This window comes from Anopheles coustani, chromosome X (assembly GCF_943734705.1).
Source record: "Anopheles coustani chromosome X, idAnoCousDA_361_x.2, whole genome shotgun sequence".
In the NCBI taxonomy this organism is placed as follows: Eukaryota; Metazoa; Arthropoda; class Insecta; order Diptera; family Culicidae; genus Anopheles; species Anopheles coustani.
The window spans coordinates 13,291,026-13,363,114 of record NC_071290.1 but is presented as its reverse complement, the minus strand read 5'-3'; the positions used below and the strand labels follow the sequence as shown (position 1 = coordinate 13,363,114).

Sequence of the window (72,089 nt, the reverse complement as noted above, 5' to 3'; positions counted from 1 at the left end):
GAAGTTTGCCGAGCCGGTCAAGCACTCTTTTTTGGGGGAAAAAAAAAATGTATCGATTTCGGGAACACAATGTGCGGTTCATTACCCATCGGAACCGCAGCCTCGGTAGACGAACCAAACTGAGGGTTGGGTGGCACTATAACTCGACGGGTCCAACTGTCCGAGCAGAGACGCTGCCCGCTAAACGTACCGCTCTTATTATGCACGTTTAAATTTACGATCGTACGATAAAACGCCGCCATTCGTCAACATCGTTTGGAAATGGTAAATTCAACGTCTTCGTCCGTCACTTGGGTCCATGGTCTTTGGCACGACCGACGCGAAAGGCCACTTGCACAGTAGCATTTTAACAAGGATGATTTTCAAAGTATTCAGAATTTGGAGAAAGAGAAAACCTAAATGGAATTGATAGAAACATAATTCCCAAATAGTCCAAGGTTCAAAAGAAGTTGTTAAAAGTGAATACCATAACGAGCAAATACGGAGAGGTCGTTCTTTTAGAATTAAACAAAGTACAAACGTAGTAGCAATTCCAAGAAATCCGATATGATTTTAGAGAAATTATTACTTCAAAAACCCATCTGCAACCAAAAAGGGTAGCTTACCTTGCTTTTGGTTAAAGGAAGGACGCAAAAAATGGACTAAAATGAGGAACAAAGTTGGTTCGTTTGAAAAAGGATACCTTCGTTCTTGAATACCCATTAGCATATGAACGTTTCTACCCGGAAAACAATAAAATAGAAAGCAGAAATTACATAATAAGCCAGCCACATGCACTTAATCGAAAAACAAACGATTAAAAAACAAGCAAAACAAAATTAAACAATCATACATTGACAGTGTAAAGGACCATATATTCAAATCCACTTGTACAGTCAAGGATGGAATTATTACAAAATTGCAAGCAGGAAGTAGGACAAGAAAATGTGTTTGAGTCTTGTTAAAAACGTTCATGAGCAGAGACGCATAGAATGGTTAGCAAACCTAACCAGCTGCTTAAGGCTCCGAGCTGTTGAAGGTCCCGTATTTTTTGTCCATTATTTTAAATTTAAATAATTATGAGAATTATTTTTCCAAACAGTTGCTTGCCTTGCGTGCCGGGTTTGTGGAGTTATTACCGAATGAATAAAAAAGAATAAAGAATATGAAAATGTGAGAATAATCAACTAAACTGTCTGAATAACGAAGATAAATAAAAAGGATTAGCAAGAGTAGGGATCTGTTTGTTTAATTTTGTATTGATTTTTACTTTACAACACATTTAATAAAAAAGGACTTTTTTGTTTTATAACGACTGAAAAGCTGTATAATTGAAAAGAAAACCTTATCAATTTTCAGCATAGAAAATGATATCATCGATTCTCGAGGAAAGTTGTTGGAGACTGCACAAAATAAGCCAATTAAAAACCAGTTGAATGAAATAACACTTGTCCTGTTTGCTTAAAATTGTATTGACTTTTAATTTCCTAACCATTTCACAAAAAAGGACCGTTTTCTTTTGCAACGATCCAAAAGCTATATAATCAAAAAAAAAAATTCTTGTCATTTTCCATCACAGCAAATGATATTACCGATTCCTGAGGCAATTTATTGAAGATTTCGCATGGAATAAGCCAAATAAAAACCATTTGAATGAAATACCACTGAGGTAAGTTGTTAATAAATCTATGTTTGATTACTTCTAATGGTTGAATCCTAATTAAAATTTTATAAATTTAGAAATGAAAACAATATGTAGAGTGTATAGTTTTAGGGCATCCAACTTATAGTTGCATGGCATTGCGTAATCCGCGTTAGTACATGAGTTGAACAGAAATTTATACATGAGATTTGTTTTCAACTATTTGATACAATCTTGAAACAACTTATTTGATACTATGGATACAAAAATTCTCTCATAAAAAGGTGTCATCATTTCTTTACGAACGCATCGTACTGAAAACCCAAATTGAAACCCTCTTTTTACTGCCCACGCCTGCACCGGTAATCTGCCACTGTGCACACTGTGCTCCAAGAAGACCAAACGACAAAACCCCCAAAAACGCTAGATTTACATTTGCAGGCAAATTGAATTCGGGTTGGCCACGCGCTGTAATTTACACCACGGAATGGAAACAAAAAAAAACCAGATGGGGGGAGGGGGGAAAACACCCGGGACAAACGAGATCTGTGATTTTTTCCGACCCACTTTTCCCCGGACCGGACGTCGGGTAACTTTTTCTCGCAGGTGGTTGTTTCTCGCTGATGGCCGATGGTTTACGATGCGCCGCGCCGGTCACCAAAAAGTTAAGCTACGTCCTTCTCAATGTTGGTTTTTGTGTGCGTGTGTGTGTGTGTGTTTTATCCAACTCTGAAGTGCCTGATTTGCGAGCACGGAGGTGGCAGCTCTGGCAGTTGTAATTTGATTGTGCTTCTTTGACACGCGACTTGCAGATCTCCCGGAGGGTGGTGGGGGAAAGCGGAGGGGAGGGTGGTGATGGAATGTTTTTGGGCTGATCAACTTAGCGCACTAAACCGGCTAGATGGCGGCCATCAGATTTACGAGTCCGAGCGGACGTCCCCACCACTTTGCGGGAGCGTTTGATACGGCGTTGGCCTGGATTTCGAACCGCACCTCGATGTGCTCACGTTGACCGCGCGAGGTTGTCTCATTAGAGACGAGGTGAAAGGGAGGACTGGAGAGAGAGAGGCAATAGAGTGCATGACTGCATCACGGATTGCATGCGGATTTTTGCACGCGCGACTCCGGCCATCGGAATGCCACTGGAACGTTCGCTTGTTCAGGGTTTCCCTACCAACGCAGGAATCGCCGCAATCGCGCGATCGATCCCGCGGATGATAGGGTTCCCCGAGCAGCAATTTGTCACACGCACCGAGAGCCTGCATGCCGGACATCGATTAGGCTCCGGGTCGAGGGGGCCGGTTGCCTCCCAGTGCAACAACGCTGGTGACTGCACTGCGTCACACAGAGGCCACGCTGCGAGAAGAATCTGCACGCGCGAAAGACAAACTCCGGCGTAATAAGCTGTACCCAATTACCTGATTTACACACCGCTTTTGGAGCGCGAGGTACGAAACCATCGCAGCATAGGACTGCTGCAGGTCCGAGCGAAGTCAATCAATCATCCAAAACTCCCCGGAGTTGGTTCTCTGTTTGACCCGAGTTACTCCGAACACACACACGTGGCTGTCACCCTTGGTCGAGGGAAAGGGGAAGAGATAAGTATGGCCGACCTTCCCAATTTTACCTGCCTGCTCCAACTTTGGTACACAACTCCAAAGATTAAACGCGTTACGTTTTGTCATTTTCTTCAACAGCAAAGGAAGGGTTATTTGGTTTCGTTCAAAGCAAACAATTTGACTCCAATAACTAGCAAATCAGCGATAAGAGTGACGATTCAATAACGCGAGTCAATTCAGAGTGAGTGAGTTAAGTCAAATCTGTCCGAATGTTTAACCCTTTCTAAGATATAAATGTAATTCAAGAAACGAATTAGTTGAAAATTTTTGAATTCACTCTGAGTGAGTATCCACGATTTCTGAGTTATTTCTGATGTCAATCACCATGTGAAGGAACGCTGTAAAAAAGTAGAGTTGTGTAACACAAATTCAGGTTCATGAATCTGGTTGAATCTTTCAACAAAATAAATAAATCGAAATCTTCTTGAATCTCTCGTGATGGATTAAGATTTTTTTATCGTTAGAATGAATCTAAAATGAGTTTTTGAAAATCACGATGCGATTTGTTACAATCCCATACGAGAAGTTAACAAAACTAAGACCTCCTTGATTCTTATTCGCACAGAATTGCATAGCATAACTGTGGTCTCTTAACTTCCAAGAATTATGAATAATTGAGCTGCATGAAACTTTAGAACCGTTAAAGATTTAAAATACGTTCTAATTGAATCTTTAATAAAAGATCCAGATGCATACCTCTCGTCCATAAGAGATTCATAAGGCGAACCATATCAGTGTCGGGTGTGTTGAAGTGAGTCAAAGTGCATCTTGCTCCACAATCTTTGTGGCTTGAATCAAAAACTAGTCGAACTGATTTAAGTTAAACTACTCCCGAACGAGTTATCCTCGAGCTTTTCCAATTCACGAATGAGTTAAAAAATTCTGAACATAGCTCACTCGGCATTTAGCTAATCATTCTGAGTGAGTTAAATCTCAAATGAGTCACCACAAATTGTCTTGGTGAATTGAATAAACCTTTTCCATTGTGAAGAGTTAACTCACTCACTCACTGTGACTTAGTTTGTTTGACTAGTAGCAATCTTCACCCCTTATAGAACAGCTATTGACGGAGGGGATAAAGGATTTGTAAAGACATGATTATTCGGCTTTGTTCTTTTCGTGTAACGATGACTACTCTCTGGACACGTTGATTGATCATAACAATCTTTTTTTGTCAGCAAGCTGTAATGAGTTGTTTAAATGTTATTTTTCTAAAAATAAATATATGTAAAGAATTATAAAAAGTTTAGTAAGGCCAAACATTTTCTCTTTTGTTCCGTTAACAGGTGTGGTTTAATAAAAAATGATAAACAAAGCAAACAGAAACAGTAAAAGGGAGTCAAGTTAGTAAAAAAATTGAAGCTTCCTTGATAAAACGTAATAAATTCAATTTTAAACAAATGAATCAATAAAAAATTGCTAACATGTAGTTTATGTTAGTGTTTATCATCTATTTAATGCAATTTGTTATTGCACATTTGTTCTAGTAACAAATATGTCGGAAGGCAAAAGTTTCAACCTCCGACACGCAACTTCATCCTTACGCCATGTTTGTTTTGAATGTTCTAAACGATTTATAAGAAACATTTTTCGTTTTTAAAACTAGGTTGATCTACAGCTAGTGTTTGTGTTTTACTATTTCAAACCAGTTATTTTGTATCTTACTGCGTGTTATCCAGAGCGAAGTAGAAGGGGACGAAAAACTAGGAAGCCACAAATCGATGGCCATCCGTTGGGCCGCAAGTTGATTAACGGTTCCCGAGAGATTGATTCATCGTGCCCGGCCGGGCAAAAAGGGCCGCCGTAATCAACGCACGGACTCGCAAAACCCTTCCACCGACACGTGAAAGCTTCGCGGAGGGTCGGTTGTTCGCGGTTTTGCGGTGAAACATAGCGCATATAAACGCGTCCAATCACACTTATGCAGTGTTCCCAACCCATTCCGCCGGCCAACTTCCGGGCGAGGATCAAACGGCAGACGCCGCTGGTTTGTTTGATCTGATCGACAACAACGCGCACCCTAAAAGAAAGGCTTTCGCACGGCCTGTCAAGCGGCCTGTTGCGATGTGCGCGAGAACTGCCAGCCAGCAGAATGCACGCAAACAATGGATTGCAACATAATTAGGCTCGTTAGGCTGATGCACTGGAACGTTCCACCGGTCGCTAGATAGGCAAAGATTCCCCAAAATCGTGTTGTAAAAGCTTTCCGCCAGCTGGTAAAGGGAAAGCACCAGCACATTCGCACGGCTGACCACTGCCCTTTTTCCGGTATGGTATGCGGAACATTTGGAGTATCTCACCCCAAAGTTTTCACCAATATTAGAGCCGACTCCAGACCAATATACACTCGGAAGTGGGAGAAGAAAAAAAACCGGGAAGGCTAATAGACTTCCACCAGGCGCCTTCAGCTTGGCTAAGAAAATCGGGTAGGCCGCAAGTGGCCCGTTTAAGAAATGTGATTCTTCAGAGGAGAAAGGCCGATGGGTGGGAGGTGGGAGGACGTTGCGAAAAGGCCATCGTCCTTTTGCCACAACGATCAGCCTTAAACTCCCACCGCTTTCTTCTCACATCGGAAGATGGCCGGACGATGGACCTACCAGGTCCCGGGTCTTTTCACATTCTACAACAATTTATGAAACTCCCTGCTCCTCTCCACCGACTTTCTCTTCCCTTCACGTTGCTCCAGTTGCCTGCTAAATCCGGCACAGAAAACCCGGAAGCTCCGGAACGTAGCCCGGCATTTCACCAGCTGAGACTTTTCACCTCATTAGATCCTCATCCCCTCGGCACGGGACATCGCTCTATCTCGGCGCTGGAGAATGCAAAAGGGGTCGATTGGTGGCACAAGTAGTAACATTGTTCCAGTAGAAACCACCCCCCTCCCCCACCCGGCGCTTCCTCTTCCTGAAGATGGGAATAACTAGACCGGATATGTTGCATAAACTATTTGCTCCGAAGTCGGCGACGAAACGAATAACATATTTCACAGCCTCAATCCCATTTTCTTCGCCATTTCTCTCTCTCTCGCTCTCGCCCTTTCAAGCACACACACACTCACACATACGCACACAATCTTTGCAGGTTTTTGACACAAGTTCTAGGTTGTGCCCACGACATCAACTACAAAAGCCACCCACAGTTGAGCCCTTTCCCGGCGTACGGAAGCAAAGCTAAACTAACACAACCTCTAGGTCGTAGACACCCCCGTTTTACTTCTACCGACTGGGTGCGGGGATAGGACTATGGGATAGTGTTCAGCGTGCGTCAATGGGATGGTCAAAAATAGAGCTAGAAAGCAATGGACTATCTAGTTGAACCCTTTATAAGTTTGACAGGTTTACCGAAAAGAAAAGGTTCTTTTTAACACGTTGGGTGACAGCAGCAATCCTCATCAGTAGTATAGTAGTAAACTTATATCTAAAAAGGTTAAGAAGAAATTTTAAAAATTATTTTCGAAAACTGTTGGTTTAAAACTTTGATCTCCAAACGGTTTTGAAAAATTAGTTTAGTACAAGAATTTTCAATAGAATTTGCTTATAAGATTTATTAAACCAACTATTTTTGTAAAACAAGCAAAGGCTAACCTTTCCAAACTTGTGTTTACTGTAGTTGTAGTTGAAGGCTCATTTAGTTATTTATGGAGCATAAACTGTTCTGTGCCTATGGCTATCAAAAATGATCAAGGTGCAAATAAATTTTGAAACCAAAATATAAACAAAACAAGTTTACTTAAATTTAAACTATTGATAAACATTTAGCAGTCAATGTGAAAAAAGTACTAGTTATCCACACGTTAACATCGAATAAAGTTCGGCGAAGCAATTAAAAAAAGATGACACATATTTTTGCCTTTTTTAACCATATTAACATAATATTACAAGCGACTACAAAATACGATAAACAAACGGTAAGCAGATTGAGTTTCAAATCAGAAAATCGATCAACTATTTTTAATCCCTAAATCGTTGAAATCTTGATGTTTTTTTGGCAAAAATACTATGATGATATCAAAACTACCAATTTTTTACGAAAATTAAGAATCATTGCCATTGTTTAGCACAATCGTTTAAGAATCGTTGCCATTGTTTAGCTATTGTGACACAGATTGTGTAGTATCTGTGTCGAACTTTAGTGAGGGGACAATCTGTTAGCTTTGAAGTAAGGGTCAATTTTTTTAAATTTTTAAGCAAGTTTGATGACGAGCGAGTCACGAGAGTTTCGAAAACAAATTATTCGACCAACCTCGTATTCCATGCTTCAACACACATACCAGTATGAGTCTTCTTTGAATCGAGCGCTTTTAAATTTGACGGAGATTTTTTTAAACTCGTTTTGAAGGTTTCATTTATCAAAGAGACGATTGAAAAGTATAATGCAACATAAAAAAGATTAATGCATTGAAGCTAAACTTAACAAAGAGACAAGTGAAAAGTGTAATTTAATATAAAAATAATTAAGGAATTAAAGCTGAACTTATCAAAGTGACGATTGAAAAGTGTAATTCAAAATAAAAATCATTAAGGAATTGAAGCTAAACTTAACAAAGAGACGATTGAAAAGTGTAAGTCGACAAGGTTCGGGGAATTGAAGCAGTTTCTTCAAACAATAAAATCATTCTTTTTCATCATCGAAAGAATGACACGACGATAGCTACATTAGATAGCGCACCGAAACGAGTGGTGTACCGACCATTTAGCAATGTTTTCGACTGAGAAACTCATCAGTTCGCAGTAAATATTACTCCCAGCGTGAAGAAAACTTTGCAGCGAGCTGAGTTTGCCCAATCATTGCTGGGATAATGTCCTGACCGACATCCTGATAAAATTCTAATAACGACTCGCTTTCTTCTCCCCCATTGTGCAAGCGACAAATCGGGCTAACTCTTTCGAGTATTTCTAAACCGTCCTCCGCCGACGTCCGCTCACCTCGCCTTTCTCCCCGCCGGTTGCAGTGCAACATCTTTCAGATGCCGGCAGACGACTACATCAAAGGGCAGCGAGCTCGGCAGGGTCTGGTCCGGGCCGCACCGGATGTGATCAAGTGCACTCCTCCGGATCGCAAAGTGGCGCATTTTAGATAGTCTTCACCCGTCTTGCACCGTACCAGATACCCCATTTTTTCCGTCCCCGTAGGGTCGTTTGGGTAAAAGTTGGTGCGTTTCCGTGCAGTCGCCGAAGCACGGAGCCCGTTTCCGGTGTTGCTTCGCACATTCGCTATGCTTTTTGTCTCCTGTTTGTCACTCCTGCCCTTCAAGTGCGAGGTGACCTTTTCCCCTACGCTGTGTTTTCAGCTGCATGAACACACAAACACACCGAGCATCGGGTGTCTAAAGAAGACGAAAAACTAAAACGTGCAAGTTAGGTTTCACTTTTTCTTTCCCACCGTAACCTACTTTCTTTCGCAATCTCATTCGCAGGAGGCAGCGCGGAAAGAAACCGTTCGGAAAGTAAAATCAATCCACCAGGAAACGGATGGCAGGTTGCGGGGGAGGGGTGTGAGAGAGGGTGGGTTTTGAGATGGTGTGAAATGTGGCGGTGCCACCAGTGTGACAGTTATGTCTCTCTGACGGGGGGAAAAAATCATTCGAAAAAGCGGTAATCAAGGATAATGATTCAATATCCTCCCATATAATCCTTTTGCGAAACGGCACTCGAATACGTTTCTTTCCCCCGCTCCCTCCTTTCCCTTCTCCCTCACCCCAGTACACTCGATGACACATCATTACGAGTGCGGGCGCGTTCGCGAGCGAAGGAGGAGAATTAAACCGGAAAGAAGCTCAAATCCATGCATAAAGTAAGGTGGGGCCCAAGTGCGCATCAAATATTAAGTAAAGAGATATTTTAACATATACAACATTTGAATATGTTTAAAAATGAAAAAGAACAATCAATGCAATTAAAAACAATATCAGATCTCAAAGTAACAGATGATTTTCTTTATTGTTAAGCTAAATCAATGGCGCATTTTAAAACACGAATTAAAAAGGTGCAAAAATTAAAATTCAAGTTAAAACTCTGAACACAACTTTTAATACTTTCGGTACAGTGATATAAAAATATAAACGTGTAAGAAGAGCTCGAAAAGAACAATCAATGGCGTATTTTAAACATAACATTGCAAATTAACAGATAAGGCATTTTAAAACACAAATGAAAAAAGCGCCAAAAAATAAAATTCTACTCAAAACTTTTGATTCTTTCGGTTTAATGAAAAAAAAAAAGAATAGTGTAAGAAAAGCTGGTCATTATAAACAACTTATTCGTTTTTTGTCTTCATACAGTAACTGTGTTCAATGTTTATTCCTTATTTAAGCCTCAACGTCATCACAATACGCCTTTTTTCTATTGTTTTGAAGCTGTTTGACTTTCTTTTCGTTTCTAGGTTCTCGTTTCCTCGGGATTGAAACTGTTTTCCCCTGAGTACGCATGAATTTTCTTTAATCAGCAAATAAGTCCGAACCTGAATAAATTGAAACTGAAAAATTGATGCTTCGATTTTGCGATTCATTGATCTTTGTCCCAAATAAATCCCAAATATGTATGATTCTATGAACAATGGATTGGTTGGAGGAGGTCAAAAAGTCACTGATTTAGGAAAGGAAAATTTCGATCATGAAAATTCATCAAAGATTTATAAAAGATTGAAAATACAAAGAAATCAAAGAAAAAGTATCCCTTTTTAAAAAAAAAACAGAGATGCTAACAGATTCATGAATCAATCTGAATGAATCTTGGAAGAACAATGTATAATATATAAATAAATCTCACCAAAAGATAAACAAGGTTCTAGTTATTTGTTTTAGTGTAGATATTTATCTAATTGAGTACATTGTAATTCGAAATTTATTGAAATGTATACAAAAAACAATTAGTTCAGTTAACGAAAGTTTTTGTAACAAATAAAACATAAAACATGCAGTGCAGTTGCTTTCCAAGACTCTGCTTTACCTCCCTTCGAGTTGTAAGTTGTGCGCCCTTTTGCCCCACCTTACACCTTGGCCCTCTGGCCTCACCCACCACCCCGTCCCGTAGGTCAACCCCGGGTGCACCCGAAACCGCCGGCAGCTGATCAAGGTTTGGGAGATTATGCTTCGGCACGAATCGATTCCTAATAGCGAAATCGTACATGGGGTACGATTCGCCGCAAACACCCGGCTGGTGCGTCGTGCTCGATTGTAAATTCGCCGCCTTCGAGAGCCGCAAAACGCAAATCAACACGCTTTAGAGGAACGAGGGGATGGTGTGGGGACGGGAACACTTAAGAGGGGATCGTTTTATTTTATTTTTTATATTTTTCTAATTTAAACACGTCGTTATGGAGGCGCCCGGTGGTTGACGTGGAAAGGACGGAAGAAAAAAAAATCGAACCTCCCTCTCGAATGGAGCAGCACGGTTGGGGAAGAGGGGAGGTGCATGATGGGTTGGAGGGGTGCGCGCGCGCGCATACGGTGAAGGAAATCTCATATTATTTTGCTGCAATTGATGAGGACATCAATCTTCCCCGGGGAGAGAGCTCATCAGCAGCGTCGGCGTCGACGGTCGCCGTTCTTTACGAATCGAATTTTCGGAAGACGTGCGCGTCCCAGGCACCCCCAAACACCTCCAGCAGGCTACAGGCCGGAAGCTGTCCTCGTGCGCTTCCCAAGATCCGGGAGCTTCTGGGCGGAAAAACGGGTACATATGTATCATTTTGGGGCGAGAATTTATTTCCTACTTCGGGTCCGATTTGCATGAGGGATGAGAAGGTTAAATAATAGGGTGATATGTGTGGGAGGGTGCGGGGGTAGAGGGTTGCAAAAGCGAAGCTCCCAGGGTGGAACTATTTAGTCCGGAAAATAAAAAAACCCCTTATCAGGCCTTCATTTCCAGCACGGTTTCTGGTAAAGCTCCGGAGATCCTCTACACGTGAAGTACCATGATCACGCTCTCTTTTCCACACACACACACACACACAAATACACACCATCTCTATCTCGCTTCTTTTGGGGCAGCACAAGTTTATCCTCGCAAGAACTGCAATCGCAGAGGTAAACAATCTGCCCTTTTGCGGCCTGCCATGTTTTTCGTTTTTCTTTTCTTTTTAGGTTTTTGCAAACGAGCAGACGAGGGCAATAATGTTTACTGGGCGTCCGGAAAATCGGAATCAAGCCCAGCTTCACCCACTACCATCTTTTCCACCCCGTTTTCGTGGTGTTGGATGTCTGTTTACTGCAAAATGGTGGACGGGTTTTCAGTTACTTCCGCAATTTTTCATACAATTATCAGACTCCCTAAATCATCTGTTCTGCTGCATAGATCTTGCCGCACACACATACACACACACACACATGTTTCCCACACTAGGAAAGCGGGGGGTTTTACCGCATATTTTTGGAAGGATTTTATTTTGCGACGGTTGTTTTTCCCGGTTCGTTACCCTGGAAGAGAATCTATGTATAGCTTGCTTGGTCTTCAGTCTTTCGACCACCAACACACCGTCGTCCCCACTCTCCCAAAAGTCCCCCAAAACTGCATGCATTTTCCCCTGGAAATTGCGATGGGTGAAGGCATCCGGGACCGTGAGAACATTAAACCCGGCCTCTGGCCGCTGCATGCGGCACCTACCAGCTTTTGGATACGCGTCCCCACCCCCAACCTTTGTCACAGTGCGGTTTTTGTGGCGGACGTAACGTCGTGCAAAGACCCTGAACTCTCCGGTCACAAATTGTGCGGGGGAAAAAAACAAACCCTGATGCATCCCGTTTTTACCCGTTCGAATTCGTGCGCGGCATCCAACATGACTTTCAAAGTCGTTCCGCCGGGAAAATGTTAACTTTTCGATCAACTATAACTTCGTTGGAAAAACTCATCCCAGCCGCGCTCGGCTGTTGAAGCAAATGTTTGCAAATGGCGATGCATCGTGCACTTAACTGCCTACGAACGGCTCGGGTCTTTCATTTTTTCAACTTTCATGACAGAAAAGGTATTCGTTACAACCATTCCGATATTTTTATAAAAATCACCATTCACCAACAAATTGTTATCCTTCAATCTGAGAGTTAACATTACATTAAAATTGAATCCACACACAAAAAAAATGCACAGCACACCCACATACGGCGTGTAATGTGATATTGAAGGCACTTTTCGAAAAAAATAAAAAATAAATGATACACAAATGTCGGATTTCGAGTATGCAGCGCTTCAGGGCCACGGTAAACGTTAATTGGGGATAGGATTTCATATATAGACACCGCATATGTTAACTTTGCTGATGGTTTCCGAATATTAAAGAACATAAATTTCGTTGAAATGTATTGCTTTTTTGTAATTATAACAAACACTTGTTCCCCGTAATGTAGAAAAAACAATACATGTCATAAAACATGAAGTAGGAATATACAAGATGGAAAATTTGAATAAAATCAACAACTAATTGGGAGAGAAAAAAACAAAAACAGCAAGTAGGTAAATTAAAAATATAAAAATCCCAAAACTTAGTACACCTTTGCTTATCGGGCTAAACAACAAGTTTTGTGAAATTTTATCATGCAACGAAATTGTAAAGTATAAACGGTGTTGTAATGAGACAATCCTATCGATCACGCCATGTTAGGTAAATGAAAAGGTTTTATAAATCAACAATAAATGAAAATCTTGAAATTGAGAATCAATGAGAGAATAACGCAACAGGTAAAGATTTATAATGTATGCTTTTGGGATTTTTCATTGCGTTTAAAAATGTGTTCAGTTACAAAACTATAGAATTACGAACTGAATTTAGTTGAAATATTATTTGATCATTAAATTAACTTCTTTCATGGAGTTGTAGAAATTAATTAGAACTTTTCTTGGTTGGAATTCGCGGGGTTTCACTTTGCATTATTATTTTACTCATTTTGCTTTATTTTTAGTAGTCCTGTTTCCTAGAAATGCTTCAACTGTCTTAGTTCCACATTAATTTATCCTACATTAATAAATTCTTGTTTGATTTTTCATCAAAAGTAATCTTAAAAAACGGTTTCGAAAAATCGAATGTGCGATACCATCGAACGGGTTGGGAATGTTGATTTAGATTGCATCGAACGGACACCACAGCAGCTGTTTCCGGGTGGAAAACACACATACCAAACCATGTCCATCTCCAGAGGCAAACAGAAAAGAAAGGGGGGGTGGGGGGGGGAAGGAAAAGTTTATCTTCCTTCCGACCTTCCTTCCCTGGTACACGAACCGGAACAGAGCGCACGACAAGATGTTCGTGGTGTTACACTAAATTTATTACCAACGACACAAAGGACGCATCTCACCGCCCAGAGTGGTTGGGGAAAAATGGCACACACACACACACACACACGCGCGCGTGCGAGCCGGAATGCAACTGTTTCTGATTAGTTTGCAGTTTGCGGATTTGTAAACATTATCCGCTCCCAGGGAGAGGGTCCTTGCTCCCCGGGTTGCTTCAGGACGACAGTTTTCACAGAACCCAGGCTACCAAAAATACAGCTCCGTAGGATATCCGATGGTGAATTGCGGGCACAACTAATGAGCGAACGGAAAATGAGCCAAAAATGGCGCCCAGCACTCGTTAGCTTTATTATTAGCGACCAACGAAAGGAAGTTATTAACTTCTAGTATCTATTATTATCGTCTACGGTTATAGTGAAACATTCGAGCCGAGCAAAAACGCTCCCAATGCTCGTTAATATGATTATGGAAACGTACCGTAATTAGTCGTCACGCGGTGACACTTTCCAGAACGCCAGGGCTAATGAACTAATAGCCATAATAACGGTAAGCCGAACCCAGCACGGACGTCATTTCCTCCGAAAATCTTTGCAAACCGAAAATCGCTGGGAAATCATTAATTTTGACCAGTACTTTTCCAACCGGATGACCGGAAAATTACAATTGAAAAACCAACCAACTTGCCTGGGGCGCTTTTGTGAAAATCAGGCTTATTGTTTTAATATAGAAACACAATCCGACCGTTTCGGGGCTTTCCCTCGTAGCCCGCTATTACGAATTCCGGCACCTCGACCCCATAAAACCTTCTCGAACGTCAATCGCTTTGATGTCGATGGAAAACTATTTTTTTCCCGGAAGAGTAAAGAAGCTACGAATGGCAGAAGAATTATGCTGCACGAATCCGATTGTTGTGCAATAAATAAAATCGGCTCTTTTCAATTATTGCATCATTAAGCGCAGAGAGAAAGAGGAGGGGGTGGTGAGGTACAGAACACTGGGATGCACATACCACCAACCCCCCGCTTCATTGTTTTGTTCATTAACACCAGGTCGGGGAAAAAAGCTGGCGCGGTAATCAAATATGGGTATAGTTCGAAACGCTTTTTAAACCTATTATTGTACCTTTTATCTTCCAAGAGCAGATGTGTCAAACTCATGTCATCGAAGAATATCAACATGGTTCAGCAAAAATCGTTTTGAAAATGTACAAAATTGCACGTTTGATATAATTCATTCATTTATGCATTGTTTCAATTCAGTATTATTTAATCCACAAATTAATTTGTCATTTTTTTTCATATTTTCATCGATATTTGGTTCAATTGTTTGTGAACATACTATTTCTAATACATGACTTTGATTTCTATCTGTCAATCCTGTTCTATGTGCTTTTTTATTTGCTTTCATGTAAGAAAACAATGTTTCGCAAAAGTATGTGTTGCTACCCTGTTTTTTTTATGATTGCACAGATGGTTTTCAGATATTTTTAACAGATTTAGTACAGAGTCATCCTTAAAAAATATTGATTCTATTTGCATATCAAGTGGAAGCTTTTTATACCTCTACGGAAAATGGCTCATCAATAAAAGAAAATAGTTACTCCAACTCTTTGAAATCAAGAAATCTGTTGTTAAACCAAATCCTGTAACCAAAATTGATTTTCAAGTGCCCCAATGTGCTGATTATTTTTATCCTTAAATTAAAAGAACGAGATTATTTCTGGTAAAATTATACAATATGTTCTGAGAGCCTTAACACTAGAATCCAAACTGGGGTCATTTTGACCCCAACGCAGTTTTCGATTTTAATATCTCGAAAACGGCTGAATATTTTTACAAAAAAAAATAAGGCTTTTCTTAAAATCCAAAGTTATATCTAAAACAAAAATTTCAGATTTTTCTGTTCGACCAGTTCCGAGAACCAACGTGACTATACCTAGAATGCTTTTTAGGGGTCATTTTGACCCCTACTTGTAAAACGCTATAACTTCACTATTTTTGAATTTTTTTCAAATCCGTAAACTGTTACTTTTTAGTATATTTGTTAACTATCTTTTGACGTTTTTGGTTTTTCGATGAATTTCTTCATAATTCCGCTAGCTCGGTGTATAGCAAAAAAGGTCGAAATTGCGTTTTTTTCAACTTTTATTCATTCAAAATCTTTGATGTCAATCTAGAAAAAAAGTGTGCGCTAGAAAGTTAGTATGTTGAGCAACATTTCAAAAATAAAATCGTATTTTTGCCATTACAAATGACTCCATAAATTGACCGCAAAGATTAAAAATAACGCCAATTCTCATAGTAACGCATCGCGCATAACGCTTCGAAACGCTCGCGTACGGAATAACGGAACAAAGCGCAGAACGGAAACTTCCTATGGAAAATGTTAAAATCCACATCTTCAAGATCAATTTGTGGCGTTATTTGTTAAGTTAAAACCATGAAATTATTTTTCAAAGGTGGCCTAATATATCAACATCATAGCGCACACTTTTTTTCGTAATTTACATGATACGTTTTCAAAGAATAAAAGTTGAAAAGGATTAAAATTCGACTCATAACGATCTTTTTTGTTATACACCGAGCTAGCGAAATGCTGAAGTGGTACATCAAAAAATTAAAAACGCCAAAAGATAGTCAATAAATATACTAAAACGTAACAGTTTACGGATTTGAAAAATCTTCAAAAATGGTGAAGTTATAGCGTTTTCAAAATAGGGGTCAAAATGACCCCTAAAAAGCATTCGGGCAAGTTTTCAAAGCAATGTATTCTAGTGTTAAGAATCCTTTAAGAAATTCGTTAGTTTTTTTTCTGGTATTATATTGATTATGATATTCATTTTTTCGATGATCAGATCTTTCAATACAGTTTGACACACCTGTCCTAGACCATTGGTTGACGTATTAACATTCTTTTCGCTTATTTGATAATGAGGTATTGTGTATTTTTTTAATATTTTTATTGTGTATGTGTGTGTGTTTTTTTTTTTTTGTTAATTTTCTTTGTTCTTGTGTGCATTTACGTTTCGTTGATGTAAAGGTTCACTTTATTATTTGACCTCATCATTGCCATTACTGGGTTTTCTCCCTTTTATGCAACGATTTTACCGGTCCACACAACAAGTGCTCCTTCCCCTGAAACGCCCCTCTCTCTCTCCCCGATCCCACTCACTCCCTTTCCACTCCGCCCATGGTTTGGTGAGCCGAACATAAAAATAAAACTGGTGACCCATCGATACGTTTTCGATCCATTATTTCGACACAATTAAAATGATATCATTATCCTCGTCTCGCGTTTTCGTCCGCATCGCTAGCCAACCGGAACGCCACCCCCGCTACCCACTCAACCCGTTTTACCCTTCGTTGCCAAATATGCCAACCATGGGTAGGTTGAAGTAATGCCAATTTTCCGGTTCAGGTCAACGAACCACCGTTTCCGCTTGCCTTCGTGGCTAATTTTCTCCCGTCTCCCGTCTGACAAGCAGTTTCTCAAAACTGTCATTCCGCTCATTTACGAGAAAAAAAAGAGGTGTGTTCACATTTAAATTTGCTTCCACAGAGAAAGTTGAACCTATTTGGCCTAACCCGTCAGGCTGTAACATTCAGATTGTCGATTCAATTTAACTTTTATATTTATCGTTAACATAAAAACAACATCGTGAAGGGGACCAGGACTCACTTTTAAAAAGCACGGTGCGCTGATTACGCCGATAGCAAACAGGGATTTGCCTCCCTGCAGCAAAAAACCAAACCTGAAGGGATTCTCGATCTTCGAGATCTCGAGGCGGCAAGTGCCAACAAAGTGGAAAAAAAACATTAAAAACCACATATACCAACATACTGGTGCGACGGTGCTCAACCGTGTTCCCTACATGCTTGCCCGACACACAAAGGTTCCCCTCGAAGGTAGTAACGCCAAGGATCGGAACTTTTCACCCGCTCAGGATGCGGAAGGGGCGAGTGAATGGGTGCTGGGAGTGCGATTTATTACCCACTAAAAACAAGCGAGTATTGCTATAAAAAATAAAACGGAGCAACGATAACAACACACACACACACAAATACAAACACAGCTTGGAGAAAGCTCATGGAACAAACAAACTTGTGTCTACATCCTTCTTGTTCTGCGTAGAAAGGAATGAGTAGAGGAAAACAGAAAGTTTCTACCATTGAATCGTGGTGGAACCAAATTTAAAAAGTCACAGTTTAGATTAAAGCAATATTTTCCACACTTTTTCGATCTCGTTTCCACTCATCCAATTCCATCACAGACAATAACAATTAAAAATGTCTTTTGTTTTAAAAAATAATAAACTCCAAAGTGGTTTGGTGGTAAACAAAACTGAAATTTAAAGAAAACCTTGCTAGAACTGTACTGGCCAACTTGGAAAAATTTAGGAAAATATGAACAGCACTACAGGATTAATTTTGACCATTCGGATTTTGCAATTGAAACACACCACAACACTAACAGAACTGTGGCGGGTCATTCTAACCCTTTTGAACTTTTCTTGAGCTAGAATTGTAAACAAACTGAAAATCGGTTGGAGCAAATCGAACATATTGAAAGTGATTATAAAATCGTCTTTCGGAGAAGATTTTAATAACATTTAATTGTTAGTTAAATGTTTCCATTCCGTACCTTTCGAGAATCGTGAACCTCTAAAACATTGGATAAAGTGTGGTTACTAAATGAATTTAAATCAAATAATTTTTTGTTTTTAATATTTAAACATTCAATTTAGATTGGATCACGCATAGTTAAAAAGGAATTTGTTTTACATTAAACTAAACTTTTCCTTAACGTTACTTAATTGAAAAGTTTTTATTGCCAAAAGCTTTATTTCATGTGAAACCACCCATAAAAATCGATCGATAAAAAAAATTGACAAGTAATTTATTTTTTTACCTTCAAACTGAGTCCTTTCAAAATGACATTCGTGAAATAACGAAAAGGATTATTAACAATAATATTGTGCAAAATTACTATATTTGGAAATGGCAGGACATTTCATTTACTTATCCATGCCGATTATCCTTAAACTATTCTGAAAATTTTCCATTTCCAAATCTTCTATATAATCTTTACACTCATGTTTTTAATTGAAGTTACTGCATCAATCTCGTATTTTTAACCAAAAACACGGCATCTATTGTGCAACAAAACAAATTTCCGTTAGTTATACCGAAATTAGTTTTACCGAAATTAGAATTATTAGTTATACCGAAAAACATCACCTGCTCTCCTACTTCTCTGAGGGTATATGATTTGTTTTCAATTTAAGGAAAAGAGTTTTCCGGCGTCAAACAATATTACAGAGAGACTTTTAAAATTTGATTATTTTTCAAGCGGATTTGCGAATTTTATAATGATCTCGGTTAAGTTCAATCACCCTAATTTCTCAAATTTGATATTTTTATTTCAAACGCGAAACCGATCGCAATTCAGTCCAAATTCGGTTGCGGTCATTGTGACCCCACTCAAACTGCTCATGAGGATATGTATGGGGTTTTCTTTCTATCCCGCTGTAGCATGGGAAGGAAAATGATGATGCACAAAGATACGAACGAAAGCCAAAGAAGCATCTCATGTTTTTACGACCAAACGCCACAAAAAAGAGGGGGAAAGAGGTGGAGAGTGAGAGTGAGAGAGAGGGAAAGAGAAGGGCAATGCTAAGCGGGATGGTCCCAAGACGCGAACCGGGGCACGCGACTGGTATGAAACAAATGTTTACTGCCGGAAAGGGATGCGTCGGGGAAAAGGTTGCGGAAAGCGTCAGACTGGAGTGCACACATACACACACACGACAAACAAGTTTCGCCCGGGCGGCGATGAGCAATAGCGTTGTTTGTTTTATGCGTTGTTTGTTCTTTTGTTAGTACTTCATGTGATTTGCCACCGACTGACACTCACACCCTCACTCCTTCAACTCTCAGTCCAACCCCGGTGTCTTTCAAAACGTCCACCTCAAAACCGGCTCCATCCCTCTGCCCCGCGGTCCGCGGAAAACCGAAGGAAAAGCGCACGCTGCACCTGCCAAAAATAAAAACCTAAATAAAATGGAACCAGACCGAGCTACTGGTAGCTTACCCCCCCCCCCCCCCCCCCCCCCCTCCTTCGACTCACCATCCTCCTGGTCTGACTGGCCACCCCTTTTCCCTACACCCCTTTCGGCATCCCCTCACCACCCGCCGTGCCGTACCTCTCTCTCTCAATTTTTAATTCCTCCCTATGACATTTTTATTTTATTGCCCGCCCCATACATCATGTTTATCTCGCGATGCTCACTCTCTTGTTGGGCGCGCACGAGACCCACTCCTCCCCCAACCCCACCACCCCGTCCCCACACCGCACACCGCTCCCACAGGTTCCCCGGCCAGCAGGACCGGGAAAAGGTCGTGAATTTTGCTGGCCTGTCTTTTCCCCGCCGTTTTTCGGTCGGGGGTGGGGGGGGGGCTTTTTATTCTTCTTCGAAAGTCGTTGTTTCACCCTCTCCCCCTTCCCAACCACCCCCCCTTGGATCCGACAGTCAACAAGGGTTTCCTGGTGTTCTAAAGCGAACATATCTAAAATAACAAACGTTCCGGTATCAAACGGCAGGCTTGAGAGATCGTACGGTGGGTAATTTTTGGGGCGATAGGAAAACTGCTGGAAAAGCGTCCGGGATGGCTTGTGTTTTTTTGCTTTTTTGTTTTGTTCTTCTCTGCCCTGCCCGTGGTGGGTTCGTTTTGTTTCTTTCTTGTTTGTTTTATTTTTGGCAACTTTTTCCGGGGGTGAGGGGGGGGGGGGGGGGGGGGGGGAGGGGGTGATGGCCTGCATGCGAGCGAGAATTATGTTTCGCCCCGGCAGAGTCGCCATTTACTGGAAACAATTTGCTATCGGCCAGAGATCGCCAGCCGGGAGTAATGATTAACGGTTTTGCAAGCCGTTTTGGAGTCTTTGACTAAGCAAGGAACCTCTGTTTGTGGTTTTCAATTTGCTTTCGTGCGGATTTCGGTCAAACCATTTACGTGATCTGTATCGAAAATCAAAACAAAACATATACAAAATATCAATAAAAAAGCATGAGGACTGTAATGTGAACCACTTAATCCGAACCTTAACAAACCTCAAAACCAGCTACATCAACTTCAATCTGTAGATCGTCACATCTAGGTTATAGGCCAGTAAGTGTTAATTAGTATGCTGCAGCTACTGTTATTAATAGATTAGTCATTAGCGTAGGATTGAATTGAACAATATTATTCTACTTGAGGGCTTTTCATTTAATTATATTATATTTTTTCTCTCATACTAAACATACATAAGAGTATTTCAAACACGCCGCAAACAGCTAGCAAACCTCAACCACAATGCGGAAAGAATGTTTCGAACCCATTATTTATGTAATTCAAACACCCACAAATGATTTATGAATGCAAAGAATGAAAATATGTTGTATACTTCTACTACAAAATAACAAGCATAACGTTCCACTAATAGTTTTTTAAACACTGAACTTCCCAAGCATATTTTATGAATGTTTTGTATCCATTCTGCTTGCAACGTATGTTTATTTCCACAATTAATCGACTCTTACCAGTGGACTATTGGTTATGTGGTAAAATCGCATTTATAATTAATATTACTACCCTTCATTTGGTAAATTAACTGTCGTTTTGAAATAGATAGAGACAGAGTGAAAATAAAAAAGAGCGTTTTAAACCTGCTTAAGAGATGGTGGTAATCATGATTGAGAAAGAGCTCACAGACTCAGGGAGACTCTTTCGGTTATTTTGCACAGATTTTGGCTCACAAAGGAAGACACATTTATACGTTCAAAAAGTGAAAAGTACAAAATAAGGTACCTAACCACAGTAACAAGCAACATTTCACTACAAAAACTCGTGCTAGGGAGTTTAACACTAAATTTTAGACAAAAACATACGTTGTTGAAGATGCCGAACAACTTTCGGGTTTAGCACTGAAAAGGAACGCTGTTGATGAGCATTTTAGAACAAAAAAGGTGTCTAAATTCCTGTAGAAGTGTTTATTTTGGGAGGCCATATGTAATTTTAGGCGAAAAATTTAAAAGTATTTACCTTTTTTTTACTTTTTTATTATTTACTTTCTCACTATCAAAAAGGATATCAACAAGAAATGATGTCTCTAGAACAGTCAATCCACCAAGCTGTCCAAATCTTCTTTCCAAAAGGAAAGAACTGGGTTCTAATTAAGCGGAAACTCTTCGAAAATAAGGAAAAACAAATTAATGTCAAGAGAAGATGGAGAATCTCCAACCAGTACGTCGTTGATTTATCATTCAATAGAAGATGAAACATTGATAAAGTTGATTTATCATAAAACAACGGCTGTCACTTATTAACTAATCCTAGCAAAAGTGTCGAAAAGAAAATGTTTAAGAAGTTTAAGTTTGAAGTAAATGTGGAGTATTTATAGCTCGTCGTTGAATATTCGTTTTCATTATTTTAAGTATAAAACAAAATAAGTAAATTACCGTTACAGAAAGAACTACAAAATGTGGGATTTTAAATTGGAAAAGGTAACGTTAATGCTTGCCCCTCCCGTTAAAAAAAGGACCCACGTAATTTCGCCACCTTGCGCAACATTTTGCCGAGTTTTCCATACCTCGCTCTCCGAATCGGAAAAAACATTACGCCTGTTAAAAACAATAATAAAAACAAAAACACATACACAAAAACAAGTAATAGTAAAATCTCGTTACCGTGCCTGTGCGCGATAAATTTGGTTAAAATCGACCACTCCCCAAAAAAGGGCCTCCTTTCGGTTCGCCGAGCGTTCGATAGGATGTTGTGGATGTCTTTTTTTTCCGGCGCTACCCTATCTGCTTTACCGCCGCCATCCCGCCCCGGGCAACCACCGAGGGATGAGGCGGACACCCTCGAACGTCCATTAAAAACAAGGAAAAGAAAAAAAAAGAAGAAGAAGCGGAGGCCCGGAGTGCGCAACAGCGAGTTGACAAATTAATCGAAAATTGCTCATAAATAATAACGACTCAAGTGCAATTCCGTTCCTTCCGGCCGTTCGCAGAAGTTAGGGCGTAGGGGGTGGGAGGGGGGAAGTGTTTTGGGGGGGGGTGAAGAGAGGTTAGTAGAGAGAACCCTACGTGCGTATGTGTGCTAGAGAAAGTGAGAGGGGATAAGAGCGAAGCAGAGCGAGTGATCGAAAAATAGAGTGACGATTCCTTCCAACGTTCGGTTGCGCGGGGAGGGAGGGAGGGGAATAAAGTTAGAAACTAAATGAGTGGGAAGGCCGACGGAAGGTGGCCGAAAGAATGGGAGGGGGGGAGGAGGAGCGGTCGTTACGAAGGATGAAAACAGGGCCGGAGGATGCCTTATTTGGCAGCGTTTAACACGGTAAACGATGTTGTTGAGGTTGTTGCGACGCTATTTGGCATGTTTTCCGCCCGGGATAGGGTGGCGTGGGGTGGTGGGGGTAGGGTGGTGAGGCATATCGCCCGACCGGAGCTGGAGAAGCCAGCTGAAAATCGAATTTTCCGCCCGAGCTTTCGGACGGATGGGAAACAAACTTTCGGGCAAAACGTTACTTGCGCAAGACAGAAGAAAATGCCGTACGGTAGGAAAATGAACATGGGCACATGGAGTTGCCAGTAGGTTTTTTTTTTTTATTCAAGAGTCCGTCAAGAGCCCACCTTTTAAAAAAAACGAAAATAGGTACGCGGTGGAAACTTTCAAGAAAAAAAAAACGGTTGGCAAAATATTTCCAAGCCACAACACACGTGGCGGGAGTGAAAACCACCGCCTGCAATGCGAGTGTGCCGGGTGGTGGAGGAATTGAGGGAGGGTCAGGGGAGAGGGAGGGGGTGTGGAAACCAAACCATTAAACGACGCGCCCACTGGTGACTCAATATTGCCGCGTTCACGAAACATTTCGGGAATGTTTGCCATCGCAAATCGCAAATTATTTTTATGATCATTCCCCGTCGAACCCCCGCTTCCCCCTCCGCAGGCCCCGCTTCCCATTCAACCACCCCCGGGCCGTAGAGATATTTGTGACGTTTATCCTACACTCTCGAAGCTCGGAGAGAAAAGCGGAGATAGTGTGAGAAAGGAAGAGCACCGAAACACACACAAACACACCTAGGGAGGGAGAGAAAAAATATATATAGAGAGAGAGGAAAACATGGAAATTCTAATCGTCCATCCAGCATGTTTGCTGAATTACGTTAAACATACTCTTTAAATAAAAATGAACAAAACAACGGAAAACAAACGCAATTAAATGCAACACCGAGATAGAGAGAGAGTGAGAGAGAAAGAAACCAACGAAAGATGCTAAGACGGGGTGAAAAGGCATGTAAAGTGCAGGAAAAGCGTCTCCCCGTTGCCCGTAGCGACGACACACCGCAGCTGGGCGGAAGTGAAGGAAATGTGCTCGAAATAGCGTTTGGGGGAGTGGGAAAAACTCGAAGAGAGGGAGGGAGGGTGCAAAGCACAACCTGTAAAATCGGTGTAATTATAGCCCACCTCGCCAAAACAAAAAAAAAATAGCGAAAGGTCGCACGAGGCGAAGAAAGTAGCTTGAGTGTGACTTCATTTTAACTTTTTCGCTCGCTTTGGTATGGAAAACCAAAACTACTCGAAACATTGCAACGGGACGGCAGAGGGGTGGAAAATCGATGGTAGGGAGGGAGGTTGACGAAAGTTTCCATTTCCGGGCCAGCCGGTGAAAAAGAAAAAACAACAAAACGGCGTTCGCCTCCCGTTTGCCGGGAGTTTACATCGATGGAGCGAGCGGGTCCCAGTGACCTACTAACAGCGTTCCTTTGCCCGTGCGTTAGTGTGTGTGTAACAAGTTAGTTAGTGCTTGCTGTGAGGGGCAGAATTTTTGTTTTTATTGTTTTAATGTCACTGGAGCACGCAATTCGAACGGGAAACAGGAAGCAGAAATGAGAGCACAAACGCAACACCAACAGATGAAAAACAAAGAGTTGGTGCGAGAGAAGGCAGGAGAGCGAGAGAGAGAACATGAAAATTTGGGTTGGAACACTAAACGGTGAGCAAGACGATTTTGGAAGGATGAAAATTCGCCGAAAAAGGATACGAGAGTACTCCCGAAAAAAACACCAACTGAACAAGAAAGGTAAAGGATCGTCCGGAGAGAATGACATATTCGAGAGGATACGGTTTGATGTTCAACCGTGTGTGTGTGTATGCGTGCGTGTCTGTTAAAACCAGCATTTTCCTCCACGTGTAGCGGTGCGCTTTTTCGATAAAATTTGGCTTTGGCAGCCGACAACCAAGTGAAAATGTGGTTTTCACCGCATGAGTGCCGGTGTTCGGTGTTTTTTCCACCGTGAGCAACCGACAGTTGAGAGGATGCACCGCGGACACTTTCGAGCAAGCCAGTAGGACGAAAGTCTTAAGTTGTCAATTATTGCATTTCTCTTTTGAACGTTACAGCATCGTATCCTTTTGTATATATCCTTGTTTATATACAATTCGTTTGAAGGATATTTTTGTATGAGAAACCACATTTTGGACGTCACGTCACACTCAGTCAACCTTTTAGTTCTTCTTATCTGCCACAAATGTGCCTACTAAGCACATTGAATACATTGAAATGCAATTTTAAGTCATTTATTTACGATAAATTGCTTTAAACATTATGCAAAATGATTAATTGTATCGTTTTAGCACAGTTTTTTAGTACTATTTTTTTCAATGACATTTGTTTATAACATTTGTAAAAGCAACGACTTTTAAAGGGTAAGCAAAAACTTAGTTTCCCATAGAATTGATATTACAAATTACAATAATTTTTAAGTTGCATTTTCATTTATTTATGTGATAAAAACTTTTTAGAACTAATGACAGATGGTTATCAAAAATGATAGCCATGGCAGTCAACGTGTTAAACATCAAATAGTCAAAACATAACACTAATCCAAGTAAATACTCGAAACGTAACGATAAACAGCGCCATTTTGAAAGAGGCGTTTAGTGTAGAATGTTTTGAAAACTGTTTAGTACATGAAAAGCAAGACTTTGAAATGTTAATTTCTACCTACAATTGTTTTTATTACTTTGTTACGGTGCACATTGAGCAAAGAATAAATAAAAACGCGCGCGCACACACAGAAAAATACATCTGAGTGGGTTTTTCTTCCTAAAAAATGAGCTCCAGGGTTTTCCGCGAACAATTTCCCCACAAACAAGGAGGAAGGGAAGGGTTCCGTGATATAAATCTACTTCCTCCGTTTCGCGTTTCACGGAAGCTGCTAAGTCGAATGGAATGTTTATCTAGCACACCGCTCGCAAATCCTGCACAAACACGCTCGCCTTTCATCGGCACTAAAAAGAATGACGACATTCATCCCGAAACCGAACCGTGAAAAATTCCCATTAATTGATTTTGGATTTATTTATTCTAGAGTCGCCCTTGAAGCCATGCCCGGGGAGCATGACAGATCTTGTCGTTGTGTTGCCCTTGAGGCGGGTGCGAGGTCCGAGGTTTAGGGCGGAAAGATAAATAAAACATTAACCGGGCGGCGATGATGCAAACGTTACAATGGCAACCTGTTGCTTCACAATGGGCACGCGGTCACCACCAACACGAAACTTTCGGCAACGAATTTGCTGAAGTCGGTGTTAGAAAGTGTCTGTCAGCTTTGAAAACTTCTTCCGTGTGTGGTGCGATAGGCTGTAGGTGCACATACATAAGTTCGGTCGGGTTTAACCTCAACCTACAGAGTGCACGGGAAGAGAATCGTTGTGGATTGAGATACAACTGTAATAGACTTCAACGAGACATAGTCGAACCTCACCCTGGAAAGGGTCTAGGAGGCACGGTTCAGAAGGCTGATCTTTAAAGAAGTTCCAGAGATGATGTTGAGTTTCACAACTCCTCATCCCGGTATTTTATAACGCGAGGTATTTCCTCATTCTGAGGTCAACTCTCCGATTGGATGAAGATGGTTTTATCGTTCCTCCCAGTTCTGTTACCTCCAAAGGACTTTGAAATATGCTACTAAACAAGTGTATCTATTCTTGAACCATTCTGATCCATTTCATGGAGGTTGTTGTTGCCTCATTAGATCCTCAAACGTATATTTACAAAACTCAGAAGATTCCATTCCACCTAGGTATTGGAGGGCTTAGCTCACCAGGACTTTGGAATATACTGCTGAGCAAGAGAATTAAAATTTTGATCTTAACAGCAGGTCCATCGAAGATTCTTCTCATCCGCATGTTTTATAATCCGGGATATTTTCTCCTTCCAAGTTCAACTCTTTGATAATTTGATCGCTCTTACCAGTTCTGTTACCTCGAGAAGACTTTAAAATATACTCCTAGGCAAGTGCTTTTGTTCTTAAACCATTCTAATCCATTTCATGGAGGTTGTAGTTGTGTTAGGAGATCCTCAAATGTTCGTTTACTAAACTCAGAAGACTCCATTTCACACAGGTGCTAAATGTTTTAGCTCATAAGGGCTTTGGAAGATACGACTGAACAAGTATATTTGTTCTTGAAGCATTCTGATCCATTGCATGGAAGTTGCAATTGATTCATGAGATCGTCAAATGTTCGTTTACTAAACTCAGAAGATTCCATTCCACGCAGGTGCTGAAGGGTTTAGCTCACACAAGCAGGTACTCAGTCACCTCTCCCGCTGTACTGACGCGTAAACATGGTCCATTTCCCTCCATACCAGTACTCGCACATGTGCGGTTATATCGGGCAGCACTTTGCCACCCGCCCCGTCACGTCCGCTTCGGCGCATCGAGATTTTGGAACAAGTCTTTAATTAGAAAGTCGTTAGGAGACGCGTTGCACCGCACGCACTTACCTCGTTTGTGCAGTCCTCGGTCGGCGTCGGTCGTCGACTGCAGCCGGCTGGGGGCGCTGGTGAGCAGCAGCAGCAGCGTGAGGAGGAGCCACGTGCGCACGGTCAGCCGCCCTGGTCCACCGAACATCCGGCGACTGAGTGGTACGACCTGCTGAAGCAACCCGGACACAGCACACGGCGACATGTTTCACACGGTACACACCCGAGCACACTGAACACACAAACGCGCGCACCCACACACACACACACACCGTCACGCACGCACGATCACGAACTGGGGCCACAGACAGGCAGGCAGGCTACCACACACTGCGTTCCACTGCCGTTTCCTGGGCCAAAACCACCACTGCTCCTTCCGCACTTTGGTCCGGGTCCGGATCCGTCGGTCGTTGGTTGGTTGCTGAGAGGCGGCGTACGTGCGGCCGGTTTTGGTTGTTGCTCTATTGCGCCGTCTTTCACCGAGAAATGAAGTTTGATTGCTTGATACCGGTGTCTGGGGTTTGTGGATGACGATATGATCCTGGTTCGTTCGACGAACACGATGCTGCACGCAGCGTCCACTACCTTCCGAATCCGACGGCAATGACAACGACAACGACAACGACGACGAAGCTTCTGCTCCACACTCGACTTCCGGCTGGAACCACCATCTTATCCAACCCCCCTTTAACCCTGGATTGGTCGTAGAGCACCGGGAACACTACACTGAAGGGAAACCACCGCACAGTGTCTAGAATAGCTCTCGTCGGCACAACCCCAGCGGTACACCCTGAGTTTACCAGCGCACTCCAACTACTGGATCGTAAACTTGTCCGCGCAGATCTTCGCACCTCGTCACTGTACGCCGTCCCGGTCGGTTGGCGCAGGCAGGCAACGTCCGATTGTTCATTACTCGCACCGATCACCGGATCATCGAAACGGACGGTGGCTGCCGTTGCGCAAAATGGCGCGCTCGCTCTCTCGCTCGCTCTCACTCTCCGTCACTCTCGTTCGTCCCGCGAACACCTGCCGTCAATCAACGACACACGCACACTCGCCCAGCGGCCACGAGATCAGCTTGCGCGGGAGATCGCACCGCGGCCGGACACCGATGGTGCGGGAGTAAAAAGCACTTGCACCTGCAAAACCATCATCTCCGCAGCATCCTCATCGAAGCGGTGCACGAACTCGCACAATTTATGTCCTTTCAATCGAACCGATCAACGTGCGATTCACAATCACCATACACCGAGCGGGGGGGAGGGGACTTAGATTTACCTTAGCTCTAAATAGCTGCTACGTAAACACGAACTGCATCGCACGCACCTAACTCGTACACTATTTGAACCATCGGATGAGCCTCTTTATTGCTTCGAATTACTGCTTCTTCGTTTAATTCATTGCGGTACGAAACTGCGAACATACGGTCCATAGACTAATGTTTCCACTTCCGAACAAACCCTCCGGTCACAGAGAGCCGGTTCACAACACCGCGCCACAATTCCTGAATGAGATCATTGCTTTACTTTACGTTTTGAATGGCTATTGGCTTTTTTGATGTTTTCGTTTGTATGCTTTGCTGTTGATTTATTAGTTTAGTTAGATTTGCTTTGGCTAATACCAGGTGCTAGTTAGCTAGTGTGTTTGGTTGAATGATTAGGCATGTGATTCGCTTATCCGCTAGCGTGTTACTGCTTCCGTTATTGGCTTATTGCATTGCCGGGTTCGGTTTTTTTGGCGATTTACTTTCCCCCGGGTGTTGTTTTATGTTTCTTGCTCTATATTAATGCTTTCGGTTTTATTGTTTTGTATTGTTTGCCTTGTTCTACCACCTCTTCCGGCTTACTTATATTATATTGGTTATCGTTTTAGCGTATAAATGTGTCCTTCCGGCTTGCTGGTGTTGTTAGTTATTGTTTATTTTGATTTAATTTGCACTTTATTTTTCATAATATTGATGGTTGGCATTTCGCGCTTGGTGCTTCGAGGGCCTGCTGGGTTTTTGGTGTGTAGGAATTCCCCGTTCCGGTCTTAGCTCCTTTTGCAACGTTGGAAAAAACTTCTTTCGTGAGGGTACGGTTCCTTTACATCACATTCCTTCCTACCTGTTAAACGGGAAGATAGCAGAGAAGAGGAAATGTTGAACGCTAGTAAGCAAAGTCGCTGCCACTAATGTCTATAAATAGCCACTGGAAAGAAGCTGTCCAACCGCTCGAACCGGTTCCGGCAGAGGGAAACTGTGTGGCTACTGCCCGGTGGTTCGCACGAAAACAAACTGAGTGGCACCGAACCGCTCTCCCTGATAACACTTATCGAGCCACATGCTCCGCTGGTATATAGGCAAGCGGTCCGGGAGAAGAAGCCATTCGATCCTTTTGCACGTGTCGAAAGTTCGCGAGAGCAACACCGAGAGAACGTCTGCGTGGTCGCGCCTCTCAGAGGAAGGATTGATTATGGTGTGGTGTTCGAAAGGACCAACACCAGATGGAGCACATCGTGAGCGAACCCAACCAAAGGACACAAAAACTGTACCATACATCAAGTAACAGGGAAGTAAACAATTTAAGGCAGATATAGCAACGTCAAGTATAATCAATTCTTCTAGCAGACTGGGATCCGCTAGTGTCTAACATTCTCATGAATCTGTCTGATACGAACACAGCAACGTTCCTGCAATTGGTTGATCGTGGGAGAAATGCTTTGAAATGTTGACATTTAGTTGCTTGATGAAGTACAGGTCACTGTGTTCCATTGGTTATCTCTAACTGCCAGTTGTCCAAAGCTTCCATCTTCTGTTAACTCGAACACTTCCATACGAAAACACGAACTCCATCTTCAAAATTCGATACCTTCAACCCGGCGGGAAGGAAGTATCGTTTGGCGAGCGAACCAGATGAGAGTACATCATGAGGTACTGTTCTGCACGTATCGGCGGAAAGTCAGTCAACTTGAGCAGCCATCAATTCTCTCATCTCGATGTGCGAAAAGCTTGCCGGAGTTAAGTTGATTGTAGCACCGGAGAGCCGTTGCCGGCAGCGTAGGCCGCCCTCGTTGTTGTCGTCTCCAGAGTTAGTGGCATAGATAGGGCGACCAGGTAGTTTGGTGGCGTAATTGTGGTTTTTTTTTTGCGTTGTGTCTCCGAGTGTCCTGGAGCTCGGGAGAGAAGATGGAGTACTGGAAGCCTCCACCAAGGAAGCTCACTCGAGGCAACTGTTCGAACGATGTGACAGTCCCAGCAAACTTTTGCAGGTCATTCCCGCTGCGTCCGTATATGTGCAAAACAAAAACAGGTGCACACACAAACACGCGCCAATACACACACACAGAGATACGCACATCTACATGCGTGGAGATGCGTTCTATATCAGCCCTCCTCAGGTGGAAGGATGAGAGATTTAGACATTTTTAAAACTTCGCTGATGGTTTTCGAAGGCTGTCAACTGCTTCGGCGAAGGGATGCAGCTCCAACCGCTATACAGTGACCTCGTTTCGCGCTGGATGCAGAGTGGATGGAGCAGCATGGCTTTCTTCTGGGGGACAGTGTTTGATTGCTGATTGCTTCTTTCGGCACTTTTGCTCGGCCTTACCCTGCGATCGATCTGTGCTGTGGTCGGGTGCCCCTCGAGGGTACGCAGCACGCAGGACGCTGGAAGGTGGGGGAAAGGGCGATAAACACCACTCTCAGGATGGCGTAGCCCTTGCCGCCCCAAAACGCCCGCAGGGAGGATATCACGATGGAAAAAGGGCTGATGGCCTTAATTGTACTTAAGGAAAGAAATTGCTAGAACCCTGTATGTGGTAGAACCTGCGTTCGGTTGTATTCCGTTGCGTTGATATTGCGGCGAACCAGTGGGCGAAGGGAATGGGAAAGTAGAACGGTGGTGATGGTGGTGGTGGTGGTGATGGTGGCGATGGTGGTGGTGGTGGTGGGGTCGGTCCCGTCTCGCTCTGCGCTCTCGCAATCTCGGCAGTCCGCGCAAACCCGTTCTGCCCGCGAAACGCCCTGTTCGTCCTGGGGTATCTGCTAGGATGGCACTACTTTGACCCAGACCGGTACGAATACGGGGCTGGCCAACTTTGGCTGTGGCCTGTGCTGGCTGCGATTCACTTCGCTTCGATCCGGACCCACGTTACCGACTGTCGCTGCCGTCCCAGCCTTGGGAGCAGTTCATTTATTTTCATCTCCGATTCCGTGCCCGTTCAGAGGAAACACACGCGCTCGCTCTCTCTCTCTCTCTCGATCTCTCCTTATTTGGGACGTGCGACCCTCCGCTCGAGGCAGTACACTCACGCACCTTCTTCAGCACCGTTTGCCATTTCGTGCAGTTCCCCTTTAAGCGCCCTTGCCCAGCTCTCCAAACATCCTTGCAGCGAGAATTTACTGACACATCCTTGGAGCGCACACAAGCACCCCTGCCTTGCCGTTATCAGAGCGTTGTCTCGGCGTGAACATCGAAGCCTATCTCACGCAAACCGAGACAAACCCCAATGCTGCCCCAAAATGCCTCCCGGTGTGTGTCCCGTGTCTTCTTCCCATAGAAGAACAGCGGAGAAGCGGAAGGAAAACGGGAAAAGCTTGGAGCTGGTGGAGCTTTGAAGGAATATGTGCTCCAAGTTGCCTGGAGGGAAACGGTCGCCATACCACACCCATTACATAACGTGCAATACATCCACACACGCAAAAAAAACCCCAAAACTCCGAAAAGTCGCGTCGGCAGTATCGCCAGCGCGGAAAACCAACCTACACCATCCATCATCGACCGGCAGTCAAAGTTTCCCGGTTACTTGGTGTACGCACACTCACGCCCATTGCGAAATGGTTTTCCCAATTTCCCACCTCGAATGGTTTGCGAAGCTGCGAGACCTTTGCCCCGCAGGAGCGAGAGAGAAAACAGGAGAGGGAGAGAGGAAAAGATAGCTGAGCATCAATCAAGTACGTCCTCCCGCGGAATCAACAGCTACGTTGGATCGCTGTATGTTTGCTCCTGAATCATCGCAGCTCGCAGCATCCTCTCGCTGGGGGGAACTCAGCCGTTATCAGCGCAATGAGTTACCGTGGGGCGCTTGTTTTTTTTTTTTTTTGTTGGATGGGGAGCGTACTGTCACCGACTGTCAACCCGCAGAGACACAGACGTCCGGGAAAGGGGTTGCCGATTCGGTTAGCGTCCGAGCGCGTTCATTTATACGACTCAATTAGCTCATTACGGTCGCTAGAGGAAGTTCCTCTACACGCAGCACTTAGGAATTTCTACCAGCTGAACACAGGCACACCTTGCACAAACCCCTGCGGACAAGCGAAATTTGCCAGCACCTCGACACGCGATACACAAACAGTGGAAAAAGGCGTAGGATACACGACCTCGCACGACCGTTCGGGAAACTTTTTCGTCCGGATCAGCGGTTGCCCAGCGACTGCGTGCGGTGTCGGTAAAAATACGAAATTTTTGGCCACCCCATCCAAAGCAGGCCCGAAGGAGAGAAAGCAAGAGGAGAGAGGGGCGGGTTTCCAGAAGGGAGATGTTGTTTTTCGGTGCGTACACCACCCAATTTCTCTGTTTACGATTTCTTGTACGAACAGAACTTCCCTTTTTCCTGCACCACCAACAGATGTTCCGTCCCTCAACTGCGGTTGCTCATTTTCTCTTCTCTCACTCACCCTCTCTCTCTCTCTCTCTCGCTGTTGAGAGATATTGATATATTGAGATATTGAGAGAATAGGCGCGCCATGAGAAGTGCCTGTCGGGAAATTTGAATAATGATAATACGACCTAGCAATCCGTTTGTCCTTCCGTCAAACGGTCAACAACACATATAATAATTGACTTAATTAGCCTATACATTTAACAGCTACGCAAGACTTATTACTTAGTTTGTATATGTGTGTCATACATCTTTGATGGGAGTAGACTAAATTTGATATTTAAAGTACTTTAAGGTTGGTTCATCGTTTGTTTGTTGGCAAGTATTCGAATTCGATACTCATATTTAAAAAAAAAACAGAGTTTTTAATATACTTTAGACAATTTTATGCTATGTACCAACAGTGTAGACGCAAGAGGTAAAACATCAAAACATTAACAATGTCTGTGGTACAGGTTTTTTTAGATAGTTTTATAAATTTCAGATAGGTTTATTACGAATATAAGTCTCAATTTTCAATCGTCAACGACATGCAGAACCGAAGATAGAGATTTTAAAACACACAAATCCATCTTTTCCTTTACATATTGTATCATAAGTTTTTTCGATCATTATTATTTGTAAATAGAGTAAAAACCTTTAAAATTCATGAAACATTTGCCACTTTAAATAATAAATTAATTTGTAAACCGTATTCTGGCGGTTTTAATTTAAATCGGAAAGTTACAGCACGCAACCAAATTACAGCACATGCTGGCAGTACAGCGACACCTAGCGAAGGTTTTACCTGAACCATGTAAACGTAGAAAAAGAACAACTGTAAGAGCTTTTTAGATGAACGCAGACTAGCTTTGAATGACAATAAATATTAGAATTGAATTCATTACAAATAATCGCTATACAAATAGCATCAGCAACAGACGAAAAAACAGGTAACAGGCAGAGGAGATTAAATTAGCAAGTGACAGCACACTGACAAACACGTCTATACTGGCGACATCTAGGTTTCGAAATCGAAGTAGTTTGTGTCATCGCTAAGTGCGCGACAATTGTGAGGATACCATTTCATATTATTCCCACATGTACAATGAGCATTCATAAAAATAAACAGCAAATTTTACTGGAAAGTAGGCATTCAACTGACCCATTGTTATTAAGGAAGGGATTAATTTATTTAACGTGGTTACTACAATAATCGTAAATTACGCTTATCGATCTATCAACATCAATTATGATTCTAATAATCGCATGCGTAATCAAAAAGATCTAAAACGTAAACAAACGAACCAGTACTTCATTCGATCGTGTTGTATTCGAATATTTATTGAAGCTCCGACAAAATGCTTTAACATTTACTTTATTTTGTTAGCGAAACATCAGCCAGAAGTGATGTAAAACAAAAGCAAAGCACAGATTACGTGTGACCAGCGTGATTTACGATTACAGTAGCGTTTACGCTTGCCCGTGCCCTTAAGTAAATTGATTTATTACTCTAGTTGCTTCCGAAAAGTGTAATGAGAACGTATTATAAATCCTGTACAACTCTGTGTATAAAATCAAGAAAAGTTCTGTATAAAACGAAAAGCCCCAGGAAACGAGCTTTCCGAATGGAAAGCTACGATGCAACGAACTTTTCTTGGTTGCCCCTTTGGCGAGCCTAGGGGGCGCTGGTGGCAGTTGAAAGGAAAAGAAGTAAAGTGCAAACCCAGCGAAGGTCGGAAATAATGTTATTTTGTTTTTTTTTTGTTGTTAGTGCTGTTTGTTAGTGTATTTCTTTCATCCATCGGTTGAGACGTACCTTCATGCCGAGTGTAAGATCTGTGGAGCACACGTCCATCGCTTTTTGGTGGAACACCGGGGACACGCGGGGATAGAAGGCGTACAGATGTCCGAGGTAACCGAACGAGCACATCTGCACCAGGCGCAACATCGGCAAACGCTGCAGCTGACGCAGCACGGTCGTGCGCAGGTTGGGTCGGCTTTCTTCCGCCCCGATGGTCGCGGTGGACCGGGAATGTACGGTCAGACAGTACTCCCAAGCAATTTCGATCGCTTTCGTCACGCCCAGCGTGTAGATCTGATAGGTTGGGTAGACGCAGTACGGTGCGCCGGCCAGAAAGCCGGCCAAGGCGGCATGCATCAGCACCGGGGTGTTCTCTTGTTGTTGTTCGTCGCTCCGACGGCGGGCAAGCAGACAGCAAACTGCCCGGAAGATGCCCACGTAGCACGCGAGGAACAGTCCAAGCCGCAGGTTGCACGAACGGAGAAATTTGCCACCGAAGACCGCAAGCGGATTCCCTAGCAGTAGTGTCCATTGACGCAGGACGGCCCGGCCAGCTTCCAGCACCAAGCCGACCGCGCCGTACTTAAGCATTCCGTCGAGAAGATGACGCCGGCAGCAACCGGGATGTTCGCACCGAACCGGCCCCTCCTTCGCAACCGGGCTGGGGTTTACGAGCCAAAACTGCTTCGCCAGGCCACTACGGAGGCAGGTCAGGATGATCGAGCTGAACGCCATAAAGCTAACGGTGGCGAGCGTGTTCGAGCGGCGCGCGAACCGGACAACTGGTGAGGTGCTCTTTCGGACCGCCGCTTCCAGACTCTAGAAGAATACACAATGTTACTCTCAACACCGTTTTTCGTGTGTTTGGGTGTGTCTTACCATGTTAAAGAAAGTGATGGCCTGCAGTCGAAGCAGCTGATTCGGCAAGGGCGGCCCTATCGCTACCCCAAGCAAGCACGGCCAAAACATTACGCACCAGTAGTTCAACCTTCCGACGAGATGGCTGGAAGAAGAGTGAGATAAATTAGGCGTTTAAACCTTTGTATTTAAAACTAAAATGAACGACGAAAAACGCTACCAACTTGCTTCTGAAAGCATCATTTGGAGTAGCATTTCACAACAAACTTGACAGTATTCTGTTTCAAAATGAATTGAAGCAACTACGATTGATTATTTCTTCGTACATTCAACTTTCTTACGGAACAAACTTGTTTAATATTGCAAAAGCTATACAGCACGCAATGCCTTAGGGAAGTGACTAATTTTTATCAGAAAACATCATACGTGAACCGATTAAAAATCAACAATACACCCAACACTGATAACCCTCCGATCGTCTCTCAATTGTTACCCATGGGAGGGGGGGGAAACATTGACAAAACTTAAACGCAGGATCTATTCCAACAACTCAAAAGCTGAAAGAGAGTAAGCCACACAGAAACGTGGAAAACATGTCAACAAGAATAGTTTTGTCTGATATGCTTAAAGTTGCTACCAATACACGTAAACGGATGCAAGATCACGATAAAATTTACTTCATTAAATTGTCTTTGCATTAAATTGTCCTTTGTTTTACTGTAAGCGATGACATTTTCTCCATTCCAAACGTTAGGAAGGGTTTTAAGAAAGCTCAACTTACAACAATCCACACTGGGCCGATAGGGAGAGGGCCGCCTGGACGTAGGTGCAGAAGGAAATGTACGCATACTGGAGCGTGTGGTCCCAAAGGTACCGCCAGTCGACATCGTTCAGCTTCGCCAGCGGTGGCAGCTGTGGACACAAAACAATCAATCACAAATCAAATCGCACGCCCGAGATACAGGAGGCTGATTGAAGATGGCAAGGAGCGTACCACCAGGAAGGGAATGTACAGCTTGAAGCTGCCCGGCAGAATCGTGCGCCAGACGTGCACATTGTACGCGAGGCAGCTGGCGAACTGCGGATGCCAGAGGTCACGACAGGTCCGGCCGAGCGAGGCACGGCTGAACAGAAGCTTGCTTGACGACACCATACCGTTCACTGAACCTCTGGCCAGCGATAACGCGGCCAGGCGACTCGTGCCTGCCAGAATGCACCGAAATGTGTGCGTGCGACTTTTTTTTTAGGTTTTTTCGGGGTTCTTCTTTCCACGCAACATCGAACTTTAACCACATTGAAGCACGTAACGGAAAGAGTTTATTTCGAAACGACCCACCGGGGCCTAAAGGAATCGCGCACCGATAGAGGTTTCCGTATGCAAATGCGGGCGGCGGCTTGGTGCATCAAAGAAAACAAGCTACTAGGTAGCTGATGAGGTTTGGGCTGCGGTCGGAGTTGATTGGGTTGGCTGTTGATGGACGTCACGGTCAGCTGTTCCAGGCGTGCTCGAGCATCCAACCGACGAGCCGCCGTTTGGTGCGCTCCACACGGTAGCCCGAGCAGTAGTTGACGCACTTCGAGTTGAACGCGGGCGAGAGATGCGGGTGAAACACCAGCGCGTGGTACATGTACCCGATGGAAAGCATGTGCACGAGGCGCAGGAAGGGAACGCGCTGCAGAAGCGCCACCAAGCGGGGCCTGCTCTTAGCCGTGTTGAGGTAATGCTCCCAGGACATCTACAACCGAGAGGAAATGTGATTAGAATAATGCCGATGATGCTGATCGAGGATGTCAAACACTACCTCGACGAACTTGGTAAACGCGAGCGTGAATATTTGGTACTTCGGGTAGAGCAGGTAGCATACACCGCTGACCAACCCGGCCACCCTCGCCTGGCCCGGATGCTCGCGGCCGCTTAGGCGAGCCATCACACAACTCAGCGATCGGTAGCTCCCAACGTACAGCGCCAAAAAGAGTGGCAATGCCACCCCAACGGCCGAACGCATCTCGGTAAGAAACCGTGCCGGTTCTCGGTACACCAGTGTTCCCTTGGATAGGAGCGCCCGTGCCGCCTCGATGGTAAACCCGGCGAGCGCATACTTCCACATGGCCTGTGGATGACGACGAGGAAACCAAGCGGTCATTTATTTTCATCACAGATCTTCTCGTATCGGCGTACTTACATCGCTCACGTAGAAACTGCACTTCCCATCATGCAGACACGGTACCGGCGTCGCATTGGAGCCTTTCCTAGCGTCCTTCGGTGTGGCCGGATACATGATCCAAAACTGGTTGACCGTTTCGGCGCGCAGCACGGCCATTATCTTGGCGCTGCACAGCATAAAAGCGACCGTCGCCCACGGCGTCGACTGGCGCAAGTACGCCAGCCAGCGGCACCGGCTCTTCTTGATCATCACCTCGAGCATCATGTTGAAGTAGGTGATGCCCTGCAGCCGGAGGTGCACTTTCGGTAGCTTTGGTACGAGCGCCGCACTAACCACACCCGGCACACCCATCAGGCAGTAGTAGTGCAGCTTGCCGAAGAGTTTGCTAAAACAAAGTAACACAAAAAGGTTGAGGTTAGGGATAGGTGGCACACACGGGGCGACGCAAACTTACTAGAGCAAACACTGCAGGGTCAGTCCGCTGATCGCTAGAACGTAGGTTTTGAACGAGATGGACGCATAGCCAAGGATGTGGTTTTTCCAATACTCCGCCGTATAGCCACCGCCTTTCACCAGTGGAGGGATCTGTTAACAACAGGTAGAAAAGGTTCTGTAATTGAAGCACTACGTCATTAGCGTTGGTCACTCACCACGAGCAGTGTTAAATACAGCTTGTAGCTTCCCGGTAGGAGCGTTTTCGTAACCCCAACGAACGACTGCCAGCAGGTGGCGTACTCCGGATGGCACAGGTCCCGGCAGGAGCGACCGGCCGTCACCTCGTAAAAACATTTGCTCAACTCGGACATTCCTCGTCCGGCCGTACGCTCGTACTACACGCTAAGCACTGCTTGGCAAAACGGAACTGCCCCGAGCCGACCACTACATGACGATCGGTCATAATGTATGCCTGCTTTCCAAAAGGTCACCCCACGGCCACGTTCTGACTTTTTCGATTCCCCAAACTCTAGCGCAAAACGTTCCCGCGTTCGCTCCGAACATCGCAGTGAGTTGTTGCTTGTCCAACCGTTACGCAAAGAAGTGAGTTTTAAGCTAATTAACAAAGAAAAACTAAATATCAACATTCTCTTAAACACCGAACAATGTTTTTTTTTTAAAATATAAATAGTCTAGCTAAAGGACAATCGATTAAAACTTGAACATTGAATTGATTTGCTTCAAGATGGAAACAGTTCACTCCACTTGATTAGCTACCAGGAATCGACGGGCAAAGTTTTCCGATGCCGTTCGCGAACTGTGGAGAGAAAGAAGAGGGCAGCGCGTTAGTGTTGTGCTGTTTTCGCTTCAGGCAACAAGGTACAGTGCAGTGGTAGTCCTATAAACGCACAACCTTTTCTTTAAATTTCAAACTTACTGTTGATGATGGAAGTTGTTGTATTATTTTGTTTTAAATTAGGTGCCCATTGGCCCAAATTATTTGAGATTTTTACTAGTTTTGGTGCAGTGACCCTTTTTTTAATGAAAATATTATTGTTGTCATTAAAGGAAATTTGTATAAAAGCAACATAATTTGTTATAGATTAAACATGATAATCACCTCAAGAATCTTCAAAAAGTACGTAATTTATTCGATAGTTTATAGAAGAGTTATTATTAAAAAGAACATTCGGCATCGAATTCGCCGGCTTTAGACAACACGGCCGAGGGTATCTTGCGCTATTCTTCTCTGACAATCGCTGCAGCCTTGCCAGAATTCCCTGAAGGCTCTCTATGGTATTTAGGTTTATGCTCTATGCTCCAAAACCTGCCCAATTCGATGCCGAATAATTTTCTTAAAACTCTTCTAAACATATCAAACAAACTGTCATAGTGCTTTTCGCAGATCTTAATTGAGATTATCGTTATTTAATTGAAATATAGTTATATTACGTTTATACGATTTTCCTTATTGTAAAAACAATAACAGTTTTTCCATTAAAATTGGTTATTGGAGGTAATGAAAACCTCAAATTCATGTGGTCAAAAAGTAAACAATCTTTGGAAAATAAAACAAATCGTGTATCATCAACAGTATGTTTAGAATTAGAAGAAATTGTGATGCGTTTATCGGAATTGCCACGCGAACTGAAGGCTCCGTCATAAAAGGATTGAAATTGAGTTATCCAACCGCTAGTCAATTGAAACAAACGACATGCATACACTTACGCGTAGTTGGAGCAGAGATCGATAAACTTGTGGGCAAACTTGGACATCGCCCACGGGTAGTAGGCACGGGAGTAGGTAACGTAGCACATCGATGCAACCCAAACGATCGATGCGAACGACACGCGATCGAGTCGCTGCACGACCGGCACGCTGGCGTGCTTCTCCACCAGGAAATTCCAGTACGTCTACAAAACGAAAGATACGACTTAATACACGATTGATAGAGGCGCGACCGGAACTTACCTGCGCCAGGGCGCTCACGGCGAGGTTGAAGATGTTGTAGCTTGGCGAGAGGAAATACCAGAACCCGGCGGTGAACCCGGCGACCATATCGTCCGTCTCCCGCACCCGACTACGCTGGCGAGCAAGTAGGCAATTCACCAACTGAAAAACAACACATTGGGAAGAGTTTGGAAGAAAACGTGCCATGGTTAAGCAGTGTTTAGCTAATTCGAGCGCGTTGCGCAAAACGCGTGCGTCGACGCTTCAGAAGGGCGCTCCAGTGACCCAACGAGCGAGACAGTGTCGACGAGCTTGACCTTCCCCGTTGTAGCCATCACCGTTGGAGCACCACACGTGTGGCATATGTAAAGACGGTTTACATTAACGGTGCTACGAATGGGTCTAGGATGCGATAAACTACAATTTTTTGCTAAGCACCTGCTTGATCATGTCATTAAAGTGTTCATCTAACATCAGAGAAGTAAGTTAAGGTGTGCCAATTTGAATTACTACACGAAGGCAGGCATTAAGCAGGCCCGAAAATTAATTTGCCCATCTATCTGTCCTCTCTTAATTACAACCTAAGTGCTTGCCGAAGCAACTACACGCGAGATGATGCTAGATAATCGAGCAATGCAACCTTCATGGCAAATTTATGACAGTGTAAAAAGGTGGTACTATTTTTTGTTCTTACTTGCTCGTATGATCTCTACGAAACAAACATCTGATTTGTCGCAAGTAAGATCGGTAAAAAAGAGAAGCCGCTGTATATTACGCAAAGATCGAGAAAACATCACTTTGACAGTTACTTTTAATTTGTGAACAGCTAGAAAAGTTAGGTAAATCTGCAAATTGTGTCTAACGAGCAAGCAAATGGAACACAATTACGACACCGTTATCCATAATTACCGGCGACACATATCGTTTAAGCAATTGTTATGATAATCTCTCACATAATGGAAGTTTGTTTGTACACCATTTTTGAATATACTGTCAAAACAATTGCGGTACATTAAACCACTTTTTACCGATCGTGTCCGTGAGCGTATAACGTACCCGAAAGCTGCCATTGTAGAGCGTTAGGAATAGGATCAAGCGGTAGCGTAGGCGTAGCAGAGAGCGAACCCGTTCCAGCGCGGTCGTCTGGTGCAGCTTCCCAACGGTCACGATCAGTCGGCGTGCCAACTCCAGTATCGCACCGAACGTGAAAAAGGTACGCATCCCGGTAAGGACGTACCGGGTGCACCCTTCACGGTGGTAACACACTTTGGGTGCCTTTACGTCCTCCGGTTTCTGCGGCCGGAGCGGTGTGAAGAACCAAAACTCGGCACGGTGACGAATCTGCCGCCCGTACCGGGCAATACCTGCGCTGACGAGCATGAAGCAGAGGGTGCCGACGGTTCGCGAGTCTCGCATCCACTCGATGAGGGTGTTCTCGCGGGACTTTATCCAACACTCCAGATCCTACGGGACACACAAGGGGAATATGGGTCGGGTTTATGTGTAAAAGAAAAACACCTGTCGGAGCATTTACTTACCGCGATGAAGATGGCCTTGGCGTGGGTGGACTGTACATACGCCGGCATCACAAACATGGCAAGCGCTCCCAGGAAGGGTGCCAGCGAGACGGAGTAGTTGTCGTGGATTCGGCCGGTGGTTCGCGACAGCACGCAGAACATACCGGTCCAGCAGTTGGCCACCAGCAGCGCGTTCACCATCATGGCGCCGAACTCGCGCCCGGTCTGTGCCAGGATGGCCCGGTTGAGGGCGCGCCGATTGTATACGAGCAGTAGTAACCGCAGCACCGAGATGGGCAGGAAGAAGCGCACGTTCGAGCCGACCGTCCCGAGCAGGTTGCGGCGGGCGAACTGACCGCAGCTCGATGCCGGATGCAGCAGCTCCCGGCAGGTAGCTCCCACGATCGCCTGGTCAAAGTACTTGCTGAGGGCGGACATGCCGGACACGATCACAAACACCGGATACACACTGCCGAGCGTCCGGTCATCCGCAGGTCCGAGTGGATTCTGCCCGCGCTGGCAAGCAAGCCCGGGGCGCACACATTGTGCGCGACCAAATGGTACCCGCTCACACCTACCGATACACACACGGGTGTAACACGTGTACTACTCCACCATCAATTTGCTGCCCAACTATCGCGTGCGTAGTGAATTGTCATCACGGCAAGCGTTTTCGTTTAATCGTTTTTTTTTTTTCTTCTCTTCTATTTCGTTCCACCGTTTGAGACGTCGAGAGCACTTACCCGCGTACCGGACACACTTGCGTACAAATGCATGGTAATGGTTTAATCGGCGAAGACCTTTACCGGCCGGCCACACTAGGTCCCGGGGCGCCTTGCGGTCGGACAAATTCCGTGTGTGTTGTGATTTTGACAACGGAGCCCAGCCACTTTTTTTTTGTGCTGCCCTCCTTCAGCCTTGTGCCGTTGTTGCGCACAGCACTGTTTGCAAAACCCCGCCGGCCACACACACCACACTGCTGGTGTTGTTTGAAATGGTTTTTTGTTGCGCGCATCGTGGAGGGCGCAAACAAATTTGTTCCGGGTCATCTTCCGCCTTATTCTGCACGATTTGACGAACGGAAGGTATATTTAAATCTAAAGAGAAGAAGAAAAAAACATTTTGTTTGAGCTAGCCTCGGTCAACGTGTAAAAACATTCGAACATGTGGTAGCCTGAACGTTCTCATTCATATCTTCGTTAATAACATTAAGTACACCACTACACCACAATTTTGTTTAACCCTTAAAAGTATATCGTGTAATCATAAAGAAAAAAAACTATAGTTGGTTGATGTTGTATAATTAACTATTTTGCATTGTCAGAATAGGTAAAATATGTAGAATTGAAAATAATTTGGTACTTATTCTGCTAATATAATTGAATTTTCTGCTATTTAATTCAACCCTTTGATTAAAATGTGATTTCACTTTGCGCAAAACAATAAGCTCGCGATATTCCACGTCCAGTTTACAGGATTTTTTTTTTTGTGTGCTTTTTTACTGTTTTATTTTTTTTAACATGTTCCGAACTATCCCAGGAATCACATTAAATTGGTAGAACGCTACTGCTTTTATCATGATCTTATCTTTGAAACAATCACGCCAGTTCGGCACCTGTTTAATCCCTTTTCCCAGCACTGAAAAAGGCTACAAGGACAGAAGTAATGATATCTTATTATTTCCGATTTATGTAGTTTCTTTCGAAACTTATTGTTCCTAAACTTTGAGGTTGATGATAGAGCATGTGTTAGCACAGATAGTAAATTAGAAACAGAAATTAGTTTTAGTTTTGTCATTTCCGGAAGTAGTTAGGTATCATAATCATGACCTCTGTCGAAATATTTTTCTTTGTGCACTATTACTTATCGCAGACGCTCAACTACGCTTAAAACAAACCAACATACAGAAAACAGAAAAACCGCAAAGCAAACATTATATTTAACTTTTTTTAAGCTAGTCTTTTCGTAAGTACGATCAAACACGGTATCTCATTTATTTATTATTTTAAAAACAATGAACAAACAAATGTTTGTTATAAGTCAACATCATTTCACACTGCAAATTAAAAATGTATTGCCATTCGTTTTAAAGTTTTACATTAAACCATCTAAAACTAAGAACATTACACTTCAAACATAAATGGACAGTTAGATGAAATAAGTCATGGTCATAGTGAGCGTCGGACATTGAAGAGTTTAAAGCGTAAATTCCCCCCTCCGCCATGATCGTGCAGAAAACACAAGAAAAATAGTACATCAGCACGTGCGGTTTTTGTTTTGCTGATACGTAACTTTTTTTTCCGGTGCCGGGATGGACATCGACGTACAAATGCGGGTTTTGCTTGTGTTGCTTTTTGACATTGGTTTCAGTTGTGCGTATCACGCTGGTTTATTAGAGTCGAAATCTTGGTGACCCAAAGAGCAGGTGGCAAGGCTTACACCGACAGAGAAATCCTTGAAATGTAAAACACTATCCATGGTGCATTTTTGTGGATTCAAGGTGTATAATGTCGGTTACAACAGTGTTGCAGTGCTTTTTCGTGTCTGTGTTTTACGCTACGTACTTGTTCGTCACATTTTAGTACCCATACGAACTACAACCACGCTCACCATGGCATCTAAGCACAAACGAACCCATGCGCTAAGGACCGCACACCAAGGGGAAACGTTGTTTGAAGCGTAAAATATGGCATCCATGAACCGTTCTACGTAAATCATTCGCTCGCTAAGCCTCGATAGCTCATCACCCAGCAAGGAAATGATGAATGTGTGCCGTTACGGTAAGCCCATCCCGGCGCGCGGTACAACAGTGGCCACGTAGCTGTTCGTACCTTCAGGCAAACGCACACCTTCGCTAGCGCTTGAAGCACTCGAAAAAGGGAGCATTGGTTGAAGAAGGCGACACACGGGTAAAGTTTCACCGCCACCAAGTACGTTTGTGGGCACGATCTATCTAGCATTAAGTGCAGGACGATTAATAACTTCCGTCGCTTTCCACACCGGCACACCGGAACCGGTGCATGGGAAGCAGAAGTGTTTTCCACGGCGAACCGCACAGGGAACCGTGGCTTGGTGTCCGGTTCGCTTATCTCCGGCAAGGCACCGCCGGCGCGAGGGTTAGCTAAGCCATTTGAAATCGAACAGCGTCGTTTCGGCACTAATTTAAATTAGCTGTCGTCGTCCTTCCAGCAACCATCGTCGGTGCTGGGCGAAAGCAACGTTTTGATTTATGATTCATATCATTTAAATGGACGTTAGCCACAACCGGAAGGCAATTCGGGACGGGTGGGAGGCCTTAGTTTCTTTGAGGTTAGAAGCGTAGCGAACATCCTTCAACCAACGGTAAACATTTGATGCTGTGGATGTCGTGAGGGGGTGTTGTGGATTTGCGTAGTTGACAAACATTCGGATTCGGTTCCGTAAGACTGGCCCCTTTTCCCCCACACCACAAGGGTATAACCCTTTCCGCTTCGTCCATTTACTAATACCTTTTTTCTCCCTCCACTTTCCTTTACCGCGGGTAAAGTGCATATTCCGGTAGTGCCAGCTCCTGGGCTCGGATGGGAAAGCATTTCGACCGTATCCGAAGCGTCGTAAGCGTATCCGAAGCGTCGTGAAACCACCCGATCCAATTATCGTTGGCAATTTACCTGCGCCCAACGGAGGGAGGGTGCTCAAAAATTGATGATATGCTAATCAAAGATCAACCTTTATTATGCTTTCTTGTGACGTCGCTCCCGCTCAAGCCGAATCCAAGGTGGCCGAAGTAAGGGACTGGGCCGCCAATCCTGTGATGGAGTGATGTTTCCGTAAAACCAATTGGTACTGACGATGAACGCTTGCAATCGGACAATTTTCGACTCCATATCTCAGGATCGAAACCGTTCGGAAGTAGGATATATTTACCTCCCACTTGGGGCGGGCGGATGACGAAGGAGCTACCGCGGCCGCAATTGCAATAGCAGAAGCACCCGATCGTCTTGGTGGGCTGTTAATCGAAATCGGCGAAACGGAGAGCATTCCCATTCCCCAATCGAAGCAATGGTTTCCAATTCACCGTAAACGCAAACCGGCTCGGAAATTGAACCAACTAGCTCGACGTCGATAATGATGTGGATGGATCAGCCCATGATTGAACATTTCGCGTGCTTCGTGCTCCCTCCCAACCGATCCTCCCCTTCCCTCCACCTTTAATCGTTGCAATTTAACCGATGTTGTTCCATCCTCAATCCCGGCAAAGCTGAGGCAGATAATGCAAACCCGTGGGTGGTGAAATGTAGCGAAATGAAGTGGAAGTCAAACACGCACCTAAATGACCTCCCAGGCCCTGGACACTGTTGACGGATTCTACTGCTTCTTCACCCCACCCGTTGGCCAGCCCCCAAAAGCGCACGCCCCAAAGGCCAAGAAAACCCAGATCGGCTGGAAACGCGAGGAGGAAGGTAATTACTTTGCGTTAGTGTGCCGTTCCATTTCCGCCACGCTGGGGAGTGGGGAAGGAAGGGCACGGTTCGGGGTAACGAGGCGAAGAAATACCGAGCGAGAAGAAGATCCTGATATATGTCCGGAATATTATTCATTATGCAAACATTAATTTGATGATAAGAGTAATTTGCACTTGACAAATTATGGCTATATTTTAAGACATTAGGACGCTGGGCGGGAGGAAGGAAAGCGCCGGAAACCCGGGCAAACATGCCCGGTTGCACCAAAGCAGCACACGCGGAACCCAGCACTATCGCTCCGGTCATTCCGAGCGGCAGAGTGATGTTTGCCCGGTAAAGCCCCAAACTAATTCGATTACCATTATCGCTAAGTGCCTGAATCTACGGGGCACACGCACGCTACCGACGCAGCAATGGCCGGTCAATTTCCGTGCGGTGGTTTTCCGGCGGTTTGCCAGTGTTTTGAATAATCATTAGCGCGTCATCCGGACGGTCGAGTCCGGGTCCGGAAATTGTACCACGGCGAAAACAAACAAACATCCACCGAGAGCTGGTATGGAGGGAGATTCGTGTTCGTTGCGATAAATAATCTGCAATCTTGTAGTCTATTGACGCGCGCGACTTTTGATTCCTTTCTTCGCCAGGATGAGGCCACTTTTCTACTTTTCCGTACAAAGAAATCCGTTAACGCGTAACAACCGTGGAACATCAAATGGTTATGGGAAGAATCGATGAGCCCTTTGTGCTGTATACAAAGACACACGCAGGGTTGGCGTCACAGTCACCACAGTCCCAGTGTGCGGGTACGAACGAACATCATGTCAGGCGATTAAAAAATCAAACACACATCCGCGCTCCATGGAAACGTGCCGTACCGCCCCAGGAAACGATCCGGCTGCACGGAAAGACGAACTAGCCAGCCACTAATCCCCGTGGTTGATTGCACCACTGTTGCATTCCGTCGTGCGAGCTCGAAAAAGTCCTTGCCCGGCGGACATGTGTGCGCAAACGTTGGCGGTGATTGTCGTTTGCTTTTATGACCCTGCAGTTATACGTCCCGGGAATTGGTGGTGATTTCTTTTTTTTTCCCTCACACAGTTTAAGAACGTTTGCCATGGCAACGGTAGAGGATACGCAAGGGATCAACTGGAGGGCATAAAACCGAACGGGAACGGAAGCCACAATAATACCAGTGGCAGTTTACACAAGTCAGCAAAAATCCCCATCAACGCTACGGTGTGACATCTCACGTCAAAATTTACCGCTCGTGGTTGTGATTCGAATCTTTGGAAATTATGAAGAATAATAAAAGAAAACAAAAACACATATATACATCCATATACCACCTAGCGCAGCTCGGTGTGAGAATGTTTTTGTCTTCGCGTTATTTTGCCCTCCTCAAAACTTCAGACCAGCCCCGGGTACTTAAGATTTTCGGCTGGTGGCGGCGTTTCACCGGCTAAATGCGGGCACATTATCCGGAACGGAGACCCTTGTTACCCGTTGGTTGGGAGGGTCGTCCCATTGAGAGAGACGGGTGGCGGTGAAAAGGTTTATGAATTACAAATTTCCCTTTGCTGCTAATGGGACCGAACGGGTGCGGTAGCAACCTTCCGATTGGCCGTGTGTTTATTAGGGAAGGTTTTTCTTTTATTAAATTGTTATTATTATCGATTGCACTTTTACCGAACTTTAAAGCGAGACATGGGTGCGAAACGGGCAACCCCTAAGAAACGGAAACAACTCGTTTAGAGTTGATAGGAAAACAAAATAGCGAAAAGACGAATGTCACAATAAAAGTGACGGTGCGAAAAAATGTTCGCCCGTGTGCCAAAAAAAAAAGGAAACGGGTTTCATCGCCCCTTCGGAAGGATTGCAACGCGCCCCTCGGGGGACTGGCTTGCACAACTTTACGGCAGCTTTTGTGTAGCTTTTATGATGACTGGATTTTATTAAAGTGAACTGGGTTTTCTTTTTTTTTCCTTCCGCCCAAAAACGCCACCAGCGTGACCCGCCCTGGGCGGATAAAAAACCCCGACGCGATGGCGTCTGGTCGGGCGCACAGACAGACGCCGGGGGTTTGTTATTCATACACGCTGTGGGTTATAAAACATCCGTGGGACCATCGCACGCACGCATGGTGTCAATGGAGCTGATCCGAAACCCGTACGTTGCGAAGACTGCAATTTATTGACTACACTTTGTGCCAAGAAATAGAGCACGATGCACTTCGATTTTCAATTAAAAATGCCCGCAGAGTCCGGAATCGGGCTTCCGTGCCATTCCGAGCAATCGATCAACCGTAAATCGAATACGGACATTTCCCCCCGGTTTGACGTAATCTACGACGCGAAATGGTTCTCATCATCGTAAAGAAAAATTTGCTTACTCTCCAATATTGGTATCTCGTCACTGAACTCCTTCAGAAGGGCGATAAAAATTGAATGACTCCAGCATCCGGTAGCGAACGAGTTCACAAAACATACCCCCAAACATGGTATCCACAGCTCGCTCGCGGCACTTCCGTACGAGCTCGTAAAACTAACTGTCGTTTTAAACTAAAACCGCCGATGCACGACACTGGGGTTGTAAAACTGACCACGTCCATTTATCGCTGCTCTTCTGATCGTCCTTGCGAGCGTCCTTTCAATCGTACGGAAGTGGATTGGTACTTTTACCCGCGTGAAAGTGGATCAGTGTCAAACGCTTAAACCATATCTTTTTAAAAGGTTTTTACAAGTTTTAAAAAGGCTTCCTCGAATACGTTCCAACCACAGTCAATGTCATGTTAGTCTAATATCAAAATTTGATCAAATACAGAATCGTTTATAGATTGGTGACAAACATTAAATCCCCGTCACTTTGGAACCAAACTGGCTGTGTTGAGAAATTGACTTACCGGATGATACAATTTGGCATTAAAAATAAAGCTCAACTTGTGCCTTCCACTTGATTTTCAGTTCGCAAATTTTCTCGTGCATAACCTTGAGTACCATTCATCGCTTTGCGTTAGATTTCAGGATCTAAAAATAGACGAATAACATTTCACAAAATAAAATTGACATTCCATGGTGAATGGTCTGCAGTGAACCTTACCGGTCGCAAAAAAAAACCCTAGCTCCGGTAGGTAGTACATTCTGTTGAAAGACAATTGTATCGCACAAATGTATGTGGGTCCGATCTAGCTAACTTGGTAACCTAATACGGTCGTGTCCTGGCTGCCGGTAAACTTAAACGCTTTCTCTGTGAATAACAGTTGCATCTGCTTATCAATTCCGAGCCTATGTCTAGAGGCCGGATCTGTTGAGCGTTACACTTCTTCTGTGTTTAATTATGTTTCTTTTTCGACGGAGTCCCGTTCCTCATCAATGCAGTTGATATTGAACGATTGATTCATTCTTATTTCAAACAGTTTGAAATTGACTGGAACCATAATATCGTTGATTCTGCCAGTTCCTAAAACAACAAACAGAAGAAAAGGTAAGTCGAGTTAAGTAACATTTACTACAGTCGCCATCCGAATGGCCAATCAATGAAACTGCTTCGGGGTTAAACCCTGAATAGAGGAGTATAAAAATAAGAAGCAACGGGATGGACTAAAAGTAACACACAAACGCAAATAAACCCCCTGAGGGAAAATGTCTAAAGCTATAACAATTATCGACGATAATATTAACTTTTCCTTCGATGGGTTTTACGAGGCACAATCTTTGCCCTTTCCTTCTTGTTTTTTTCTTTTGAGGTTTTATTTTTGTTGCACTCTGAGCATGTTGGGACGCCGAGCGGTGGAAAGCTCGTAAAACCGGATCATAACCATCGTCAAAAAGTCAAACGGCAAAATAAAGGAAAATGGTCGGGCAAAACCTTTCCGACCGGGGGTTTTGCGAAATAAATGCCGGGAAGCACCTTAGGTAGTTGAAAAAAAGTGGCATGCTGGGATTTGTATGTGTGTGTGCCGGGCATTGTTGTGTAACGAGGACACAAAGCTCGTCCCGCCGGGACACTGTCGAGCAGCTTTCGATAGTCAACATTCTTGCCGTCGAAGCCATTTATTTTTCGGCTCGTAAGGTGAAGGTATCCTTCCGCCAACGGATCGTTTCCGATCGGGACGTGTTCCCTTCTGGGTGTTTCTCACTTTCTACTCCCAGACAAAGGATTTCGCCGTGGTATTCTTGAAGCAGAACAGTCCGCACCCTTCCGACCATTCAATCCGTTGCCATGTTTTTACCTTGATTTCCCTACCCGGACAAGCAGAATAACGATGACGAGGTATCGGTGCTGCCGGTGTCAGTTTCTGAACCATAAATTGCAACAGGTCGTCTTTAGAGCAGGCGTGTTGGCTCATATGTCACTTCATGACTGTAAGTAACTTTCATAAAAGGCATATTCTTAAATTGGATCGGTTTTGGGTTAGGTTTTACAACACTATCTTTTTTTATAGGTAAATGAAGGAACTAAACTTGTCTAAGGACACGAATAAGTGCTGGAATGCGAGGGTTGCAATCACAGAAACCCTTTTTTTATGTAAAGAATGGTAATTGTAAACCCAACCCTCAGGTGCTGATTTCGTATCAAAAAAGTGACGAGAGAAGTTTTAATAGATTGTTCTAATCTAACGACTTCCGATACAGTAAAGAATTTATTTCTAAGCTATAAGTTGTGCCTTCTGGTAAGCAAAGGTTTGGCCAAGCTATAACTATCAAAAGCCTTCTCCACGCACGGATTGTTCACCCGAAATCGCTATCCAAATCTCCTCCGGCCTGCCTCGATGGTAACATATGCGAGCGAGACTAAAATTCAATAAAACACCAATAAACTAAATCAATCCCAAAAGCCACCACACCCCGCAGCAGCCCGGGGTTGGGCAATCCGGTGCACTTACCCTATACCGCACCCTTTGCTCACCAGCCCCTCTGGAGAATCTTTTATTTTTCCCTACTTTATTGTTTCCACTCACCATTTTCCACTTGATGCAAAACGCCGGCGCCTAAGTTTGGACAAGCGTCAATAAAGGGATCCTGTTTTAAAGTGCAAAAAGCACATACACACACGCGCGCTCGCATACATCTCAGGGATGTCCGACCCCGGCTTTCCGGGGCCCCGCACCGGATTTGGTGCATGTTTACGCTACGTTTAACTGTACTGCCGATAGTTGTCAGGCCAGTTGTCGATTGGAATTTATGTTGTGTCGCCACGTTTGGCGAAATCATTCGCCCCGAAAGTGGGTTGTGCGCGAGGTTAGCTTCAGTATTCGAGTCGAAGGGGTTTTTATTTATCGTCTCTATCGACCCGGCACTAAAAGCCAAACAGAGACTTACGGGCGTCAGTTGGCGTGTTGCTGTTATCCTTTCCCTCCGCCTTGGGTTGTTTCCGCTACTTTTATATTCAATTGGTTATTGTTGATAGCCATTTCTTTACAGCAATTTTAAAACTGTAAGTTACCGGGCACCGGGAAGAGCAGCGAGAGGGTCGAAAAAAAACAGCTACAGTTACATCCTAAAACAACCAAGGGGAGGGGTACAACTACTTTAACCTTCGCCCGGGCGAAAGGTGACAACAATTCAAACAATTTAAAGTGCCATTTGTGCGCGAAGATTGTTCGCACGCAATCGAAACCCATAATGGACGGCGGGGCAGCGGAATGGCACGGCCGGAATGGGTTAAGCTGTCAACTTTCGACTCTTCCGGTGGTGTCCTAGCCTGGTGGACGAAGAAAGGTGCACAGATTGGTACCGAGAGCGGGGCGGGAAAAGTACGCACTACCAAAACCAATCGAATTAGGCAGACTTCAGTACAGGCTGCAACCCCTACGCGAACCCGTTGTGTGTGTGGTTGGTTCCGTTTGAATTTGGCAAATTTTTCGATTTAAACTTTACACTTTTCCCCCATTATTGTGTTGTGCGCGCGGGACCCGTTTATGCTGCTTTACTTTTATTGCGCTTGTAGCCGGCACCCTTTGGTTTGTTCTTCGCACGTCGAAACCAAAGGAAGGGGTTATTGCATTTATGCTGCCGCCTAATCGAACCGCTAATGGATTTGAACAACAAATCATCTAACCGGCAGGCTCGACACAATCGTCGAGTAGCCGAAAAGTCGTGTGCCGTTTAGCTGTCCACCCGTGCGATCGTTAAAGAGTGCTGGATGTTGAAATATAAATAACAACAAAAAACAACACAGAACGATAAAACAGTGGCATCAACATAAATTACAGGCGCTGTCACATTTCACAGGCTGAAAAAAAAATTGGTTGAACAATGATGAAATAATAACTCGCTGGCTCGCGTTAGGTACGTTGTTTCCATCCAAGGAGGATTTTGCTGCCTTTGAAGAATGTAAAAAGACGAACTATCATCGTCATCATCATCCTAGCAAAAGGAAAATCACCAGTACAGGAAATAACTGGCAGCGGCACGTCCTAGAGATAAACGGTATTTTTTAAATCCCCATGGGGACTTCCATCAGGCGGCTGTCAATCGGGTTGATCCCGAAAGTGATACGGACCGTGGGGAGGTTCGTTCCTATCGTTACTAAAGCAGTGCTAAAAGCCAAAGTTCGATTACGCCCCGCAAGAAGGAGCCGCAGCACAGCTCTTCTCCTGCGACAATGCGATGTTGATGAGTTTGCCCGTAAAACAATTCCCGCTAAACGTCGCCGCGCGCCCGGATCGGTGGTTATGATAAAGGCCGTCGTCTCCGGCTCGCACACCCGCGGGACCGCTCGATATCCGGAGCGATTTATTTTGACGATCCCATCAGGAAGCATTACGCCGGGATTTACGCCCGGCCAGTGCCGAGACAAATCGGTTTCGTTTCCATCGGATCCACCGTGTTTTGTGCCATTCCTCGTTTGCCATATACCGTTGCGCAAACGAACGGTTCAGCGCACAGGTTCCGCCGCATGGGGCGACTAATTAGAGGATTTTATTTTTATATGCGTCTCACATTACGTGGGCGTCGGGGGCGGCATCATTGCTTTCTGCGATAAGCCACCCGGGAGGATTTAAATTCGGCCACCATCGTGTGGTGGTAGGCGTTGAGCGAAAATCCCCAAGCCATCAAAATGTACCATCAGGGGATATGATTTAAACGATGATTTAAAGCGTAACGAACGCGATGCCTATCGATACGTTGATGGATTCTGCGCGACACAAAGGACGCTGTTTGGCGTTGAGCTGAAACATACATACAATGGTTAAAAATACCTTTAAAGCCTCATCTTTGCTTTTCTCTTGTACAAATAAGCTGCTAGGTTAGGTTTCGGCATCCGGGTGGAATAGATGTTTCTTTGTACCATCTCCTCGCGACGAATTCGTTCCCCACATCACTAATAGTCACTGATGCACTTATTTTGTTTCACAAACAATAGAACCTTGGAAAACACTGGCTACCACTTGCACCACTCGTAATTTAATTACGAAGCACAATTGTTTTCATTGCCCGCATGGCTTTAGGATTTGTTTACGTTTATCACTTTGACAGATGTTGTCATGCATGTTTTTATTTATTTATGTTATCAGTTGGGTCTAATTTTTCCGCTATTTTTATACTTTCGGAGCGTCTCTCGTGCATCGTAATTCACAAGGAAAATAGAATATTAACTCGGTACTGGGCTTGTGAAAGTTTTAATACAAAGAATGTTTGTCACGAACGGAAACAAGATTTATACAACAGTGAATGTACAATGAATAATTGTGTAAACACGAAAACGTACGTTGATACACTTCGTCTGTATCATAGGTTGGCAACAAATTAACACCGAGGATAATACTTTACCGCTCTACCCCCTGCGTTAGTGTCTCGTTGTCCTGAAACATGTGCTCGCACGGTATGGTGTTCACGCATCCTGATGCCGATCCGCTCCCCAGGGGAATCTAGGGATTTTTAGGTACCGCAGCAACCGGCGGTATTCTTTCGCCCGCGAGCACGCTGGGTGACGGTGGCTAATCTCCTCATATTCAAATTAATTATCAAAGGATTAGTGTAAGGACAGCGTCGGGATCAACGGGCGAGCCGCGGAAGACCGGGAGCTGCCTGGTGGAAAGATGCTGATGTCGACAAGTTGGTTCGGTTCGGGCACAGGTGGTCCCGCGGGTTCCCGCTCGTTCACGGACGGATTGATCGAAACGAACCGGGCCGGGGCAGCGGGGGCAAGCCGTCACGTCTCGACGTCGCGGCCACACCGCGCCGGATAAAAACTAATTAAAAATTCTTCCATTCTCATTGCAGGCTGTTGCGTGGTGGCGGATTATCAGTCGGGGCCGCGAAACGTCGCTGTAGCGTTCAAATTGAATCGCACCGGCGCGCCCATCGGACGCTGTCTATCTCGGAACGATCCCCACGCGGTAGTTAAATGCGGTGTGTCATGCCATTTTTGACTCGCGCCATGAATGAATGGATGGTGCGAAATCCTAACAGATGGCTGATGAGTGCCCGTGTGATGGCAACACGCAGGGATTGGCACTGGCGAGGCCTACAACAACTGGCTTACCGGCGTGTCGGCTCCGCCGGCTATGGAAGTGCAGTTTTCTACGCGAACCCCTCCCGAAACGACTGATTAGCTGCTGATTTCAAAGCCGAAAGGATTTAGAAGTCGTCAATAGTAGTCTAAGCTGTAGCGGAATACGGAAAACCCTTGCTCAACCCGTGAATCGAAATTTATTCTCAAGGCGAGCCGTTTATGTAGAAAATTAATTTTAATAGAAGTTCCCGTGCTTAGCTCACTGAAAGGATTTTGATCACGTAACATGCATGTTGCAATTAAATAAGAATATTGATAACGCGCTGATAAACGATTTTACAATTTAACGCTCGTTTTACAAATCGCGTTCTTTATTTATGTAACAAGAGCACTAAAAAAGGACGCTTTCATCGGCTTCCATCCTGTTATAGTCCTTGTATCGATGGCTGTTCAGTTTATCAAAATTTTCTTATCTCGATTGAGGCGAACTTTTCGTCCCATCCGAGGTACTTAATTATTCATAATTAATTTTTATCGGTATCAACCCTACTTGTCACCTGTTTGACTTTATCTAGTACTTAAATTTGGTTTACCTTATCTGCGCAGTTACTCAACATGTACTTACTTAAAGCAATTATTGTCAACTTTACATACTTTGTAACTACTAAGGTTCTCTATATATATGAGCACAAGAACAAAAAGATTTCGATAATAACTTGCGATTCTTTTCATAGGTGAACGTTCCACCGAGATTCCGTTTTCCTGCACTTTAGAGCAAATGTCTTTTTATTGAGAAGCCAGATCGGATTTGAAATTTTCATTGAAGATACTTGAGGGTGTTTTCGAAAATTTTGTTAAATTTTTATAATTTTAAAAATATATCAAGTATATTACTTTGAGGTTGCAAAATATTTCACCCTACACATCTACAACCCAAACCTGTTTCGTCCCAAGCATTTTTCTGTATTTCAGTATACATATCTTTGGTCTTAGGAACTGAATTGCTTAAATTTTCAGAAATTTATTCCAAATTTGTATCAAAAATGTTGTTTAAATCTTAAATGTTCAAATAGGATTGTTTCATTCAGAAACATGAATCCTTTAATTTAAGCTGAACAACGCTGACTCGCCCAGTGTTGTAGGGGCAAGCTTGTTGCAATAAGGAACTGCAATACCATTCGGAAGGTAATGTTCATATAACCGCCTCGCAAACTCCCAGGGCTGACACATAACTCTCAATTTCAAATATCCTCAACTGGTGGAGAGACGGATACCAGAAGCAGGAGACAAAAAGTAATGCTTTAGCTTCCTCGCTTCAGCGTCGCTGCATGACATCCACAAGTTGGGTGATAAATTTTTACGATAATTTATATTGATGCAACTGCTGCCTGCCGTTACAGCGCGCGCTAAAGTTGGAGTCGTTATATGCGGAACACGGCGCGGCACCTAATACACTGTTGCTGCTACTGTTCTACCCGCCCGAGGGTGATAATGATGATGAGCTGCCAAGGGGAGGACAGGGTCGCCGTCTTGCGGAAGAAACACACAAAGAAATTCCACGCTGCCCAGGTGCAGCTCAGCGGCGGTGCAATGCTCGATGAATCCCTGGGCTTTTATTGGTGCAGTGAAGCGTGCTTCCCGTGTTGCTCCTACAGTGGTCGTCGGATTTTCGGAAGGTGGGATTGCTCGGACGGCGGATGATAGTGCAAGTTTCCTCCGTAACTTAATCATGGGTTTCATTTAACAGCGCTTCTAATCTTTGTTCACAGATGAAACAGATGTAGAAGCGTACTGCCGACAAGGAAAAATCGCACTGCACTGTAATGCTGCGATGACGGCGATCACGATGACGACCATCCTTCGAGTTCCATTTTCCCTCCTCCTGTCCATTCGGGATCGTTTCACGCGACCCGAGAGAGGCTGACTCACAAGGACAATGTAATCTGCGCTCGCACCCACTTGTTTGCACGCTCTGCCCCCATCCCAGCTTCCAACGAAACGGCGTGAAAAGTCGTTGAAAGTGCAACTTCATCCTGCCCGCCCGTGTCAATACGGTGAAGTTATGAGCTGTCGGTCGGGAGCTAAAGTTTTGGGCCCCCGTTTGCCAGCTTCCATTTGCATCCGGCAAGGCTAGCCCTTCCATCGACCCAGGCAGGATTGTTGGCCGTAAATCAACGCACTGACTGGAGGACTTGTCTTTGTTGCACAACCACTCACTACTTGCTGAAGCTGCTTCAGAGGCTGAAGAGCGCTGAAACTGTTTGCCGTTTAGTGCCGCTTTTCGATGATGGAACCTGTTTTTGTCCCTGCCGTGTTGTTCTTTGTTCCAGAACGGCGCAAAACCAAACGCTGGCTCGAAGTCAAACTTTTCCCGTTTAATATCAGGCACCCGGTTCGGGTGGCTTGCACGTTGGCACTTTCCGCTAAGTGGTGTTGTTGGAAAACTTTTGCCTCTGAAGAACAACGTTTCGTGATACACTTTAGAAACAGTGTCACAAGCGGTGTGTGTGTGATGAGTGCCCGAAGGACACACCGGTGAAGGTGGAATCATATGCAATAGTTTGAACGCGCAATCCAATCAATTTTTATGGCACTGCTTAAAATGGCACCAGACGCCAATACGGAAGGTGAAGCGCGAAGGAAATAATAAATAAAAAAACGGAACGCACAGCAACGAATAAAAAAAAATCCATCACCCAACCTCAAGCCCGACGCTGCTCGTAAATCGATGTGGGATGTGGAACAGTGGGGTCGACGCACACGTGCACCCGCATCTTAGCAGCCGGGCACGCTAATCGAGGCCGATCATCATGGGGGCCCCCTTTTTCCCGGGTGTCCCCGCGAAACGGATTCTTCAAGCGTCCAAGCGTAACGAGGGTGAATCGTGTTTCTTTGGTGTTCGCCTTTCGCTACCGTGTTACTCTCCGGAGGCCTAATGTCCGGAACAGATCCTTTGCGCGAGGTGGACGGTCTTGCAATTGGACACACGAATGATGCACTGGCAATAAAAATGAACACACTAGCAAGAGTAAGGTATGCGCTATTTGAATATTGTAAAACAACGTATCTGTTGCATATGTAAAGTTCCAAGAATGTTCAAAATACAAGACTTCAGCTGCTAGTAAAGTTTTACTCGTAGCTGTGATATGAAATAAAATCTTAATAATTTAGAGATAATTTACCCATTCGCTAGTTATTTATTTATATGGAGTATTCCTCCAACTGCAAGGACATCTGATCGAATCCCGGTATTTCCTATTTTTATTAACTATATTTTATTGATAATTTTTTTTTTCTCTATCATTTCTCATCACATCTGGTAGCACACACACTGGTTATTGTTGAACTTTTGCTATATGACCGTGTTTAATCCCTTCACAGTTTTGCCCGAGCCTGGTCTGCGATAAAACTGGATGTTTTTAACACACAAACAAACGTAGATGGTTTAATGTTTTTGCCACGGTGGATTCAATTTAAATGTAACAGTTGTCAAACTAGTTCCACATTTAAAAGAAATATTACTCTTTATTTTGCTTCCAAAAGAAAGTTGCTATCGTTTTCCATTTTTGCATGAAAAGTCGTTGAAATTTGTCTATTTTTTTAATGCAAACGTTATTTCAATTGATCATCCTGTCATAAACTCGGTTTCTCAAAGAGTTGTAGTAAATGTAGCAGTTTTAAGAGCGGGGTAAAGAACCGTTTCACGTTCGCTAGGGAATTATTACGTTCGATGACAAACCATTCCGTCGGAGATCGTGTTTGAAAAGGGGGAGAAAGGGTTTCGGACGGAGAAATCCTGCCCAACCTGCATGGGTTAATTATTTTCATCGATTCGACAGTTAGGGACATGAGCTTGCATGAGACATCGAGAGTGCATCGGGACCGATACAAATCAGCCCAGGCTCTCGACGGTGCCAAGCGTTTATGCTAATGTGTGTGCACCATATGCACCCTCGCCCTCAGAAGCCGGGTGGCGGGGCGTCGCAATTAGTTGTCGAGTGTGGGACGGGAGGAGGGGAGGGAATATCTGGGATGTTTTTATAGTTGTTATGATAATTTCTTCGTCGAACCTCGCGAGAAAGTCAAAGCCAGAGGGGGGAAAACTCAACAACTCTGGCGTGCATAAATTTTATCTCCCGCTTATCCTGTTCCCTTTATTTTTTGCATATAAAATGCGTGCGTGTGTGTGTGTGTGTGCCACGTGATAATTAGTGGCTTGTTTGGGTGAGCACGCGAGAACAGCGTTGTTGCGTGAGTGCACGCACGCGTCTCTCGAACGCGCGCGCAAAATGATGCAGGTAATTAATATTGAAAAATTCATAATTGACTGCAAAACCGAAACCGAACCCCCAGGGGGAGAGGAAAGGGAACCACCGGTGGAGGGAAGGGCACCCGAGCTGGCAGGATAATTTAATTCCTTTTCCCAAGGACCGCTCACCAACCGTGACGAATCGTCGGGCAACCCTTTACGCCAGGGGTCGGCAAAGTCCGGTCCGTAAGAAAATTTTAGTGCTTTGTACAACAAACCCATCTCAATTTTTATCGAATTTGTTCACGATGTCAGATCACGTCGACTTTTTCTATCATATTTGTTTCAATATCATTCAAGGAATAAAGTTTTCATACGGTTAAAGAACGCCAGTTAAGCCAAAATACTTTAAAATAATTTGAGTAGAGATTTCATTTGAACTACAATTAATGAAATTAATCAACAGTACAACGAAACATAATGTGTTTGTTAAAAAAAAAGACAAATGTGTTTGTTAAAAGAGAGAGAGTACAACGAAAATAAATATGAATATTTTAAAACAGGTTTAAGAATTAAATTTCTACATTTTATCTTACACCACTTTTTAATGTAACTTTACTATTTAAGAACTTGATTCCCAATTCAAAAGGGTTAAGCATTACTTTTAAAACATTTAATCATCATTTGAGGTATCCGGCCCGCGTTTTCGGTTTCTTTTTTATCATCTACATCTTTTAGAAAATGTATGCCGACCCCTGCTTTACGCGATTTGAAACGATGGGAGTAGAGGTGAAGAGGGACCAATTTGGGTGGTGGAGGTGGTTTAGATCGTGAGGTTAATTTTATCAGCGAGTAAAGGATCGCCTTTCACGGCTGTCGGTGATCATCACGGAGTTAAAATATAAATTAATTTCCATCCGCGACCTAACGCACAAACGCTTTCGGTGTGTGTGTGTCTGAGTGTTATACGTCGTCCCTTGAATGCCTCTTGAAGCTGGGCGCCCGAGAAAAGGGTCCACTAGGTGGCCTGCAAATGCACTCAAATGCTGCAGTTCAACCGGAACGCGACCCGCTCAAGGATTTGGGTGCAGAAAAATTAATCATTCCGGGCGGCAAACACTTTCGCCAGCCCGTTTCCGGTCGCGTGAAAAACCCCCGGTGGCCAAGAGTCCCACCGAAAAAGGGAACGGTTGATTGATGATCGGTTCGGTTCGGGCGGCCGCCGGACGGTCGGCTTCCGTCACCCCGGGTTAATGAGCACCGGAAGTAGTCGCACCGAAATCGCACGCCGGACGGTGCTGGTTGTTGCCGTTTTCCGCGCGTCTTAATTAGGAGGGCGTGTGGCATGGCGAAGGAGAATGGCAACCTATCATTCACTCGCCCAGCAACCCAGGCCAAGGTGGCGGGAAAACGGCCGGGGTATGGCGTGAAAAATGATTTCCAACACGTTACATGACTTCTAGAGGGCCGGAAGCCATGGGACGCCGTGCGCCGGAAAAGTGAAATCGTACATCGAAATACAACAGGGTTGCATGCAAAGGTAGCAGATTAAATTTTTGAACAATTCAAAATTTATAATATAAAAATAAAACCTGTAGGGATATAGCCGAGTTAGTTAGAATAACAATAATTAAACGTCCTGATGAAGAAATGAAAAATCGTAAAAAATCGAAATCATTTGCAAGCTAGTTGGTAATGAAAAATGAACGAGCGTCGGGAAAAGGATAAATGAAGTGAGCAAACTAAGCACATTGAGAAAAAAAAGAAAACTTTTAATTCGGAAATTTAATTGAGATATATAAAGAAAAGATTCGTGGAGATCATAATAAAACCGTGTAATTAATTGATCAGGAAAACACTTGTTTATTTCATTGAAAGCGTCTATAGAACGATCATTGATGCAAATACGATCGAAAAAGTCTAACAAAAGTCTAACTTTTGTATTAAATATTAAACTTCCAAAATGAAACAGCAAAAATATGAAACGGTTTGATGAAACGTTAAAATTTTAACCCCTAAGTTAAGCATTTAATTAAATAAAATTAATTTTGCGAAACATCACGAAATGGATATATGACCAATTGGTTTTGTATTTTATGACTTTTTCATCATCACAGTAAGCTTGTTTCAATATTGTCATTATTTCAAATCTATAGTTTTTTGTTGCAACGTTGTACAGTTCATGTTTTAATTTTGCGATTGAAAATTAATTTATTCTTCGAACTTTTGAAGTTGTCGCATTTTCTATTCCCACTGTCCCGGTTGCGATATTTAGATCTAGCCTTTGGCTTTTCCTTCCCTTTCCATGTTTTGTTTTTTGTGCTGCTGAACTGTTTTCCGAAAAATTCTTCCGAAATGAACTATTAACAATAGTTATTATATTTAACGTTTTCAAACAACAGTTTTATATGCAAACCAATGCCTTTTTTATCTGTGTACCTTTCAGAAATTGGTTCGGTAGAGTTTTTTTCGCAATGCAGTTTGGAATGTACGTAATTTTTTCTCAGGAAATTAAAAAGCAAGTTGTCCATGTTTACATTGCAGTGTAGATGCTTAAAATCCATACTCGATGTTTAATTTGACACCTCAATCAAGGCTGATTTGTCATGTTTGATACACACCTTTTTAAAGTTACCCCCTCCACCCTCCCTCACGCAGAGGAAGAGTTATCCTTACGCAGCCGATAGCGTCGGGAAAAGGATTGTAAAAGGGTCAAACGAGGAAAATGCTTAGCGTTTTCCCATACGCCCAGCCACGCCAGGTTTCCCATCGTAACGCGATCCGCGAAACGTTTCTAATCGTTTATTTGTCAATTTCCAATCCATCTCAATCTGGAAGCCGGCGCCCAACAACCGTGCCGAATCCTGGTGACAGTTTTCCACCGTTGTGCATCAATCGAGGAGCACACGTAACGCACGCCAACAGCGTTTTCCCTTTCGCCGCCAGCAGCGGCGTCATCGTTTCGTTCCGCATTCGCTCCAGGACCCCGTGGTATGCTTGAGAAGATGTTGTCGCCGGGCGGGTGTAAAATAGGCAACCGTGCTGATCCGGCTTTAAAAATTTCCCGTCCCCTTTTCCCCTGCCATCCCCGCTGGTGGGTGAGAACGTGATTGATGCCGGTTCGGTGAATTGTGTGGCGCAATCTCATGACGATGATGTGGTTGTGGCCACCAGTCGGATCGAAAGGACGAACGGAAGGGTGTCCCACGGTCTGTCCCAAGCCGGTTCTACACATCGGAGTGACAACCGGAACCGGACGGACTGAGGGCGAGCGGACGCGAACGTAAGAAGTTGTTTGAAATAATGGAAAGCGAGTGTTTCTGCTTCGAGGTACAATTTTGAATTGAAGCCACAATTTATTCCATTGCATTAAATCTCACTTTAAAAATCCATCATTTATGGCATTTTATCGGTCTTTTGAAACCCTTTCCGTGCTTCACTATTTTCTTTTGCCCATAATCACTAACTATCTTGGCATTGACTTATCACAAACCATGAAAAAACACTTTGATTATAAAAATTTGGTTGAAGTATTTGATTTTAAAAAGATTTTTTGACAAACGGCCAAGGAAGACGAATTGTTGCAACAAACTTTTAATTCTTGTTATTATTAAAAATTAAACACATTAAAAAGGTACATTTTTCAATTATTGACGTATTTGCGCTAATTTATTTATTTCACAAGGACAACCTTTACGTAAATATATTCTCAGTTTGGTTTCAATCTTTCACAACCACTCCATCCATTTATACAATGACAATGCAGCATCTTAACAGTCTGGAGTTTAATATATTTTGATGTTGAAAATTACCACTAATTATGTCACAACAGAAAGTTTTATATTTAAATCCTTCGATTTTATATGAACCAATAACTTCTTGCATACATTTCCAAACATGGGAATATTTTTAGAACTTGGTATATTCAACCGCTTCAGAGAAAAGGTCTTTTTCACTGTTGAAACTGTCGAAATGTTATTTAAGAGGTAATTTGAATGAGCAAACAATTTTATAACTTATCCATTTTGTATAAAACCATGTCAAATGAGCTCTTAAAATTAAAAGCATACTGATGTTTTTCACGAAAAAAAAGCCTTATAAAAATGTGGATTGTTATTTAATCTAAATAGAGATTTTATATTAGCAAAATAAACATTTGAGTGGTGAAAACGTTATGAACTGTATGGTTTTTGGACTTCATCTTATACCTGCTCTTGGGTCTAAGAACCCTTAATCCGCATCCACCGTGATCTTCTCGTAGTAATTGGTGATCGTTCCAAAGGATTGGAAACGATACACTACAATAGATTAAAGAAATAATCTAGGAAAAAAAGTTATCTGAATTAGATTCAGTGCACAAAAGTATTAGCATATTCTATAATTTGTCATAACAAAGGATGCTAGGGTAAAACCCCTATCGAGAGCAGTTTAAAAAATTAAACTTTTAACAGGATTCTCTTCAGATGAGGTTCACACAGATGTATAAATACTGACTTCATTTTCCATTGCTTTTATCAAGTTCGGTACGCTCGGTCGCTGGTCGGGAAAGTTGGCAAGTTGAATGAAAATACAAACATCGGACACAAATCGGACGCCAAACAAGCGTGACGCGGGGTTCCGGTTGCGCTTCGATCGACCACCGGTGGAAATTCGTGCCGCTTAACGCTGTCACTTCAAAGTCCCATCAAAAACCGGTGGACGAGGAACGGGGGTGGGTTTGGTGGGGGGAGTACTGGAGAACTACGGTTCGGTTACAACGCCACGTCTGAGAGAAAAACCAAACCACTGCAAATCGACAGCCGTGGTGGGGGTTTTCCTCGGCGGGAAACTTGTGCGCCGGGAAGGGCAAATTGAAAAGATTTCCCAACTTCCGGGTTTGATTGGTGGCGCGCCGGAGTTAAACACCGTGCGAGCGCGGGGAAGCCGAATTTGGATACGAATTTTCCCGCATGGCGAGCAGCTGGAAAAGCGGTCGTCCTCCGGACGGGCGCATATCACATCAAACGGGATTTTCCCGCTTCTGAGCTGGCGAGGTGTTTAATTAGAAACCTCACCAGAGTCGACCGGAGACCGGAAAGCCAGACAAACGGGAGTGCAGCTGAACGAGAAACAGGTTCACCCGAAATCAATCAAACTTTTATCGGGAATGTAAGGGTTTACGTTATATAAACATCTTACCGAAACGTTGGCCGATTTAAGTTTTTCCCCGGGGTGGCGTTCCTGGCGATAGTTTTCTTTTGATCACCGCTCAAAGGAAAGGATCAATTAAGAACTTTTTTCCGTCGCATCTCTCTCTCCCTCTCCTTTATAAGCAAAGGTAAAACCGACATGTAAATAGCAAAAACAATCCGAAAGAAAAAACGAATGTGTTAAAGCAGAGATGTCAAACATGTGGACCGCAACTCCTTCGAAATACATGGAATGTCGGTGAATTTCATACAAAAAAGAGCACTGAACCACCATCAATTTAAATACTTTCTATAAGAAAGTCATACAAACCATTGATCCACATCAAGCTTACACATAACGGAGGACATGAATAAGGGATTTACACAGATTTTTTAAGCAAAATAAAGTGAGTCTGAGCTGAGCTACAAGAGCTTTCAGAATAAAATAACAGATTTGTAGCAGTGTATAATATAAATATAATATATAAAATATATAAAATAAGCAACGACAAGAGGCAATCAGGAACGGTTCAAAAATCCATAATGCTTTGATCATAGAGAATGTTTTCTGAATTGCTCAAACCTGACAGATACCCGAAATGAATTGCAGAAAGACGAACATAACAGATAGTTGCTCAGAAAAAAAAACTGTTTCCCAAAATTGATAAAATTTGGCCGTAAATTTAATTAAATTTGATTTAAAGTTTCTTATAGACTACACTGCAACCAACTTATGCAAAATTTCTCCTAAAGCAGTTATGTTTTAGAAAACATTTTCAAGTATCAAGTTTATTGAAACATATTTTGCTATTCAACAATATTGTGTTTTTTGGTGAAGAGTTGAGAAGAAAAGTGCATAATTACTGTAGCTAACTGATTGTTGAACATCTGTCTCTATCACTACACTATTTACTTTTACTGTTTTTACTCTTTTATTTTTATTTTCTTACTGTAAATTGATCATACAATGATAGCGCTTATTTCAAGAAAATAAAATACAGGTAATGAATTGTTGGATATGATTTAAAGCAAATTTATAAAAGTTAATATAACACACCAAAAGTTCCAAAGTGTAAACCTATTTTGGGAGGAGATGCGGTCCGCGAGGTCAACCGAGTTTGACATCGCTGTGTTAAAGGAAACCTTCCTAACGACTTAATGACGCCCAGTTGGCTCGTTGCTTCTGGACGCATACATCAACGCTTACGGTTAGTGAACGAAACTAATTTACAAAACACGCGGTTTGTTTGCGGTAATTTGTAGAATTTTCCTTTCCAGCTTTCTTTGCTGAAGGCGGCAGTGAAAAAATGTTGAGACTGAATTTTACGCTGCTTCGTTTTGTCCATCTTATTTAACCGAATAATTCATCATTACAAGACGGCCCAAAGGACGCCGCGCAGAAAAGGAAAACCATACCGTTTAATGACCACAAAGAAGTCCGTCATCGGAAAATGCCAGAGAAGGTTTTGTACAACTATCTTTTCCCCCTTCCTCTCGTTTCGACGCCCGCGTGTTGTATTTTATATGTTTTGTTTTTGCCTGCGGTGCCTAAACGTCACTCCGCTTGTCGAAACAAATGACGCCTAACTGTGACCGCATGGGTTTTGGTCGATTAATTTTCCTCTCCCAATCGATAATGGGGGACACGCATAGTTTTGCCTTTTTTTGTCTCCTCTTTTTGTTTTGTTTAATTTTCCTTCGTTCATTAACATTATCCGATTGCAAAAAATATATAAAAATAAAAATGGGCAATTGCCCAAAGCGTCCCAAAGTGAAGCAATAAATAAAACAAATTGACATTAAAACCCGATGGTCGAGCAAAAAACATAAAACCCAGGTTAGGAGGAAAAAAAAGGACACATGATTATGAAAACTATGCATGCGGCCTAACTCCCGAACAAATTACCCGCATTTGCGACGCACGGACCTCCGGTTGGGTCGTTCTCCGTCCCCTCCTCCACTCCACGCGAAGGATAATGATCGAGGGGACGCACTGGAAAACCACAAAAACCTCGAATCAGCAGTGGAAGTAAAAAACAACCCAATGAATGACATTAAAACACTTAATGAAGGAAAAACAACGCACGGCAAACGATCGCATTTGCATCGGGGGCGAGGGCGAAGGCTACAAATGTGGTGGTATGGTGCAAACATGGTGAAAAAAAAACAACGGAATTGGAAAACCGCTCGGGAAAATGCAACCGATCGCGGGATCGGGATGTTTCTCTTTTTCGGTGGTGAAAAAAAAATACAAAACAGACCACGAGGCGAAGGCCCTTTAAAAGCGAAGGGAAACTATTTAACAGCGCAAACTCCCCCGCCGTGTCGGTGCGCATCGGTGGAAAACGTTTGATGACTTACTTTTTTTTCGGCCTCCTTTTTGTTAAAGAATGTCACTTTCGACGCGCATCACTCCCTGAACGTTTTTTAATTCCAGCACCAAAAGGGAAGCACGATGCGGAGAGGAGAAAAACAAAAAATGACACTTTCAGCGATGATATTCACAATGAAAGTCAAAGTTGAAAAAGAAAATAATAATAAAAAAACAGATACACTCTGGACCTTCTGGTGTCGATGGAAAACCGAAGCCGGAGTCACCCAACCGTGCCAACGCGAGTGTGATGCGTGTGGAAGGAGGGAGGGAAATCGGAACGCAATCGTCGACAAATGTATGCATAACAAACGCGATAACATGATGGCAATAAAGTGCGCTTGTAAGTTTTCCCGGGGCGAGCGCTTTAAAAGCCGAGCCGCATCCTTTTTTTTTGTTTTTTCGAACGGCGCGGGGGTGTATTTGAAGGGTGTCAATAAGTGGAGGGAATCAACAGGGGAAAAAGGGACATCGACCGAAATGCACCACGCAGAGGGCGGAAGCAACCCGAAAACGCACCCTTCGAGGAAAGGCGGAAAAGGAATCTTCCTTCTAATTGCACTTTTGTCCAGCATGATTTATTCAGCGTCGGTTGTTTATATTATTCAACAAATTAAACAACGATAACTGGTACACTTTCACACCGCACACACCGCTTGGCCGTAAATGCGGAAGTCATTATTCATTATCGCTTTTTAATTTACTTTTCTGGTCATAATGGACACCTCTTTAAAAGTGTCTGCTTGTGTTTAACCCTGTTTGCATTAATTGTTTTCAAATAAGCTCTTCAACAAACATTTGGACTAAAATTATCCTGTTATAGAACAGTGTGTTATTTGGAGTACAATTATAAAGGGAAAAAGTGATTTACAAAATTGTTTACTGACGTGATAGTTTACTGATACTTTCCAAATGAAATATATTAAAAAGTTACTTTGTGTTTTTTGTTAAATTTAAAAGTTTTTCGCCAAAGAACGCTGGAAAACGTTGCCAGTTCTTATTCATTAATTCCCCTAAATCCCTTGCAGTGTCGGATTTAACGGTGCGCAATAGAATTCATCAATCAGTTTACAAACAACAAGATTCATTTGAAAAAGTTGCATACCTTTCTTTGTAAAAATAAAATTATTCCTTCTAAAACGAGTTACGTGTTTAAACGAATACTTCATGCGGATCTTAAAGGGAGAAGTAAAATTATTTAATTTTCTAAATCTATTGATTAAATAAGAATTGTTAGAAAAAATTGATGATATTAAACTTCGAGAAGTCCTCCTGAAAACTTATTGATAGTAGGATAAAAGCAATAGAACGTTAATTTTATTGAAAAGTATATCCCTCCAAACCATTTGTTTGTTTTATAAGCGGCAAGTAAAGCACTTGTTGTATAAGTTTTATGACATTTGTGTGTCATTTCAAGAGGTCGTTGTTGCACTAAAAAATTAATAGTCTGTAATGGCCTTTTGATCTGATTTCAAAAAATTTACCTTCCACATTGATGTCTTGCACAAGTTTTTACAAAACGTCATTTAGAGAAAATTATTCTACCATGTTCTGGGAAGTTCTAAAAAGAAAAACAAAAGTGCTTAAGGCGGTTCTCGTGCATCTGTATCAATTGTACGACAAAACTTTGAAGCCCGGTTGATTGAAAACCCCATCCCAGAGACGATGGAAATTGTCTTGCTCATATCGTTGAAAGGAAACTGCGGGAAGAAAACCCTCAAGTGAAACAACAAAGAGTGAGCGCTTCAATACCATTCGTGGAAGCTTTCAAGATAGCCGATTGAAAAGCGAGAATGCAAAACGTTGCAGTAATTACACTGATTGCGAAGAGGCCTTGGTGTGGAAATGGGAAGATCAAAAGTGCTCTGGATGCTTCGGTGTTCGTCCTCGTGCTCGACTTTTCCCTCGCGCTTCCTCTCGTGTTCAGTTCTTTGTTTTTCCCTTTTTTTTCGCCGTAGCAACGGTAAATTAATTCAACTACAACGGTGCGCCCTGATGATGATGACGACCGCTTTAAAGTGCTCAACAATGCGGCTCAATTTCCATTTCCCTATTTTTATTTTCTGTATTGCTTGTACCCCCCCCCCCCCCACCCTCCCCCTCGTGTAAACCGTCGAGCACCCGGAAAGTGGGCATGCATGTAGCGGGGCAATTAAAAGCGCATATTTTCGGGGAAAATCATAATCGGCCACCCGGGATCGCGAGCACCGGGTGTTCGTCCCGTACCCCCGTTGAGGTGTAGGGGTGCGAGGAAAGGAAGGGGAGGGTGCACATGTGAGGTATGATGAGCCGTGGTCGAGCGGACGATTAGCGGCAACCCATGGAAAACGGGTGGAAAACACCCCCAAACAACGTCAAACGTAGGAATGGAGGCCTTTTTTCGGAGAGATCCTTATCGCGACGCTCTTTCGTGGTTTGACGCGTGGACCGACCTGAACTACCGTGCTCCAGCTGGACACGGCCTTTTTTGTGCGTCATAAATCCTGCCTCTCATACCTCTCCCCTAACGCCTCACTTTCCCCCCTTTCAGGCGATGAAGTCATCTCAATTATGTGCGTCACCGCGACATAGAACCTAAGCCTCCGGAGTTTCCAGAGGGGGATCTCTCCCGACATTCGTCAGCTGGAGAAGTCCCGGGGCATGGTGTAAAAATGACAACCGACGCCTAACCCTCAAACACTCACATACACCACTTGAGGTTAAGTGAGAGTAAATTAATTAAGATTCAAATTGCTTTCACGACCCGAGGTACAACCACGCCGTGAACATAGACATAACCGTGGGTGACAGCACACCGGAGTGTCGCCACGCTGTTGCATTACGCGTTTCCCTTCGCACCTCCCGAGCGTCGTGGTAGTTAATTTTCCGCCCGTTTTCCAGCGCACGTGGCACGCTGACAATTCGAGATGTAGCAGAACTTCCAGGCGTCTGGGACAAGATGTCAGACAAGATGTTTTTGTCATTACACTGGATTCCCTCTGTCTCTCTGGACCTCTGGGGCGATGATCCTGCACCTCGAGGGTCCCTACGTGCGACGGAAAACAGATCGACCAGATCAAGCGATGTCCCCTCCGAGTAGATATGATTTATTGAGTCCCGCGATCATCCCGTGTCGGGAGAATGATTTAAGGTTCCCGGTCGCGCGACCCTCCGCGATTGGAAGCGGGACCACGGCTAAGGAGTTCGACTGTCAAGCGATTTCCGGTTCAAGTCTCTCGGTAGCCACCGCCTGAAGAAGCGTCTTAACACACGCCACATCCGGTATTCCATACGAAAAATCCATGTCGCTTCTGTCGTCGGTACGGTTGGACGCGTGCCGCGGCTCTTCCCTAAACATTCAGATCAATTCATTTCGCCGCCAGCCGCTTCCTCTAACAGATCAAAACCGATTACAGCTGATTATCGGCGACGCGACCCCAAAGTGGAGAGTTCATTAGGAGGATGCTTCCGACACATGCGGTGATTTGCCCGATTCTAGCACCAAACTGTAGATCACGTGCTGAGCCGTGTTCCTGTACTTGATCTGTAAATAGAACCGTGCGGAGGACATTGAGTAATACAAGCAGACATGCATGTACAGTCATTTTTCGGAGATATCTAGAATCGGTTTTCTTTACAGGTTCTTACATGACAGACTTATGTCGTAATTCGTCAATTGAGCTGTGCACAAAGTATCGATATGTATTAACATACCTTATTAGTTGAGCCTTAAAATTCTGGTAAGAATACTCTGAATACTCTACCTTCAAACCTCAAGGGATAACCCCTTGTTTATTTTGCCTGACATAAGTTTTATCGCATAAGTTTTTATCGCTTTTATCGCGCTATTAGACATAAGTTTTATCGCTTTTAGCGGAGCATTTCTTATTTTCCACCTCTACTTTAAATGAACACACATTTTTGTCTGCTAACTAGACAATAGTTTGTTCGCTTTGAGTAGATCATTTTTAACTTCTAATTTAAATTGAACATCTTGTTTAAGATTATGCTGTAGTGTTTATTTTTGTCTGATTACTAAAGATTAGTTTGATCAGTTTGAGAGGATCGTTTTGCTTTTCCATCCTCTATATCTAATTACGAACCATTTTATTTTAGAATATCGCAAAGGTAGTGTTGTTTATTATCTGATTTCTAGTCATAAGTTTTATCGTTTTTTTAACGGATCATATTGATGTTTTAACCTCTACTTTAAATGAAGAACTATCTTGTTTTAGAATATCGTAAAGCTTGTGTTGTTTATGTTATCTGATTTCCAGACATAAGTTTTTTTTAAAGGATTGTAATGATTTTTATCTTCTTCTTTCAATTAAGAAACATCTTGTTTTAGAATACCGTAAAGCATGATAATATTGCTTTTTCAACTAGAATAGAATAACATTTAGCTGAAAAATATTGGATAGAAGATAATATTGCTTTGCTTTTAATTTAAATCAAGAAACATCTTGTTTATTTTGTTCGGATTACTAAACATTACTTCTATCGCTTTGAGAGGATAGTATCGCTCTACCATCCTCTATTTCAAATTATGAAACATCTTGTTCTACAACTATCTAGACAACATCTAGACATATGCTTTATCGTTTGTTTTAAAGGATCATATTGCTTTTACATACTCTCGTAACGAATTTGTTTTGGAATATCGCACAGCTTGCGTTGCTAATTTTATCTGGTTCCTAGACATAAGTCTTACCGTTTTTTAAAAGGATTACATTGCTTTTCCATCCTTTATATCAAATTACGAAACATCTTGTTTTAGAATACCGTAGAGTTTGTAAATTTCACATTGACATCTTTCTTAGACATTACTCAAGGTTAGATTTCATTTAAAAAAAACATTGATAAACTATATCTGAAAACACTCTCGTTGATGTAGATGTACCAAATAGTTTTTTTTCTTTTATTAAAAGGTATACTCTCTTAGGTAAATATCTAAATAGTTACCACAAATCAGTCGTAATAGCTTATCGAAATTTAGTAAACAATTAACGAACAATAATGCATAGTGATAAAATCATTCCTGAAAAGAGAGATGCATACTACATAAGAAGATTGCAGGCTGCAGTAGTTCGGGATAGGAACTAAGGACGCACTCGTTCACAAACAAAACACCATCTTGTCCACTTGTGAGCCATCCAGTGCTGCGTGTAAATGAAAATCAGTTCCACTCAAGCGCAACCCCCAATCTACATCGACACTGGAAAAAACACCATAAAACAACCCGCAGAGCGATGGCCAAGAGGATGCACTCATAATTGGTAGGCGCAAAATAAAAAAAAAACAAATCCAAACAAGCTTCGAGAGCGAGGAGGATCTAATTTTATGCTGCGGGAACATAAACGCTGACGCCGGTCGCTCGGGAATGGTAAAAATCTATGCGCTAGGCTGCTAAAACTAGTGCTATTCGAATAATAAAGGGAAAATAATAAAAAATAAGCTAGATCACGAAGGGCCGGGGGACGGGGGAAAACGGTTCTCATTGACAACACACTGTTGCCATCGTCAATCATCCACTCATTTATTCCTTCGCTAGGGTGTTTGCATGGTTTTCCACACGGAGCAGGAAAACCCCAGGGCTCGGGTTACGAACTCCAGCATAAATGCAGCTTTGCAGTTGCATGGAAATGATTAGCTTGGCGCATCGTTAACCTAATTCAAACTGATCTTTTGTTATAAATTGCAGCTGCAAAAATGAAAAGAAAACAAGTACTCTCAGCAACGGCATTTTTCGTTTTATTTGTCTGGAGTTTTCCCTCGAGTTGGTTGTTTATTTGCTGCGCTT

The 72,089-nt window shown here is 43.5% G+C and overlaps 3 protein-coding genes across 3 annotated transcripts; all 3 read right to left on the bottom strand.

Moving 5' to 3' along the window:
• Nucleotides 1-34,674: 34,674 nt before the first annotated feature.
• LOC131269311 (uncharacterized) lies at nt 34,675-36,706 on the bottom strand. The gene is made up of 4 exons (XM_058271662.1): nt 36,548-36,706; nt 36,335-36,465; nt 35,575-35,698; nt 34,675-35,514 (listed from the first exon to the last, which is right to left on the bottom strand). Exons 1-4 carry the CDS (start codon nt 36,704-36,706, stop codon nt 34,675-34,677), a joined length of 1,254 nt encoding a protein of 417 aa, XP_058127645.1.
• Nucleotides 36,707-37,040: 334 nt separating this feature from the next.
• LOC131269576 (uncharacterized) lies at nt 37,041-38,638 on the bottom strand. The gene is made up of 5 exons (XM_058272022.1): nt 38,369-38,638; nt 38,173-38,303; nt 37,737-38,103; nt 37,356-37,664; nt 37,041-37,289 (listed from the first exon to the last, which is right to left on the bottom strand). The coding sequence occupies exons 1-5, from the start codon at nt 38,522-38,524 to the stop codon at nt 37,041-37,043; spliced, it is 1,212 nt and encodes a 403-aa protein (XP_058128005.1). The 5' UTR covers nt 38,525-38,638.
• Nucleotides 38,639-38,909: 271 nt separating this feature from the next.
• On the bottom strand, nt 38,910-53,492 carry LOC131269310 (uncharacterized). Its single transcript, XM_058271661.1, has 8 exons — nt 53,267-53,492; nt 49,162-49,521; nt 48,965-49,088; nt 41,642-42,717; nt 41,160-41,567; nt 40,125-40,265; nt 39,882-40,066; nt 38,910-38,970 (listed from the first exon to the last, which is right to left on the bottom strand). The coding sequence occupies exons 4-8, from the start codon at nt 42,056-42,058 to the stop codon at nt 38,910-38,912; spliced, it is 1,212 nt and encodes a 403-aa protein (XP_058127644.1). The 5' UTR covers nt 42,059-42,717; nt 48,965-49,088; nt 49,162-49,521; nt 53,267-53,492.
• Between the last annotated feature and the right edge of the window lie 18,597 nt (nt 53,493-72,089).

Coding starts and splice junctions, on each gene's coding strand:
- LOC131269310 (XM_058271661.1), bottom strand. CDS start 42,058: ATGTCCGCCCTCAGCAAGTACTTTGACCAGGCGATCGTGGGAGCTACC. Junction 40,067..40,124: donor CCGTGAGCGCCCTGGCGCAG/GTAAGTTCCGGT, acceptor TTCGTTTTGTAG/ACGTACTGGAATTTCCTGGT. Junction 38,971..39,881: donor GATCTCTGCTCCAACTACGC/GTAAGTGTATGC, acceptor TTCTCTCCACAG/TTCGCGAACGGCATCGGAAA.
- LOC131269576 (XM_058272022.1), bottom strand. CDS start 38,524: ATGTCCGAGTTGAGCAAATGTTTTTACGAGGTGACGGCCGGTCGCTCC. Junction 38,104..38,172: donor ACCCTGCAGTGTTTGCTCTA/GTAAGTTTGCGT, acceptor ACTTTGTTTTAG/CAAACTCTTCGGCAAGCTGC. Junction 37,665..37,736: donor GCAGTTTCTACGTGAGCGAT/GTAAGTACGCCG, acceptor CGTCATCCACAG/GCCATGTGGAAGTATGCGCT.
- LOC131269311 (XM_058271662.1), bottom strand. CDS start 36,706: ATGGTGTCGTCAAGCAAGCTTCTGTTCAGCCGTGCCTCGCTCGGCCGG. Junction 35,699..36,334: donor TCGGCCCAGTGTGGATTGTT/GTAAGTTGAGCT, acceptor CTCTTCTTCCAG/CCATCTCGTCGGAAGGTTGA. Junction 35,515..35,574: donor CCATCACTTTCTTTAACATG/GTAAGACACACC, acceptor GTATTCTTCTAG/AGTCTGGAAGCGGCGGTCCG.